The 66,607-nt window shown below is 47.5% G+C and overlaps 1 protein-coding gene across 1 annotated transcript; it reads left to right on the top strand.

The window, feature by feature from the left end:
* The first annotated feature begins 7,146 nt into the window (after window positions 1-7,146).
* RAI2 (retinoic acid induced 2) lies at window positions 7,147-54,425 on the top strand. The gene is made up of 2 exons (XM_050905269.1): window positions 7,147-7,211; window positions 51,908-54,425. Exon 2 carries the CDS (start codon window positions 52,013-52,015, stop codon window positions 53,675-53,677), a length of 1,665 nt encoding a protein of 554 aa, XP_050761226.1. The 5' UTR covers window positions 7,147-7,211; window positions 51,908-52,012; the 3' UTR covers window positions 53,678-54,425.
* Window positions 54,426-66,607: the final 12,182 nt, after the last annotated feature.

Consider the following 66,607-nt stretch of genomic DNA (forward strand, 5'->3'; position numbering starts at 1 on the left):
TGACAGGCCAACCTCACATCAGAAGGACAAGGACACACTTATTTTCCTGTGAAAACACAAGAGGAAAGAGCTGGACTGCTCTTTTCAAAAGGGGATTTGTCACGATATCTCTGCTTCCACAGCCAAAATGTGCACTGACCACAAGGACCCTGCTTTCACCTTCATCCATGGAAGAATTTAATTCATCTTTCCATATTGGCAGGCGAACAACATTTCCTGAAGAGAAAAATAAATGTTAATTTCCAGAGGTAATTAACAGTCGCTGAATGAGACTAAAGGGCTTTCATCAAAATTACCAATCAGCTCGAATTTGAAGAGATTCTCTCCTCCTCATTGCTTCTTCATCTCATTCAGCCAGTCCTGCTGAATTAGTGCCTAATAGAGTCTCAGACATATTCATATCCTGTCAAATTCCCATCCTCCCAAGGAACTGTCCCTTTCAAATGGTAATACAGAGGGCGTATGATGTGCACTCGTTGCTATTTTGGATTTAACAGCTGGCTGCGTTGCACCAAGGGTAGCTGCGGAAACTTAAATAAGGGATGTGTGTGTGTGTACACGTGTGTGTGTAAACGCCCACTCTTTTGCAAATGATACCCTTTATCTTAAATAATGCTCTCCTTATAACTCTTTGCAAGCTAATTCTCTTTTTAGACCGCCATGGCCGCCAAAGGAGAGAGCAGTACAGCTTTACAGCAGCCAAGAGCAAGGTCTCACCCCAGGACTCAGCTGTGCAACTCCTTTCTCAAACAAGTTCCCGCTCGGCAGATGACTAGGGCCGTCATCAGTAGTGGGGCACTGGTGGCCCTTGTCAAGACCTAAGGGTTTAAGAAAGGCTCTCTTCAGGCTATCCTCACCTTGGCCAAGTGCAGGACAGCTCCAGGGGGTTACTCGTTATTACGTGGCTTCAGATGTTCTCAACGCAGCTCAACACACACACATCGGGGTGCCTGGGCGAAGGGACCGATGGTCTCAGGGCTGGTCTCCACAGAGCAGTATGAGGACAGAAAGTAGGAGTCCTCCCAGGTCAGTGTAATATAAAACATTCCCTCCTCCTGCTTTGTTAAGTATTTTGGGCCTGAGCCAAAGACCCGTGGTGTTCGCAGGGACATTTCCACCAACTCCAGCTGGATCTGGCCCTGTAATACGGAAATCTTGGCGGACCCCATGGTGACAACCAACAAGGAGAATTTCTAGTGAAACCTTTCTGTGTGCTGTACCAGGGCACTTCTGGAGACAGCACTAGATGGGCACAGAGCATGACCTCCGTTAACAATATACACTACACGAAAGCTAATAATTCCGGCTAAAGCAGATTCAAAATAGGATGCTTGAAGCAAAACTAATGCATTATTCACTGCTTGTTGGGAATACAAGAACATAGAGATAGACATCTGAGCCTTGGGCCTTTTCTGAGATGTACTGTACACGAGCTCAGTGGGCTTATGGCAGTACAGTGACTCTCACTGCCATAGATTTTTCATTACTAATAGTATTTAAAATCTTGCCCTGTGATCAAATAAAAACAAAAACGTGTGCATATTCAACTTTGCTTTCTAGTCATATACAGTGATGAGAGGTGTTTCTAATGCTGTATTCATTTCCTTGGTGTAAAATATGCCCTTCTTCCACCTTTACATTAAATCAGACAAGTATTTGGCAAAAGTCACAGGGTGAAATAGTGCAAAAATTGCCAATTTCTCAGTAGGTAGCTGAAAACAATTCTGAACAGAGCACCAACCCCGACACAACATGCAGGCCCTGCTAACGTAGTGCTTCTCAAAAATAAAGACTGTAAAAGAAGGAGAAAAATATGCTGTTTTACATACTCCCGATATAGAAATAAAAATCTTTGTAAAGCACTTCAACAGCCATTGTGAGAGCAGCATTGTAGAAAAATTGGTTTGGGATTCGCCTAATTGCATGTAGACAGCCTGCAATATAGACACCTGCCTCTGAACTAATCACTCTCTGGTCCTTTTGTGGTCAACAGAGAAACATAGACACTTGGGGGAGTGATTTATCTCTTCCTAAAGTAGATGTCTAAGAAAGGTCAAATGAATTGCATCCTAAAAGTGCCTATTTCTCTCCGCTGACCATAAAGGTTGAAGAGTGACTAGCTCAGATGTAAATTAATACACCGTAGACATGCAAGCCTGTGGGTTGGTGGGGAGGTGGGGGATGAAGTGCACCCCTATACCCCTGTCTGCCACAGTGGAAAGGTCTAGAATAAAGACAGAGAACTCCTCCTCCTCTTCCCCAAAGACAGATTTCCAGGTTTTCATCAGATGAGATATTTTTGGTTCAAGGTGTTTTGCCGTACATCAGCTGAAATGGTATTGTATGCCCTGACCTGCCCCACAATATCATGTCAGACAGATAAACTTCTTTTGCAGGTGCTGCTACGAAGAAGAATCTCACACAGTTTTGGATCCCAACAGTTCCAGCAAGCAAGCCTGATTTACAGCACTGGTGAAGCCTTCTTGGAGCCAGAAGCAGCTTGACTGGATCCCAGTTACCGTTTTACAAGGTATGTCTTGTCAACATGGTTTTGAGGCCAACTTCTGATCCTAGCTGATCTTTAAGTGAGACTGCAAATTGGCTTTAGTAGCACATCTTTTTTATGGCAAATTCTCTTTAAGATCTCTTGGGGGGCTGACATGGGACCCACTTTCTGCTGGAAAACAGGTTGAACTGTAAAAAGCAATGTAATTTTATGCATTACTGTTATCCAAAATTCTCACTTGTTAGCTTCCCTATGGATTATCCTTTTAAAAAGCCACATAGTAATGTACCTGGCTTACCTGTGATATCTTTACTCTTCTCAGTAACTGCTTTCAGGACAATCAAATTATGATATGATTTCTAATGAACACTCATACATTTAATTGAAAAGAGAAACAATTGTGAGAATGGCGTTACCTGCAAACACTGTGCTTCATTTCACTATCCTTGAGTTTATATTTTTCATGTTTCATCCCAGAAATATTGCCTAAAAAGCCAGCACTTGAAGTTCAGATGATCTGAGAAAAAGGCAATTTTTAAATGTAAAAGAAAAGCCAAAATACATTCATATCTGTTAGCGTGTGCTCTTTTTATAAAGTAATTTAAAAAATAAAACTAGATCAGGCTGACAATCACTGCATCAAAAATCAGTAGGTACTATGGTCACATTACAAGCAACAAAGCTGAGCTTGGTGATTTATGATAATATCGCTAAAACCTCTTGATATATTTAGCAAGTGGTAATGGTAAAGGTTATAATTCCTCTGAGGGACAATAGTGATGAAATAAACCACGAGGGTCAAGTGGATTATGACCTCGTGAAAACTCAGATAATGGAGATGGAGCTTTATAAACTTCCTTATACTAGATAATGCCTTAAACAATTTTAAAGCTGCTTAGTACTCAGTTCAGACTTGCCACGGGCTTCCTACTGCCTATATATTATTAGAGAAAAAACTGAAAAATACTTCTGTCACTACAAATCTTGCATCTGCTCAGAACTCCCATTTTAGGTGCGATGAGCACTCTTGCTGGGCTCCAAAAGTTCACAACAGATAGTGCGTGTGCACCCGTTTGCCAGTTCTCCCCACCCAGCATTTGTAGTGTGGGTGCTTATATAGAATTTGTGATGCCAATTTAAAGCCTGCAATGCATCCTGGATTGCTATGTTAAAAATCACACCTGGAAGCATTAATTTTGCTACTGTATAGTATTGTCACAGGATCAAAGTGTTTCTACAAGATCAAGTAATAGGGCAAGATGAATGATACTGCTGACTGTTTTACACGCTTCGCAAAAGGAAAGAGCAACAGCCCATTGGTACGCTTATCAGCACAGGCAATACATAAAGTTCATGCATATCCTCTCTATATAGTTACCTTAGCCACCTGACTTTAGAACAAAGCTTATACGGGAGTTCAGAAGTGCCACATGCCTGAATTTGTGTTGAGATTCAGGTGGAGGTGGAGCAACCTGACAGGCAAACGGTGACTATCCTGATCTACCCGAATATGTTTTCCTGCATAAACACTGTGAAAACAGTATATGGGATCGGTCCCATAAAGGATTATGTCCATGAGTCACTTGACTAAGGTCACTCATATACATGGTTTGGGCTCCTTCATTTTCATTCTTGCTGTAGTTTGCCTCCTGCATGTCAATCCACCTCACCAGAGCAAGTTTTTCTCCTGGCATTGTACCAAGATACAAACTATTGAACTGGTAAATTCTGGAGAAGCTGCATGGATAAAGCAGCCATGCTGAGGCATACCTGACCAGCTTTATAAACTAATGCACAGGAAAAATTCCCGTCAGAAACACAGAGAAGTGTTTGAGGCCATGCTATCTCAACTTCAAAGACATGGAGGAAGAGGGGAGACAGGAAGATGACATAATGCTTACCCACTTGTGTAACAGCACTGACGATGGCAGGCCTGGGAGAACATCAGTCTGAGATGTGAAAGGGGCGATCAGCTGCCATTGACAGAGGGATTTTTGATTGATTTTAAATTAAGGTCACTGTCCCCAGGCCACAGCTAGATTTTATTATTGCTGTCACATTTTAGAAGGGTGAGAGAAACTTGTTTGCAACCAGTGACTCTCTTCAGTGACTCAATGCATAATGATGTTTTTTCCAGTGGGCTTTGATGCTTCCAGCTTCCACGATGTGCTCTGTGTTGGTACAGCACCGCCACTCTCCCACTGAAACGAGCAGACATCTTCCTCAAGAACTGAATTTTGAATTACAGGTTTACGCTATTAAGAGCTTATGACATCATCACCAACATCATCCTCTCCACTCCTTCACAAAGGCATAAAACAACAGGCTCATGATTTCATACCTGTACATATTCCATTCCACACGTGATGTCACACAGTCCACACATGCCTCAACGAATACGCTTGACAATATCTTTTCCAGTTCTTAATGGAAAGGTGGTAACGTAATCCAAGCACTCGTGTGACAGCTGACAGTCCTGAAACACTAACCCTTCCATTCTTCCAAACCAGAACCTTTTTCCACTCTTAAATACAACTGTTTTAAAGCAGTTTTGGTACTGCACGTTTGAGTGACCACCTCCTCACGTTCCTGACCACTGTCCCAAGCAGCCCACTTAGTCGACAGCATTATCAGCTGCCTCTCTGCTTGCTTACAAGACTCCTCCACCTTACTGTCCTGATACCTTCCAGAAAGCCACTCATCCCTTTTAGTACTCAATTCTATGCAATACGGGCGTTAGGAAAGCTGTGGGCAGCACAAAATTAACCCAAACATGACATTAAATCTGAGAGGTGTATTCACTGCTGGCAGGTAAACGGTGGCTATCAATGGACACCATGAACCGTTTGTGGTGGAGGGACCTTTCTGAGCCAGCTGTGATTTGGCTGCCCTCCATGGATTTCTCTTCTGTACGTTCATCCATTCTCCCCTCAAAACGACATCAGCCGCCCTCTGTCAGATGGCAAGGGGCTCCGCAGTTGTGTTTGCGTGAAGAATCACCTGCGTATGGTCAGGCGAAGCGGCCGCCTGCTACCTTCATTTAATGGCCTCGGCTTCTTGTGCTGGAAGTCAGGGCCAGCAGTCCCTGCTCACTCTCTCCATGCTGCTCAAGAGCTGAGGAACCTCTGTCACATCTCCCCTCAGGTGCCTCTTGCCAGGCTTCACGTACCTAACTGGAAAGCCATTTCAAACCATGGATCATCACTGCTAGCCTCCTCCGAACATTTTCCAGCTCTGTGGTGCCCTTTTTGAGATGGTGAGACCAGAGCTCCAGCAGTATTCAGGGCGCAGGTGCACCACGGATTTACAGACCGGTGTAAAATCTGTTTTCCTCTCCATTGCTGTCCTAACAAGTCCTGACATTTGACTCACTCTTTTGGCCACACCAAGCACGGAGTTGACGTTTTCCCAGCTGTGCTTGTCCCTGGGCTCTCAACCTGGGGAAAGTGATGGCCAAAATCTTTCCATGCTGATGGGCAAGAAAGAAATGACCAACTGCAACTGCACAGTTGTGCTGTTTGGGAAAAACCCCCCTTGGAATAACAGTAGTGGATGTTAAATCCCGAGATGCTATGAAATTCACTCTCAGGCAGCTTGACCTAAATTCCTATGGGCGATGAGGAAGCCACATATTTGGAGCATTTGAAAGAAAACTAGACAAATGCCCATAAATTATCCTATGGGGGACATTCCTACTCTCTTTTGGAAGATGGATTAGGCAGATGACCTACTAAGTATTTTTTTTTCTTCTTTCACTAATTCCTACAATGTCATGAGTGCGCGTGCTTTCCCCTTTCTTAAATCATAATCTGTTTGATCCAGCACCAGTCAAAGGTTTTGAAACGCCCATTAAACCGCAAGAGGAAATCTCGAGCGGTTTGCTAATATCAACAGAAATCCAGATGGAATTACAATCATCTTTTATGTACATTCGAGGGCATATTATGCAATACTAGCCACGGATTTAGTTTAATGCACCGCACCTTCCAATAAGCTGCTGGCGACACTAATAGCGATTTGAAACCAATGAAAAACTCTTTTGCCCTCGACAAAACCATTTTGAAGCCCAGAGTCCGCGGTCAAGGGGGCTTGGGATGTTCAGAGTCTTATGGGAAAATGGGGACAAGGGAGATCGAGGGTGGAAAAGACCGGGGGGAAAAAAATTTAAAAAGAAGGAAAATAAAAAACAACCCAAACCAGGAAATTAGAAACGTGGTCAATCTGAGGTAGCGGCAGAGGAGACAAGGTCAAAACTTCAAGCAAGCAGGGAGCAAAAAAATCCATGAGATTTATGAACAAGGATGACGCTGCCTGCTGCAGCATCCTCCCGGGCGTCGGGCTTGTTCCCGCAAAGGCTGGGGCGGCTACGCGGGACCCTCGGTGGTCCCTACCCCACGCATCCCTCTCCGGTGCATCGCCCCCCCCCCCCCCCCCCCAGCGGGGGGGGGGACGGGACGGGACGGGACGGGCGGACGCGCCGGCGGGAGGGGCGGAGCGAGCGGTGGTGGGCGGGGTCCAGGGTGGGCCAGCCCCCGCCCACCGCCGCTCGCCCCGCCCCGCCCCGCCCGGCGCGGAGGGGGAGCGGGACGCGGTACCGGGCAGGGCAGGGCGGCGCGTCCCCGGCGGCGGTCGGGGTTGACAGAGGCGGGCGGCGGCTGCGGTCCCCATGGAGCCCAGCTAGGAGCTGCCGCACCCTCCACCGGAGGTAGGTGCCGCGGAGCGGCTGCGCACCGACAACCCCGGGCGGGCGGAGCGGTGACAGGTTGGCCGGGGCGGCGGCGTTTTGCGGGAATCCCCCCCAACCCCCCCCACCCCCCCACCTCCCCCACCCCCGCCTCTTCCAGCCCGCGGCCGGGATCTGCGGTACCGTGGGGAGGGCGGTGGCGGTTCCGCGGTCCCCGCTTCGGCCCGTGACTATTGTTTCTGGTGGCGCCGAGCGGGCGCAGCGAGACCCCGGCGGCGGCGGCGGCGGCGGCGGCGGCGGCGGCTTTGTGCGGGTTGTCCCGGCAGTGGGGCTGCGGCGGTGGGGGGGTGCGCGGAGGACCGAGGCGGGGAGAGGGACGGGGCGAGACCGTGACCACACGGGCAGAGCCGCCCCCCTCCCACCTCCCTTCCCCCTTCCTCCTCCTCCTGCCTGCGCAACTTCTCCAAAATCACGCCCGTGGGTGCGCGGGGAGGAGCGGCGCGTGCCGCGGCGAGGCATCGCCCCCCACGGCTTGTGGCTCCTGCTGCCCCACGGGAAACAAAACACGGCGGGTCACAGCGGCTTTAAGCGCCCGGGTCCGCGCTCTGGAAGAAGGAGATTAAAAACGTAGGGTGGGTTTCAAGATGGGCGGCAATGGGATGACTTGGGGTCCCTCTCGCAGCCGGTCGCAAGCGAGGAGGAGGAGGAGGAGGAGGAGGATTTACCCTTCCGAAGTCGGGGCAGAAATTCCTCTCCCGCTGTCGCCCGGCTTCTCGGCGAAGGCTGCCAGCGGGATGAGCTGTCACCTGCGTCCCCCTTAATGGCTTTTTCTGGATGAGGCTGTCGCGGGGCGTGGGTCATCTGCGCCGGCGTCGCTGCGCTTCGGGCGTGCGTGGCGGTGGGTGCCTCGGCGAAGTGTCGTGCTCCAGAAGTTCTGCATCCCTCAGGGCAGAGGCTGCGGGGTGCAAGCGCCCAGTGCAGGAGTTGCAGGGCGGTTACTTGCCTTCTCTCATTTTTTTCCTCTTTTTTTAAGGGGTTGGTTTGGCTTTGCTTTGGTCACTGGTGCTGATGTTAGTCTTCTCGCGTGCCATTCTCCATCAGAAGTCTTTTTTAAAAAATAATGCTCAAAATGCAGGATTCAAAATATATATATTGTCTAATGGGGATGTATTGTTAAAGAGGAAAGAGTATCTGGTTGCCCATTAATTCTTCACGTATTTTCCGTTTAAACTTGATGAGGAAATATTCTTATTTTTTCTAAGTAACCTTTCATGTTATTTATGACCAGCAAATTGGCTTAACGTTTAAAGTAAAGATTTCCTCACAAATATGCTACTGATTGGAGTGTTTCAGGCATAACACTAGTACAGGATGGAAAATCAGCACACTGCCATTTTTTTAATATGTAAATTTGGAAAAGCCTTTCCTTCCTTTTCATGACTCTGAGTGGTTAATCAGATGTAACTACAGTAACTAGTCGAGGAGGCTGCTGATAGCCTGCATGTTTTCCTGCGCAGCTCTGCTAGAGCAGCCTGTTCAATTAATGCACCCTCGCTATTTTGTCCTTGGCGTCTCTGATGAATTTTATAGCATTTCTGTGATAAGCTCCAATGGGACTCTCGTGGAGACGCTGAAATCTCTTTCATCTTGAGAGATGATTGAAGCCAAATTTGAAGAGGGGATAACTGCTCGAATTAACTGGAGAGCGATGCTGAGTTTCCGTGTATACGTCAAATTCTGGAGGCGCTCCAGTAGCCAGAGCTATCCGGGTCAGACTGGGAATCACCCCAGTGATGGGTTTTGCAGGGTCCTGATCGCTTCCTACCAAAAATGCAAGTGATAAGCTTTTGCAACGCACGTGGATTGCATTGCAAGCGCGGGCTGGAGGATGGAGCTAGTCATGTAGCGGGCATGACGTGTGCGATGAGCAGCTTGCGCTGAACACGCTACAACTTCGGGAAGCTGGCGTTTGCTGTGCAGAGCCTGCAGCAGTGTGAATTACAGGGAAAAAATGCATTTGCATGTAACAAAGGCGGCTGGCTCATCTCCTGCATGAGGAACTCATTTTTTTAGAAAACCTGGCTCCCGTTTCTGCCTCTGCCACAAATTGCCGGTGTAGCTTTGAGCAAATCATTTAATGTTGCCTTGCCTCCCCTCTCCTCGTCTTTGCCCGTGACCCACCAAGGGCTTGCCTATACCGGGCTGTCAGTTCAGACCCTAACTCAAACCCTTTACCTTCCCCAGCTGCCTTGCGCACAGCAGTCTGAAGCCCACGATAGGTGGTACCTCGCTGCTCCGAGGGGATACAGTTTGACATTCAAATGCTGCTGCTGGAGCAAGTAATACAGATGTAGCAGCCTCACAGCAATTCATCAGTCTCTAATCCTATCCCTCTTCTAATCCAGTCATTCTCTGCTGCTAATCAAATTGCCCGGCATCGCTCGAGCGGTGTTTGGCTGCATGCTCGCCCTCGTGTCAGCTAGCCTACGTCAAGGCAGGGAAGCGGTGGCAGTGAAGATGGGCTGTGTATCGCCAGCTCTTCAGGACAGACACTGTCTGTCACTTGAGGTTTGTAAAATCTGTGGCACGAGAGGGGCCCGGTGTGATTTAGAAATACAAATTGTAGCTAGAGGGTAAATTGCAACAACATCACAGAAAAATGGCCAGAAAATGGCACCTCGGGCGTTCCTGCAGAGCCAGCTGTGTGCACGTCGGGAGGGAACGGAGGTGGAAGGGTGCAGCTCCCTCGGCGTAACAACGGCATTCTTATTTTAGCATGGAAGACAGCCAAAGATAAGGAGTGGTTGTCATCCGGCTGGTTGGAGGATTAAAAAAAAAAAAAAAAAAAAGCAAAAGCAAATCTGTGTGGAAATAGAAATATTTTGATGTAGGTACTAAAGGGAAAAAAAAAAACAAAGCAGATAACCTTGCAAGTGATGGACTAGCCACATAAAGCTGGCAGTACAAGATTTCTCCCATAAAATCCAGAATGATCCTAATTAAGCCCAGACCCTGTTAAATGACACGTGGCTTTATTTATTTCAGATGTTTCTAGGTCCTAAAGATGGGGCCAAATGTGAAGAGTTTGATGTGGCAGATAGTTTAACCCCAATTACTTCTACATAAATCACGTGATTGTTACAGGAGCTAAGTACATCTGATGGGTGCCCCAGAGCTACTGATAAATATATATATATTTAAAAAAAAAAAAATCCCCTGAAAAATCTCTGGTGGTGCGGGTGAGGGTTTAGGGGAGAAGGGTGGCCATCCTCTCCGCAGGCAGGAGGATGGGGATGCAGGAGCTGTTGCGGCGCAGCATGCCCGCTGGTCTGTATGCACAGGCAGCTGAAATGGTGGCTTCGTAGAGCAGGCAGCCAGAGAAAGGGAGGCAAAATGGGAGCTGACAAATATTCTCGTTATGAAACTGGGATGGATGAATGATTTATGGGGGTACTTGCTTTTTTTTTTATTTTATTTTATTTTGAGCGGAAGGAGTCGGTTGGCAATGTGTGGTGCTAGTCACGAATGGCTTTGTTTTGAGATGAGGCTGCACTGGGTCACGCCTTCAGAAATGGCATCTACAGAATAACAGTACAGTAAAACACTTTTCAGCATTGCTTGGGCTTCATAGACTGTCTTCAGGAAGAAAAAGTTTTCCTTACTTTTTGTTCAAAGCCCTAGGCCTAAATTCTCCCAGCAGACTCTAGATTTCAAAAAGGAGATGACTGTACGAGAGGTCCTAGGCTGCGGGGGATCATTATTAACCTGTCTCGGTTCTCCTCGGGAATTTCCATTCCTGGGTTTGCAATATTGCCCATCCCTCCCAGGACACTGACCAACTCCGTAAATAGGCTGCTCTGTGGAGGAGCTGCTCTGCCGGGTGATTTAATGTTGTTTGTTAGTTCTGGCTTTCCCTTCCCCCCCCCCCCCCCCCCCCCCCCCAAACAGGTCTATCCATGCCATCCTTTAATGTGCAGAGCAGAGCTCTAACGTGGGTGGGGTGAGTTTACAGGGTCACATCTGTGGGATTTCGCCAGTCCCGTGGGTGTCCTGGGGGATGCCTGTGGCAGCTGCTGCTCCACACTCAAGTGCTGGCTTTGGGTGAGTGACTGGACCCCTCTGAGCTGGACCTGTTTCCAGTACCCTTTTGTTTTTGCTAGTTAGTAGAATCATAGAATCACAGAATCGTTTGGGTTGGAAGGGATCTTTAAAGGTCATCTAGTCCAACCCCCCTGCAATGAGCAGGGACATCTTCAACTAGATCAGGTTGCTCAGAGCCCCGTCCAACCTGACCTTGAATGTTTCCAGGGATGGGGCATCTACCACCTCTCTGGGCAACCTGTTCCAGTGTTTCACCACTCTCATTGTAAAAAATTTATTCTTTATATCTAGTCTGAATCTACCCTCTTTTAGTTTAAAACCATTACCCCTTGTCCTATTGCAACAGGCCCTACTAAAAAGTTTGTCCCCATCTTTCTTATAAGCCCCCTTTAAGTATTGAAAGGCCACAATAAGGTGTCCCCAGAGCCTTCTCTTCTCCAGGCTGAACAACCCCAACTCTCTCAGCCTGTCTTCATAGCAGAGGTGCTCCAGCCCTCTGATCATTTTTGTGGCCCTCCTCTGGACTTGCTCCAACAGGTCCATGTCTTTCCTGTGCTAAGGACCCCAGAGCTGGACGCAGTACTCCAGGTGGGGTCTGACCAGAGCAGAGTAGAGGGGCAGAACCACCTCCCTCGACCTGCTGGCCACACTTCTTTTGATGCAGCCCAGGATACGGTTGTCTTTCTGGGCTGCGAGTGCACATTGCTGGCTCATGTCCAGCTTTTCATCCACCAGTACCCCCAAGTCCTTCTCCTCAGGGCTGCTCTCAATCCCTTCATCCCCCAGCCTGTATTGATACCAGGGGGTTGCCCCGACCCAGGTGCAGGACCTTGCACTTGGCCTTATTGACCCTCATGAGGTTCACGTGGGCCCACGTCTCGAGCTTGTCCAGGTCCCTCTGGATGGCATCCCAGGCATCCCTCAGGCGTGTCAACTGCACCACTCAGCTTGTTCTCATCTGCAAACTTGCTGAGGGTGCACTCGATCCCACTGTCTATGATGTCATTGATGAAGATACTAAACAGTACTGGGCCCAATACTGAGGGACACCACTTGTCACTGATCTCCATCTGGGCATGCAGTTGTTTGGAAATGCTTCTTTGAGACATCAGATATGGGGCTAAATGTTCTCAAGAATTAATCAAAGAGCCTGGGACAGGTCTCCTGTCCCCTTCACCCTCTTCAGAAAAAAGTGTCCTTCAGCTTAGTGGCTTCCAGGTCCCTGTATTGCTTGCGCTACCCTTGAAGTGGCTAGAGAGCAGCCACTATAGCAGAAGGAAGGTGGCTGATGTTGGCTTGAAGGGCAAGCCAGACCTGGGTTTGGGTTCCCCCCCACCTCCCCCATGGCAGGCGGAAAGATCTCAGAACAAGCCCCAGGACTGACCGCGTCCATAAATGTCGTATTATCTTATTATCTTTGAGCCAGTGGTTGGGGGTGAGCTCTGATGGGCAAGAGAGGTGAAGGAAGTTTGCCATGACACCTCACCGAAGCCGCTGAGGGCAGGTGCCCCCCTGATCATCCTAGGCTGTAGCTCCAAATTCAGTTGGTCAGGCTAGTTTTGAAGACCAGTCTCTCCTCCAATGTCTGCACGTGCTTCAGCCTTTTAATTATTTCTCTGCTTTTCTTGTGGCATGGAAACAAAGAGATGGGAGAAGTGCAGTGGCCACCAGGAGGGCCAAGAGGACAACGGCTCTCGCCTGCCCCGGCAGACGGCATGCTCCTCGCAGCAAAGCCAGGTTAACTGGAGGAGTGCAGGTCTTGCATTCCAGCAAAAAATAATTCATTAATGGCCAGAGAATAATCACTTTACTCTGAAAAGCCTCTCCAGCTGCATTGCACCAACTGTTCTTTTTCAGCCTCTGAATCCTTAATGACAGTAGCAGCTAATTTCTCTTTCTGTGTTTTTCTAGCTGCAATGTCCTATTTTCTCTGAGTTTATTGAGAAAATAATAGAAGTCATTACATAGCTACTTGTCACCTTTCAGAGAAGAAAACTTCTCCCTGGTTGAATGGCCAAGTTAGTTACTTGGTGACTGACTCAGACAATAGTGACTTTTTGTAGCTCATCAGTTATTCATCTGTGCTTAGTGAATAAACTAATTAGCTAGAGGAGTGTTACTCAACTTATAGTCCATGAGTATCAGAAGATGGTGAATAAACCAGTCGCAAGCAGTATAACAACAGCACATGTGCATTCTGTTGCATGCAAGCAAAAAACCCAAAATATAGGGTCAGGAGTGGCAAAGTGAGAAATGTGTATTCATTGTGTTTATTTTTTTTTAAATTTGATTGTCTTTGAAAGCTTATGTGACAATACTGCACAAAATGGTCCTTGGTTTAAAAAAATAATTAGGTGGTCCTAATATAATAATTAGGTTAACGAAAAGATATTGAGGAGCATTGAACTAGGTGATGCAGAAGGGCAATGAGAATGGAAGACATGGAAAACTAAGTGAAATATGAAGTATTTTTGTGTGTGTATGATACACATCTTTCTGGTTGTTGGTGATGGATTGCTTGCCATAGAGCTGGATCCACATAAGGCCACTGCAAAGCAAACAGGAAGGGCAACACATTGTTTTTTAATCAGGATTTTCCTAACTGAGCAGTCAGGTATCACTGTCTGAATAATAGATGCCTTCATCTCCGGCCTTGGTGACGGGGCTGGAGATCAGGAGGCAGCTCTCGGCCAGGAGGTCTGCCTCGCAGAAAGGTCGGGGAAGAGGACTGCTTGTGTGGCTGAGTCTTGCTTTCCAGGGTGTGGGATGCTGAGGGGATGCCAGAAGGAAGTAGGAACGTATGTACAGATATATGTTATTTTACTTCTTTTTCCCCCCAAAGTGTTGTGTACTTCCCAGGGAAGACAATGAGAAGGATCATTCCTTGTTTGGAAGAATCTTGTCTGTGTTACTGTCTTGGGCAGCTGTCTTTGGGGTCCTCAGAGACAGTTGTTGCAGGTGCCAAGCCCCTTGGACCCACTGTATAAGATGCCTGGCCTTGGAGAGAGTTTTCCACAAGCCCCATGGGAGAGCAGTTGGATCAGAGGGCTTCACCCAGAAGATCCGTGGAAGGATGGGTCTGCAGCCCCAGAGGGTCTTCTGGTGTGACAGCACAGGGTCCCTTTGGCACAGGATACGCTCTACTGGAGAGAGCATGTAGTGTGTAGATACAAATAAATACATATATCCACAGGCAGACGCACACACGCGTACTTGCACAAGCGTATTCTAGAAGAAGGAACGCATGGAAGAGCCTTGCTGTTGTAGCTGTGACGTGCTGTTAATTCATCTCTGGTCTCTGGCGGTGGATGGAGTTACCTCTTGCCGTTTCGCTACCGGAGGACCTATGTATGGTTAGGGTGGATTCACAAGGCTTCCATGATGGAAGAAACTGAGCTCTGCGTTACAGTTCTTCTGCGTTGTGTGTGCAGGATACATGAAAGGGTGTCATTCTCTCACGGGGCTGGTGGTGCCAAGCTCGGTGTCTCACGTCTCTCCCCACCTTTGTACCTAAGCGTGTGTTCAGTTTGCGGAAGACTGCTTGGCCACGCTCCAGTTATGCTGGAACTGAAGTAATGTTGGTAGGTGGAAGAAAGCAGTTGCAAGGAGTTATATTTCCCCACTCACTGAGGGAATGCATCTGCCTTTGGTTTGGGTTTGCCATTTAGGTCCTTAAGTGATTTTTTTGGATGCTCGGGTAGCAGCTGTGTTTAGCCACGAAACCATCACTTGTCTTTTAGGATACATTTTGGCTGTCACCATAGCTTTCTGTCTCTTAAAGGGGGTTATTCAATTGATGGGGGCAGCCCTGGATGCCATCAGATGCTACAGAAAAGAAAGTGAAAGCAGTGTATGGGTGTGTGCCATGGATCCCCACGTTCATAGCATGTAACTGCAGAGCTGTGCAATGACCGTCCTGGAGGGACCTGGTACAGCCTCACACCTGAAACGGTTAAGTTAGCAGACGAGGTGGATGCCCTTGATCACGAAGAGGCTCCAGACGTCATAGATCTGCTTTGGTTACTGGAGAGGTGGGTCAACACTCTTGCTTCCTATTTGCTTTCTGGTGGAACTGAAGAGCTCTTTGCTTTGAAGCATAAAGGCCCAAATATTTTGGGACCTGATGCTTCTGAAACCGCTTTTCTTGAGAAGAGGTGCCACTGCATTTCCAAGGACCTGAGGTTCTCAAGCTAGCAGCCTTTTATTTTTAAAAAGGAAGGAGGTGTTTTTATTAGAGTTTCCTGTTTTGAACCCTTTGGTTAAAGGGTATGAAGTGGTCAGAGGTGGGAGAGTTATCATTTAGGTCAGGGTTGTCTCTTTGTATTTTCATATTTGTATACATAGTGCACATACATGAATTATTTTCATATTTATATTACATATTTTGATTTGTGCCGTTTTTTCCAGTTCTATTTAAGGCTGCTGCTTTAAGGAAGTCTAAATAAGGTTTCCTGTCAGGAATGGTTTAGATATAGCTGGTCCTGCCTGGGGCAGAGGGATGGCTTAGGCGACTTCTCAAGGTCCTTTTCAGGACCTCTTCTGTGGTTCTAGGCAGTTACTCAAAAAAACAAATTCGTAGTAGGTTGTGCTGGTTATGCTGATAGGGTTTTGCTATAGCATTTAACGTGGATATTTGTTTAAAAAGGAAATAATAGCTAAATGTAGCATAATTACTGCTGCTGCGTCAGACAAATGTTTCTTAAAATTAAAGAGGAAAACAACTGATGTTACATTTTTAGACCAACATCGTGATATGGCTGTGATTAATTTTTCCAGGAGCTTTGTGGTTTTTATATCTGCTTAAGTGTATTAACATTTTAAAAGGTCAAAGGTAAGCTTTAAAATGAATGCCAAATTAAGATGGATGGGAGGAAAATGACATTTACTTCTTGTTACTGCACATTGTTTGAATTTGACCAAAGGCAAAAACAAAACAAAGAACAACCCTCCCCCCCATACACACACATGCATGCACACGTGTGCACGCACAGACAGACAGACATGTTCCCAACACCTGCCTTCCCTGCACACCTGGTCTGGGAAAACCTTATTCATCTAGGCAAATCATCATCCTTACAAAATCAGTAGTCCAATGTCTTCGTTTCCAGACAGCTTAAGTATCCCTTTGCAAAGCAGCTCATTTAACTAGTGTGAGTGGACTCTGTAAATAAAAGTAGCTAAAATATTTATATTAGGAAAATATGGCTAATGGGAACCATAACCACGTTATCATTTCCTGCCCTTGCTGGGTTTAAGATGATGATTTCATCAGGGAAGGGACTGTACCCTCATCCCTGTTCCTGCAGTTCCTGGCAGACCGAGTCCCTGTGAAAACAGAAAATAAAATACAGTGGGAATGATGGCTTTGCTTCCAGTGGGAACGGTGTCCAGTCCCAGCCGAAAGCAAGTCTTTAGCGGATCTGCTCTGTGAACGTGCCAGCGTACAACAACTTTGGTTTTGGAGAAAGCAGCATCGCTCGAGGGAAGGACCGAATCTGATTTATGTCCATAATTTCCACTCTTGCCCTGAAATGATGATGGGGAGCTAGGCCAGTGATGCACCCCGTGCCTCAGGAATTACAGCCTCTCTCTCCTTCAAGGGACCCAGCCTGTTTTTGTGGATGTTGTTTCACAAGACAGATTCGCTCCCATCGCTTCATGACACTTACTAATCCAAGGTTTAAATAAAAAAAGGAGAAAACTCTACAATTCCTTCAAATCCTTCTTCCTGCTGGTGGCCGGTGGCTCATCAGTGAGGATTCGGGCTGCCTCCTGCATCAGCCTCCAGCTGCCTCAGCCCCGTGCTGTACCACGAAGCACATCCCGACCTCGTGCAGACGGCAGGGGCTATGCCGCCCTGGGAAGAGCCACACTGTGCCAGGGGCTGTTCTGACTTTAGGTCGTTGTTGTTTTTTTAATAGACAATGGTAAATTGTTACAGCTGTGGAAGATTCAAGGCGGCCGCTTCATCCAGACCTGGGTGCTCGGTGTGGGGGTACTCGGTTTCCCAGGTCCGTGGGTAGTTTCAGCCTCCTCCTTGAAGTGTGTGTGCACCTCCCTCCCACCTGAAACGCGACTGAAGTGTTCCCTGAAGCACTGAAAAAGGAAGACGTTTCAGTGCAGACAGCTGAACCCTCTCTTGCAGAGACAGAGGCAGCCCTGCCACTGAGAGGAGCGTGCATCTTGCGGTGCCCGGGGTACTGGGGTCACGTTCCCCCTGAGGCTTCTCCAGCCCTTTTCTTCTGCAGCCTGATCGCTGTGGATTTAGTCCTTTTATTCTTGTCCGCTTTTTAATTTTTTCACTAACTTTCCTGAGATCAGAACTGTCTCTTCCCCAAACCAGGGGCTAGATACCATCCTCATTAGGTGTTGGTTCAGAATGGCATGGGAGTAAGTGGGGTGAAGCTTTAGCCCAGTATCAGCGAGGTTACTTACATGTTTAAGCTGTGGCTGGGCCGCCGGTAACCAAGAAAAGGCAATGCTGCTGTTCCTGTAGCCATACGTATCTGGCACCCTTTGGCAGGCAGCATGCCAGCCCCGCGCCACAGGGGAGAGCGGGAAGATCCCCCGTGGGCTCCCCGAGCTGGGGGACTGCCCAGAGCAGAGCACTGGGCGGCAGGGAAGCGAAGCGAAGGGCTGGCGGTGGCTTCCTCAAGGGAGAAAGCTGCAGTGCTCAACCCTGCCCATGCGCGAAGGCCCGAGACACGTCTGAGGTTAGGACAAGGGATGGTCAAATCCTTTCCTCCCTCCCCCAACAAGCAGTAGGCTCTCCTAAGCATCCCTTTCTGGGGGCTGAAAATGTTTGTCTGACAAAAAAAGAAGGGAAAAATGTGAAATGCCCAAATGCTTTGTTCCAGTGTGAAAATTTATTTTTCATTTCAAACTGAATGGATTCTTTCAAGGGTTCGCTGTCCTCCGAGTGGAGCAAACAAAACAGTTCTATTTTTTCATTTTACCAAAAGAGAAAAAATAGTTCTTAAATTGCTCAACCCAAACATTTCTTTTTAATTTTTTTTCCCCAGCCTGGCCACCATAGCAAACAATTTCATTATTTGCATAGCTCTAATTGCAGTGATTAAACAAACACAGCAAACGCCGACCCTTCACAGAGCCTCATCACAGCCCCACAGCCAACTTGGTCTGTATTTTGTCAGCAGAAAGGGAGATCGGAGCGGCTTTGTGCTAGACTGAAAATAAATTATCGACTTTTTTTTTTTTTTCCTTCCAAACTGATACACTATCAGTTTAGAGCAAGAATAATTTTACCCATTCTCTTGCTAGGAGGCTGAGGGATATCACCATATTGTGAACCTGGTACAGTGTAAAAAGCATTTGGATTTTGAATGTCTTGTTCACGTGTTACTCACATCAAGTTGCAACCTCAGTTGCTGTTATTAGAATAACGTGTAGGGTTGATATTCTGTTAGCGATACCCATATTAACATAAAGGAATGAGAAACAAACATCTACATCTTTATTTTTTTGTTGTGAAGATGGCAGGTACCTGAAGACGGCGTTAAGGAAAATTTTATCTGGCTGCAGTTCCATCAAATCGGAACAAACAATTTTTTGGACATTTTTAAATGACATTTATTTATAGCAGGTAGCGCACAGGCGGCTGCTATTTCTCAGCGTGCTGGAAGAATGTTCTCCAGATGGTGCTTACTGTTTATGCTTTTATTCACTTCACTTGAACACAGCAGCACTCTACACAAAACATGGAAAATTGGAAAATAAAAACAATTATGTTTTTACAAAGTGCCATGTGATTTGCTGAAATGTCTTAGTTGACTGATGAGCGATGCTTGGGAGCAGCGTGGGGGATCACGCCTGTCACAGAAACCCTGCGCCCGAGTCCCCAGATGGGTAACAGGCATCGCCCCAGCTTGAGAGGGACTCGCCGTTCTCTCCCCAGAAGGTGGGTTTGAGCAGGGCTGCTAGTCCTGCCTTCGTGTCTGTGCCTCTTCTGCCTCCCTTTTCCCTCACAGGGATTTGAGTGAATGTAGGAAAGGGGTTATAATGGCAATATTTTTGTTGGGTTTTCCATGGCTGTGCACCCCCAAGGTGGGAGAGACGCGAGACAAAGCGTTTCATAAGCCTCGCCTGTGCCATCGTGTTCCTTCGGCTTCTAATCTCAGTGAAAAATAAAATATTAAGGCCTTCGGCTGGGCCAGCTGAAAGCAATAGCAAAAGTCAAGACTCGTATCCAAAAGGACTAGTGTGGTCCATGATTTCTGTTCATTACAGTGGTGAAAATATATATCCAAATGGTAGGCATGCTCTTGCAGGCTTTTGTTATGCGGCTTCTGCAGGACTACTCACACAAAACATTTTCAGACTGGAAGCTTTAAATAAAAGACTCTGTAATCTAAAGAATTTTTTTCATTAAATATCCTTGGGAAAATTTTGAAAATAATTTAATTCTTTCAATTTCATTTAAAAACAAAACAAAAAAAGGCAGTCATCAAAATGGATATCAACAAGCAGGGAAAAAAGTTCTTTTTTTTTAAGGGTTTTTAATGTATTTTGTGTGTTTGTGTGTGTATATATATAAAAATATTTCTGGCTTCTATTAAAAAACCAGAACAAGAAAACAACAAACCCACAGCTTTTCAGGACAATTTTTCAAATAGCAAAAACCATATCAAGTTTAAACTTTCAAACAGGACACGATTATTATTTCTTTGTAAACAGGAGCCTTCAGATTCCTTCAAAATCTAGTTTAAAGCCAGCAATACTTTTAGTGAAATTAAATTTCAAGAAATTAATGTATAAACAGTTGTTCAACTGATTTGAGGGATTTCTTTGCTAAATGGGCAGCGCTGCACAGCACTTCGATTTCTCTCCCTTGCCCGTTACCCAAGAGACAGCCCTTTCCCAAGCAGAATTCTTGCTACATCAGCTCCATGCTGTTTATCTTTCGTTGCTCCCTTGGCAGTTATTATTTCTTAATGTGTTAATTGTAGTTCCTGGACCCTCGCGTGTGAGCGTGTGTAATGTTCATGGTAATGATGCCGACACGTTCTCTAGTTCCTGGAATCGCAGAGAGAAAACCTTACATACAGTCTGGGCACAGGGCATCCAGTAAGAGAAACCAATTACAAGAATCCAAATAGCATAAAAAGAATAAAGTGGGTAATTGGGGAGAGTAGGCATTGGGTTGGGGTGGGGGTTTTTTTGCTTATTCGGTTATGATTCTTTCTACGGCTCTGGCTTTGTGTGATATATATATATTTTAATTAAAACTTGAATTATGTCACTTGCTTTCCACCTTTTAGCAGTATTTCACAGTAAATTCATTCCTAATAGCAAGTAGTCAGGGGTAAGGAATGGCTTTGCTGAGCGATGGGGACTGTTAATTATTAAAAAGAAACCTATGGATTTAAAACAAATTAGACCTCATTAAGCCTAGGTCTGTTTCCACACAGACCAGCTGACATGAAAAAGCCCATCTACGAGCATGGAAAATTGCACTTTTTAGCTGACACATCCCTAGCAGAGATGCGCCTGGGCTGGCACGGGGTGCATTCGCTCTTTTGGTTCGTGACAGAGATCCCTGGTCTCTGATCTCAATTCAAAACCTGTGGCTTTCTTGCATCTTTCCCATTTTCCTTCCATCTCTCCTGTCACCCTCGGCCACCCCCGGTGATGCCACCCAAGCCGGCGTGCACGCCGGAGTCCCACCTCGCTCCTGGAGGCGGCTGCTGGCCATCAGCCGCTGGAGCCCACCTGGCTGGCTGGGTGGGTAAGGCAGCTCCTGGATGCTCTCGGCGCTAAGCCCAGCCGAACGGATTGGCTGCTCCAGGTTTAGCGAAAGGGGAAACACAGGAGAACTCCTTTTCTCTTCCTTGCTTTTGGAGGGGAGGGAGATCTTTGACTTCTGCCGTGGGACCCTTGCCATGGCCAGGCTGACAAACTCGGTAGGATAGATCTACTTATTCTCATTTACAGAGGCGGGGGAGGGGGTTCGTTTGATGGGTTTATTTTGTTACCCAAACTTGGCTGTGACTCTTAAGTTGTTTGTACTTAGAGGCTTTCTGTGGGACTTTACAGAAAATCCAAAGGGCTGAAGTGATTGTTGGAGACCATACGCTCAAACCTATGTAACTGTGATATGTTTTAAGCTGCTTTTCTGAAATTTTTTGGAGGCAATGGGTGAGTGTGTCCACGGGAGAATCCTAATAAGGAGAGTGAAAGGTGGCCTATAACAAGCATTTTAATTGTATGTTCGCAGGCATGCCATGTATGGGCTTTGCTGTCTTGCTGAGACATCCCCCAGATCTTCTCTGGCGTTACAGGCATTGACACACTCGTATCGGGAGAAGAAACGCCCATTCTGCTGGCTAGAAATCAGCAATAACATTTTGACATCTGTGCAACAGTTTAAAATGAATTATTCAGCACATAGATCGTGCTATTTGAGCAGCCAGCACATCTCTGCCCATTTACTACTGTCAGTCCGTGGTGGAGATATCATTGATGCCAGTGGGAACTGAGCACATGGACTGGGGGTAGGTTTTGGCCCATAGCCTGGAACAGCATTTGACAGCACCCCTGCAGAATATGATAGGAATAATCTGCTTTGCCACCAGCAAAAGTCTGAAAGACAATGCCAGTCTGTTTCTTCCCTTAGAGTATTTTAAACACACGCAGAAAAAAGACCTTAAGAATTAAAGAAATCATTAATTGTTTGACTGTTTAAGTTCTTCTTTAAAGAGTGAAACTTGCATGTAATTTTGATGAAGTCAGTGTATTGCATATGACTCTCCAGAAGCGCTGAGCATCTATTGCCTACTGGGAGTAGACCCAGAGCACAGACGGGCAGTCGGTCCAGGCCAGTCTCCAGCTTCTGCCAAGTTAGAGGGTTAAAGTGAAGCAGTCGCTAATTCCTATCAGCAAAGAAAATTCCTGAGATTCACAATGTAAGCAGCATCCGATTTGGAAAAACAAGCCAAACTGCTGTAAGAACGTGCTTTAGGGAACTGCAGATGGGGAACTGGGAGGAAACACAGATCAGCCAAACACCAGCAAAACCAGGTCTGCTCAAGATAGGCGTTCAAGAGAGAAGGTGGACATTTATCTTGTATTTAGCTTCCTAATTCAGCAAGGTCATCTGCATTAAAGCACTGAATGTGCGGTGAGAGTCTAACATCTGTTATTTCACAAGACGCCTGTTCCCTGTGGCTGCATTTTAAATATAAAATGCAGAACACAATATGGAAATGTTCTGTGCTATGGGTTATTGTCCTTTCCTCACCTTCCTTTAAGGACTATGTTATAGCTGTCCACTGATGCTTATCTAGGGGGCAAAAATTTGGGAGCACTCAGATAACATTGCAGTGTGCAGCGATGTCATCTGCCCATCATTGTCCATGTTTTTCAGGTGGCTGACTAAAAATCCAGCCTGCCCCAATTTCTACCTGCTCTTCCGTTTATGTATAACAAATAATACCCTGCAGTGGAAGTAGACAAGTGCTATACTTGGAAAGGCAAGACATATTATCCAGGTAACTATAAAACAAATGGGTAGTATACATTAAAGTTCTTGTGCAGGAAAGCCTATCTATTGAGAAAAGACACTTAAGGACATCATGAAAGTTAAGCAAATCCTTATATCCCACTGAAGTTGGTAGAATTTAAGCATATAGTTAAATCTTACATGCAGTAAGGGTGTATGCTCTGATAGTAACACTATAGCTGTAAGATTTTTGAACCCCTGTGTGTGTGTGTGTGTGTACAGCTTTATTTTCAAAGTCCCCAAGAGCTTTGCAATTAGCAGAAAGATGTGAAATCGTGATAAATGCCATGCAGCTCTGGATACTCAGGTGCGGTGCTTCAGCAGGAGGTGGGACCTGGCTTCCTCAGCCGGTCCTTGACAAGAGCGGTTCTGCAGCTGATGCTGATGCTGCAGCTGGGTGCGAGCTGGAGTTTGCATCCACAGTGCAGTCAGCACCACCCGGGTGTGGGTACACATGTGGTATTTTCATAGGGACTAAAGTCTGTTCTAGCTTTTGTAGGGCTGCCATCACCAAAGCGTCTGAACCTTCTTGCCGTCTTTGATCTGCTCACCGTCACTGCATTCCCTTGGGGCAGGAGGATATTATCCCCTTTGGGCAGGGAGTAAAAGAGGCACAGAGAGATGTCAAGCCTGATTTTAATAGTTATTTTCGTGTCCACATATGTGGAGACATCTCTGGGGGGCATGTTTTCCACACCTCTTGTCTGTGTAGTTTGGACCCTGTCTGCCATTACAAACCTGGCTCAGAGCGGCTCGCTCCGCCTCACATGGGAAGCTCCTGAGCAGGGACATGAGCGTGCATCTCCCTGATCCCAGAGCAGAGGAATATACCTTGCTAGTGTAGGTGTGTGGTGGCGAGGGGAGGGGGGTTGTGCAGAAGTCCAGAAAAACAGGGAGGAGGGTAAATAGCCAAAATAATATGTGCGTGAGAGTGAAGAAGGCTACCTGGGTTTATTGCCGCTTGACTGGAAGGCTGTGTGTAGCTTGTGAGCGTCCATTAATTAGTGATGCAGTTGCTCCGTGCTGGTATCAATAAAACCTTAATAGTACATGATAGCAGCCTGTGATTGCTTCCTTTTTTCCACATCCCCTTGTGAGGATGCGTGTATATCGGTGCAGCTGTGCACTGTATACAGTGTGTATGTGCTGTGGCTGCTTACATAAGAAAGGGACAGTAAAATTGTTTAGCAGCTAGTTACCTCCCATGTGATTTTTCCAAGCGTTTATAAAAGGATCTTTGATACGCAGGACTCTTATCACATGCACAAAATAACTGATGTTGTTTTTCTTCCTTTTGCTGAGACGTATTAATTCTTAAAATGGCTCCTGAGCAGGCATTCCTAGGTACGTGTAGCAACTGCAGCCTGATGGGTTAGCAACAACAACAACAACAACAAAAAAGGCTCCCCTTCATTTCCTTTATATGCACATCGTGCAGCTTTTCAAACAGTGCATCAAACACTGCCGGCTGGAAATTTCCAGGCCCGTTTCCTGCTTGGTGCATGCTCATAAAGCAAGATTGTCTGTACGGTCCGTAGCTGCAGTACTGCAGAAAGTCAATAAAAAGCTGACCACCTCACCTCTATCAAAAGCAGTTGAGAAGCCCTGCCTCATCTGCCTTATTAAAACCACACTTGACTCCCGCAGAGAAACCTAGCTGGGAACCTTGAAGAGGAGGGATAAAAAAGGAGGCTGAAATTACAGTGAGTATTCTACAGCTAGGTCTTGCAGTAGGGTTAAAGAGTGCTTATTGTAAAATAAACCAAAAAGGCAGCTTCATTAAAACAAGGAAAATGCCTGCATTTAATGCAATGAACTTTGACTCTCCCACCTACAGTACGGCACAGAGATAAGATGATTAGTTATTGCAGCAATGAGCAGATTTAAGTAGCTCCCTAATGGATTGGTATTTTGAATTTAAATATGTATATGCATATATATGTGCATGTGTGTGTATACTTAATCTTTGCAAGAAAAGGCATGATGTAGAAATAGGTGCAAGAGGTAGAATTTATACTGAAAAATGTATTTTAGTATGTGTTTGAAAGAATGCTTTTTTTTCCCTTTCCCTTATATAAGAGTAATTGATTGAATGTTTGCCAAGCTTTCAGTAGTATCCATCGGGAATCCCCACCCCCACCTTCCCCGGGCCCACCAGCTTTTTCTCACCTTAAAATGAAAAAAGAAAGAACTTTAACAGAAAGATCATTGCTTTAGCTTAATATTGTAAGATTTCAGAGATTGAATTTTCTGATAGTAATGAAATGAACCCTGAGTTGTGCCATGAATTTGATTGCAGTTAATTTGATTTTTGAGATGCTCAACAAGGCTAGCCCATTAGCTTTAACCTCACATACTTTGGATTTGTACAAAGTGGTATTTTTATATATATATGGGTATAGATAATATGAAAATCTCTCTCTGGTAATTCAGTTGTTTCTAGCAATTACTGTGAATGAGTAGTTACTAACTATAGCACTGTTGGAAGTGGTATCCGGTGAGTTGCTGACCAGTAATCCCACTACGTTTATTGCTTTGGTGGTACAGGGTTAGTTTTCCTTTTCACAAGGAAAAATACAGCTGAACCTCTCAGCCAGGAGACACACGCACACTCCGTCCTGCAGCTTTTTCCAGTTCTCATTGATCTTAATGAGACTAGTCATATGAATAGGAGTAACTCTTGTCAGAAAGGATTTTTTTGGCTGAAACTCACAATTTCTATTTATTTGATTTGCCTCTGCAGACTTCAGAGTGAAAGTGCTCCTCTTGGTAGTATTTGCCAAGAGGCAACAACCGTGGGGTCGGGCATCCCCCAAGGTGATCCCAACGTCTGGCCTTTTCTCTTTACACGGTTTATTCTTGGTCAGCAGTTAATAAGATGGTGGAAGATGGCCTTTTATATATATATATATATGTATATAAATAATACCAGCTTCAGATAAGAAAGTATTTGGTGATGTCAGAAAACTAATGGCACAAGGCTACAGATAACTGGGAATAGTGTTAAGGAGTTGATCGTGTGGGGGCAAAACAGGAGGGGAATTCTGCAGCTGGGAGGAGATTGGTCACTATGGGGAACAAAAGTACAGAGGATGCAGTTTCCAGAATAGGGGAGAAACAAGACCAGGGAGGGAGGAGATGAACGGCAGGGGCACGCAAGTTGGGAGTGATGCCGAAAATTTTCCAGGCAATGGGCAAAGGTTGAGCTGCAAAGGAGATAACTGCCATGAGCTGCTCGTGGGAGGTCCTGTAAGCGGGGGAGTGCAAAATCTCAACAGAAGTCAGGGGATATATGACTTCGCGATGTGTGGGAGGGAAAGTGCCCATAGATGGGAAGAGGGTTGGACACATGGCTGGAGACAAGGCATTTTGTCTGGATCTGTGCCACTGAAGTACACGTCAGGCACTTGCGGAGCCAGGAGCCAGGCTGCCTCCCTCCAGTTCCGTCATCCCCAGCAAACCTGCCGGAGGGTCGTCTCCTGTTCCCGGCACAGAGGGGCCTGGGGCAGCCCTGCTTTTCACTTGGGTGCTTCTGCCTGCGTCCTGTGGAGGGCTCCTGGAGGTCATGGCTGGCTGCCTACGGGAGCAAGACCAGGGCATGCACTGGTCCCCTCCTGTCCGCCTGAAGCATTCCCGCATCTAGCCTGGGGTAGAGGTGGACACTCGCACTGGGAGTGATCCAAGAGGTCCCCAGTTTGGGCAGGGTGAGGACCCAGGTACCAGGGTGCACTGTGGCAGGGAGCTGCCGTCCTTCTGGAGGGTGCTCGCGTGCCCACACCTCTGCAGCATCTTCTCAGGTCCTGCCAAGCCACAGTCCAGGTGTCTCCCTTGCTTACTACAGGGCAAGGAGAGGCTTTGTTATTCCTAACTTACTATTTTATAGGGTTTGGGTTGTTTTTTCAGTTCTTCTCTTTCCTTCATGCCACTTTTGGTGGCCCAGTCTGAAGGCAAGGTGCCCAGTTATTTTGGCAGGGATTAGGCAAAACCATTCAGCAGCAGAGGAAGGAGGAAGAAACATTAAAGTGAAAGCTCTGACGACCTCACCAGAGAGTCCCATAGTGCCAAATTTAGCACTACAAATTGAGGGAGGCGACAGAAACCCCATCTCTCTCTCCAGGGGGTGCTGAAACACGGTGCCCTGGAAATGCTCAGGCAACAGAGACCATTAAAACACACTCCTGGCATGGGACTGCCCTGTGATGCCAGCTGTTTTGCCCCACGGCGGACGGTGCTTGCTCTTCCATAGGAATCTATATCCATAGGCTCCTTGATGTCAGCCTGCACCTGGTGCCGCGGAGACGTGGGTCCGCACGCTCCCCAGAGGGATGCGCCTTCCCCCATGGCCAAGGCTGGGAGCAGCATGAATCCTCACCAAAAAGGATGATACAGCTTCCATACTGCCACTAAGTTAGACTAATTCAGAGGCAGCGTGTCTGATGTTTCTCAGCCAATGCTAGCTAGAAAGGAAACAATTTTACACATCAGCAATTTTTTATGATTAATAATATTATCCTGCCTTAATTGAAAAATGGGCTCATGCCCTTAAGAAAAAATTAAGCTGCAGGAATTAGTATCTAACCTCTTTATGATGAATGTGTATTTTTACACGCTGCATATTACTGTCAGTGCTTTTAGAAATAATAGTACCGTGTATTGTAATAAAAAATTGTCCCATGTTGTTTGTAGTTGCGTGGCACCGTTCTGTCTGGCTGACTTGGTTTTAAGAGCCTGAACGCTTGGGAAGAAGCAGCATGAGGATGCCGAAATCCTTTTAAAGGGAATTTATGTACAAACAGGAGGATGATGTGTAGGCTCCAAGCTCTGCTATCAGTTGTTATTGCTGAGAGATACTCGTGGGGAGTCGATGCCAGACGGAGCATTAGCGATTGCCGGCCTCGGTGCCTTCGTGGGAAGTCAGTCATAAAGTCGGCGAGGGCTCCTGTTTGTGGGATTTTTAAACACCAGTGAATCATTTTACATAGTAAGGCGGTTGTCGCTGGGGTGAGTTTGTGCAAAGGTCTTTGTGAACCACTTTCTCTACCCAAACAAAGCTTGAGAAGGAGAGAGAGACGATGCCGAAGGACGGGGAGATTTGTTATGCCCGGCGGAGAGCCGGCAGCTCGGCTCTGCCGAGGTTTGCCAGGCAGCACACAGGAGCGGGGGGCTGTCGCCTGCCTCTGCCTGGCTGCCGGCGACTGCGGGCAGTCCCGGAGATGGGGCAAGTCGTGACTTCAAGGCATCATGCTCCTTCCATGTGTCTGGCCCCAGGACTTTGTCTTGTGTGAAGCAGCCCAAGGAAGCTGGGATTAAAGAAGGTGAGAAGATCTGAGTCTCTGATACGGACAGTTGGGGACAAAATGAAGTCAATGAAATCCCTTTCAGCCGTACTGCTGTCCTGGCATTGTCCATCTCCTGCAGGCTTCTCAGAGGACCGTGGCTTCAGTGGCAGGCTCAAAGTGAAACCATGTACATGTAAGGGGTGTGAATGTGACGTGTTACAAATGCCTTATTCCCCCAATGTAGAGTTCTTAAATGCTCTCATCAGCTTAAATATTGCTTTCCCAAACATTTGAACATTGTGAGTCAAATCTCCCTGGAAATGTGCAGTGAAAAATAGCTGCCTGTGGTGGGATCACTGGTGCTTTCCAGTGTCCCTGGCTGGCAGGGTGCGAGAAGCCTCCTCCTCTTCTCCTTCCCAGGAGAGCAGGAGGGTCCTGATGGGGAAAGAAATGCTCTGGCGGTGCCATCTTCCTCAGAGGGCAACCTGCCCACGCTTTGGGGCTGGGGAGGGAGGAGGAGGGTCTGGGGAAGGAGTCAAGAGCGTCCCCAGATGAGGAGGACATGCTGGCTCTGCGGGGGTGCATGGGAGCACAGTGGGAGCAGCAGAGGGGAGGCTGTCCTTCCCTGCGCCTTCTCAGCCCCAGCCCTTCGGTCTGCACTCGCCAGGGAGGACCCCCAAATCCTCCTCAACCCTGCTGGGGAGGCAGCGGTGGCTGGGCTGGGGGGGTGGTGGCAAGGGCTGCTGGCGTTTTCCTGCTGCCGTGCCGCATCCCTAATCTGTTGTTGCTGCCTGCGTAGGCTGGCCCTGGTGCATTCTCACACCCATTCTCTGGCGTCTCTAAATTTGTAGCAAAGGTCTTTTTAGCTACCTCTTCCTTTGTATTTCAGCCAGGGTCCCTATTAAAGCAGACAATGAGGAAGTCTGCATTAAAATGCTTCCTTCCATCCCTCTGTCCTCCCCCCCTCCCAGCCCCATCCTCCTCGTCCCTGGAGGAAACGCTCGTCTCTGCCAAGATCCTGCCTCGCAAAAGTAAACAATATGAAATTACAATAAAATGTTTTGATTTTCTGGGCCTGACATTCAGGAGCTGCACAACAGAGACTTATAAAAAGGATCTTCTATAGTTAGCCAGTGTGAGAAAAGAATAATCTCATTTTGGGCGTGTTTCGGATCCAAGCGTCAGGGCAGTGTAGATGGAGAACAGGGGATTTCTTTGCTAAACCTGAAGGTTCTTAGGAGGTTTATATTGCAGCATCTGTCAGCAGCTTTCCGCCTGGTATCTGCGGGTGACTGGCCTATTGCACAGTAATGTCAATATTTGGGGCTCTGTGTGTGTGTGTATATGTGCTGTTGTTGCTTGATGCTTTAAGACTGGGTAGTGTACTGAAAGCCCTGAGAAGGAAATAGATGAGCTGAAACTTGTTTCCTCCGGGGCTCTTCCAAATAGTTCAGGGGAAGGCAAGGCTAAATGGAGGTGTAATCCCTGGCAGATGAGCTTCCTTGGGCGCGTGCCAGTTTAGCAGGCTGTGTAATCTGCACTGTCATCAAGATTTGCGGATTAGCTGTAGTGCAGCTAGTTGGCTTTGACATTTCATTAGGGAAGTTTTCCGTAGTTTTTCATCCCCGGTCTTGATGCTGTGAAATATGGATGATGCAGCTTTGTTATCCTTACACCTTCTAACATTCGTGCAAGTCAATGCTGGGACTGCAAACATGTCTTATCCGCTGAGGATTTTTTAAATCATTGCTTGTTTATGAAAGACTAACTGGGTCAAAGGCTAATTTTGGAAAGGATCTGCTTTCCCCAAGGCTAACCAATAAATTTTCATCTGGGTAATATAAGTTACCCAACTGTTATCTCCCGAAGAAGGGATAAAAGCAAACACTATTTATCCTATAATCTGCAAATATTTTGAAAAGTGAACCAGAATATCAATAAAATGGCTTATCATCAAGGTCTTGTAAGAGTTCTAAAGGACATTTATTTAGAAATCAGAATGTTAAATTTAGAGGCAAGAACTGTGCAGATGAGGAGCAAGTATATATGAGTGACAGCGTTGTAAATTGTATTGGGGGTTCAAGGGACCGGGGAAGGACACTGTGTCCTGAAGTCACTCCTTCCCAGAGACGTCTCTGCTGATAAGAGCCGGTTGTTGTTCCTGGTGACAATGATCGAGGGGGACAAGGCAAAGGATCACCCTGTGGGCTCCTGCAGCAACGTGCAGAAATGGGGATGTGGCCTGGTTTATTTATCATGGCTAGACGTGCCCTCACTCTTCTGCCTGCCGCAGAGGATGGGTGCGTGTCCTTGGAGCTTCTGTTGCTGTCTCCATAGTCATCTCCCGACCCTTTTCAGACGTCCCCCCAGAGGCTTGCTGCCCCAAGGGCCGGGGGACACAGGTTGTGCGAGCCGGCTGCGGAGGGCGAGCCACAGAGGCATGGCTCACGGGCCAGCCTGATGCCGAGTCTCTGCCGTGGAGGAGTGCTGTTGGCCGCCCAGGCCGCAGTGCCCGCCGGCTTTGTGGGTCTGCATGCTGGAGGGCTGTCCCCATTGCTCTCAGCTCCCCCGGCACTGCAGGGCGTGTGAAATACCTGCTGTGGGACCTTGACTCTCTCGGCCCCCTAAGGTGGCCATCCTGAAGTCTAACCTCAGTGCTATGGGGAAGAAGGGAAGAATGTCCAGGGCAGGACTTTTGGGGATGGCCAGGAGGGATGCATGGCACAAGGTGTGCAAGGGGGGTCGGCAAGGACACCAGGCCCTGCCTTGCAGAGGGACATCCTTGTCCCTCTCTGGCTGGGTTGCCTCCTCCCTTCTGCCTCTCTCTCCTTGGCTGGTGCCGTCTTGCATCCTTTGCTTCCCTGTCAGCCTCCTGCCCCGTGGATGCCATAGGTAGTGGCACATGGGCTCTGGTACCTGAAATCTGCCTTAACACGCTGCTTTGTACTTCTGTTGCAAAACCGTGAGTGAAAAGCAAGGTTTAGTTAAGAAATGATTTACCATGCTCTACTCTGACTGAAAAATATAAATAGAGTTAACATAGGTGTTGGACTGCATGTTTTAGGGCTTCAGTGAGTTATCCATCAATTATGTCATTGTAAACTGAAGGTGAAGTTACGCCTTCATAGGTCTGGAATAACAAATGGTTGAACTGAACCTCTGCTGGGTACTTCTGCTTGAATTTATTTTAGCATGTGAAGAGGGTACAATTGGCAGAAATGTCCTACGTGAAGGGCTGGGCACCTTGCAACTGCGTAGGTCTTCCTTTGGGATAAAGCAGCAGTTCCTGTAGCATGTATTCCTGTGATCCAAAAGATGGAGAAATATTAAGAATGTAAGTGTGTGTGTGCGCGCTCACACATGGACATACACACGCATGCTGTTCCTGTAGAAGGTAAATATCAATTTTGATTATCTGAATATTGATGTAGCAATTTAGAAACAGCTTTCCAAGAGAAGGTATCTGCACTGTTATATTTACCAGCATAATGAAATCAGACAACCTTTCAATCCATAAATCACAGTACAGTATTTGCCATTACAATTTCTATGGTTGTACTGAGCAAGCAACACTATCCAAAGAATTTTATTAAATCAAAGTAATAAAATTGAAAATCTGTATTGACTCTTCTTTGGCTTTTTCAGGTTCTTTTACATTTTGGCCTGAGAATATATTTTGTTTGTTTTTCAGACTCAGTTTTATTTACTTTAGTTACATTATTTCTCAGATTGGAGGCCATCTGTTAAATCTCAGTAACCTTTTGTTGTAAAGCTTGGGACATTCTCCTTGGTGTTTACTGGCTGCAGCATAACACACATTTTCTAATCATCTTTGCTATTGTGCTGATTTGAGAATTTGAAGCGCAGAGTGGGTCTAAGCAGGCCACAGGAATTTGTGGCTTCAAGGCAATGATAAGAAATTTCTTAATGGCTTAGTAAATGCATTTAAAGTTGGTTTTCAGTCATCTCAAGATATGTTACTGCTCAAGGATGGCTTCAGTGTAATATTCTTTCCTCTAGAAGACAAAGTGCGAGGGGATTTGTACGTGAGCGTGACTGCAGACAGAAAGTAGAATATTTTTCTTCAAGAGCCTTAAACATTGTCCTTAATATATTTTCACTCCGCACAAACTCAGCTCCTGCAATTTTAGCTGAGAACGGTTTTGCAGATCATACTGTGGAGGTGCCCACCGGCCAGTGGGACTCCACTGCTGGCTGGTCACTTCCTTTGGGCCTTCAATCCAGATCAGACCTTCACACCCAGACCATGGGGAGCCCATGGAGGTCTGCAAAAGAGAGCATGGGTCTGCCCAAGGATGCCTGTTAGCGTGACCTGGCTTTCTGCGGTACGATCAAGACACCCAATTCTTCTCCAGCTTTCAAGTTATGGAAATAGATCACTTCCTCAGTTGTGGTCAGAGGAATTTTTCATCCATCTTTGGCAACTATTTTAGAAAGGCAGTAGACATCCCTCAACAAGTCTTATTTTTGCAAGCTGAGGGCACTGCACAGCAGCTCTTTATTTGTCACTGTTTTCTGTATCTTCCCTAACAAACTCAGTTTTCCACCCTGTCTACTTCAGATGTTCTCTGCAGCTTTGTTCATCTTATCCCTTGTGTCAGCAGCTCTAGGTTTTTCTCTTTCATTCTCCTCTTCATCTTCCCTACAGCAATCGTACATTCTTTGTCTGATTTTTTTTTTTTTTTAAATGCCCAGAAGCCGCTGTGTCTTGTACCCTGCAGCATCTCCACTTTTTGCAGCAGCACCATGTGTATCCCCAGAACTGGATCCCCCAGTCTCTCTGCCAGTGCCAGGTCTCCATGCGCTACCACTTCCTTCCATTGCAGCTACTCCTGGGAGTAAATCATGAAGCATGTCAACGTAGTGGCCTCTCTTGGGAGAATGCGCGAAGGATGAGATGAATGGTGGTGTTCTGCTAGAAGGCGTTTGGTGACTGCTATCAAGTGGTCTTTTGATCTGGAGACAACCAAGAGGTCCTTGCAGTTCTGCGATACAGATGTCAGGAGCTCTGCATCCTACCCTTCTTCCCTCTCTTTTTGCCCCTTGCTTCAGTTTTTTGGGGCATTCTCCTGGTCTCCGCAGGATTGGTGTCCAACCTGCTTGCAAAGGTTATCTGCGTTATTGGCGTTGATCCAATACAGCTCTCTGAAGCTGTTGCACCAAAATCCCACCAAGTTGAATGTAGGGCTTCACAACCTGCGGGACCTAATATTAGGGCTAAATGCATGTTTTCCGTAAGGACCAGCAGCCAACTTCCAAGGCGCTTGAGGAGAAAGCAGTCATGCCTATGTGCGCAAACCCCAAGCCGACATTTAATTACTTCTTATAGCTGTATTTTTAAGGAAAGGGGTTCCAGTTATCTCAGATCATCTGAAGAACGATGTGGCAACCTGATCTTGTAAATATGCTGAACAACACTTGTGTTCAGACGCTTATGCTCACTCATCAGCATGGTGATCATCTCTGGCTTAAAAATAGCTCCTTTTTTCTTTATTTATCCCCAAAATTTACTCTCTGATGGAAACCATGCCTGTCACATGTTTAAAACAGATTTTCTTCACTGTGCGTATGGAGGAAGGTAAAGGAAGTGATAAATCTCTAAAAACAGTATGATAAAATAAATCCTCTCTAACTAAGGGGCCAGATACTGAGCCTTTTTCTCCTTCAGGGTCTTGATCTGTAGCTGGCTCTGCTGACTGTGAGGTGACTTCTGCTGCAGCAGGCTGGAAGTGCCCTTGCAATCAAACAGGAACCCCAAGGACTGAAGCTGTAGATCACCATATCCAGTGTATAACTGGTGTGCTGTCTGTCAGCAAGGAATAGATTGAGGAAACTTAAAAAAAACAGAAAGCAACACAAAAAAACCTGGAAAAAATCTGCCATGCTTGAAAAAACTAAGTAAAAACTTCGGGGCTTTGAGAATTTATGACCTTCCTTTTCTTGCCCCCAATAATCTGAAGAAAATCCATCATCCTTCCTCCCTGTTTCTGACACAGGAAATATTTTATAGTTAGTTATTTCCCTCTGTTAGCATCCAATTGATAACAGGATCAAACTACCGACTACACCCTCATCCCTTTCCTCCCCATGTTGCTGCTGTTTGGATCTGGGGAATAATTAACTGTGCATCATGGTGATGCGGCTGCTGTAATTTAATGTTTCCGTCACACCGATACCCTACTGATGGATGGGCAGTTGTTGAGCTTTCTGTCGTAGAGACTATGGGGCACGTCGGGGCGGGCGCCAAGCATCTCATCCCGCTCCACTGCGGCATCAGGCCTCTGCTGGCTGCAGTTCGGCAGCAGCAATGACAGCTATTTCCCCGCCTGCCCTCCTCTGTTGACCAGAAGAAAGGGAAAAGAGGAGGAATGCTTTTGTTCCTGGGGGATAAGGTGCTCCAGCAGTGGCCGCAGGATGCGGAACGGATGCTTTCTGCTTGCGGTCCTCCCCGCTCTGCCACAGACAGGCTTCAGCTAAAATAAACCAGTGTTCCACGAACCTTTGAAGTGCGCTCATCTTCTGAGTCACTTCCCTGTCACCCGACGGGCAGCATGATGCCGAGGGATGTTGTTCTTGCGTCGCACGGGCATGCTCAGACTTTCATCTCGCGGTGGCCGTTCGGCCTCCTATGTGATTTCCTGCATGAGTGGCAGCTTCGCCTTTCCTGAACATCTTCCTTTCTTCTGGCATTTTCCAAGGCAGTGGAAAGTTAGGACCATTGGAAACACACGGAGACTACATTAGGTGCCTCTCCTGGCCTCTGAATGTTCCCCTCTACTTTCTTCTGTCTGCAGATTATTTGTATCTTAGTGGAAGGGTCTGGGAGCAGTGCTGTCAAAACAGGTTGCCTTCTCCTCCTTCTTCCGTGACGGCCACTACGTGGCAAAAAGAAGTGCGGCCTCTCGGGGCAAGCTGGCGCGCACACTGGCAGTGCTCCATGTGTGTCAGACGGACCGCCATGATAGGGAATCACGTTCTGCCGTCATTCGTGATTTTACATCGTACCATTAAAGAAAACCCTGATGTTGTAATGCTCTCGGTTCTCTTTTCTATACCTGAAATTGCCAATTATATGAAATAATTTGTGACGAGCCAAAAAAACCCCCAAAACACCAAGTGCCTTTTGAATGAAATTGCCCAGAGGTCTATTTTCTTCTTGAATCAGTCCAAAGACTTTAATTTGATGATGTTGAGATTTTTGCCCTCCAAACAATATAATTCTTTTGGTTTTAATTAAAGAATTTTTTCCTTTGCACTAGACTGATGCTAAACTGGCTTCACTAAATCTTCTTATGCTGTAAGTAGCAGTGACCCAGATAAACACATTTAAAAATGCAACTACTGAAACTACAGTGTGTTGCCTTTGTAAGATGCGGCAAGAGAAACACTAAAATAATTCTATACATTTACAGGGGTAGCAGGTAGCATCGTATCATTAACAGCAGATTCATAGATAAATTTAATTTTTTTAGATTACACATACAGATCTGCATGAAAAAAGTGTTACTTGGTTTGGAGTCAGAAGCTTGCAAGTTACAGAGAGGCCTATGAAAAAAATTACTTTTTCCTTTTGTGTATGTCCTTTTGCAGCATAGCAAGGTCTTTTGAAAAAGAGGGGATAACTGTATATTTAAGAATGCATTGTAACGCAGCCACACAGAGTCAGGAGCATATAAGCAACCAGGATAAGGTTGCATTTCTGTTCTCCTCAGTGCCTGAGTTTGCAGCTTTGGTGGCTTTTTAATGTAAAGGCTGGGCTCTAGTCCCAGCCAAACCCACTGGGTGCCCACGGCCCACCTAAAGCCAAGGCCTGGAGGAGACACCTGTCCTCCACTGGCTGTGTCAAGGACGCAGACGTTGCCAAAGGGCCTTGTTTAACTATATTTAGGTAAACTCTTTCCAGGGCCCCAAAAATTGTGGTTAAGGGGATGCTGCCCATTGTTCCAGATGCACATTTTGTGTGTCTTTGTGTGTACGAGCGCTGCCCAGGATGCTCCGGTAACGACTTTACTCTGCCGTCGGAGTGCGCTCGCTCCAGTTACCTCGTTAAGCTCTGATTACACGTAACTACTGCTGCTCCGAGAGCGAATGCTTCGGCCAAAACTTCTCTTCCTGGTAACTATTGCCCAAGTCATGACCAGCATGGAAGAAATGGACGGAGCTCAGTGCTCAGCCCAGCACTGAGCGGCCTCAAGCGCCCGTGCCTGTGGCTGCTGGCTGGGGAGAGCCAGGCACTGGCGGGGCGGGCTGCGGGGCATCCCTCGCACCCCATAACTTGTTCAAACGCGGACCTTTCCACTCCGTTTGGTTTTGCGGATTTTTTTAGATGTTGGCGTCGGCTGTGTTTACACAAAGAAGAAATATACGCTATCGGGAACAATTGGATAATAAACAACCTTTAATTAGCACCGAAGACACAAAGGGACCTAATCCCTCAGTGCCTGTTTAGACAGCTAAACCCAAACAGCCGGCCTCCAGCGCCCCGTCGCTGGCGCCCCGCAACACTGTGGCCGGTGCTGCTGCTGCTGCCGCTGCCGGGTCGGTGGCTTTGGTGCCACCACCATGGGGGGTGGCGGGTGCCCGCCGCCCCCGGGCTGCTCCTCTTCCCACCCCTTGGCCTCTGCCAGCCTGCGCTGGCGGCTGGGTCCTGGCAAAAGCTTCACCCCAGAGCAGGGGCCGAATCGTCCTTAATCACTGTAAGGACAGGGCAGGGTTTACTAGGCATTCATCGTACTGGGTGACTTTGGGACCTTTGAAGATCCACCCCCCCTTTAATTAATTTTTGGTAGTAGCATGCTCTCCTGCTTGCTCTGGTTAGCATTAAGCTATAAAATTGCTAATGTCGGACAAAAAGTCAATGGAGTCTATTGATTTTTCATGCTTTTGCAGCATGCTGCGGGAGCCTTTCCACTGGACATGGAGGACACCTGGGGGTGGCAAGATGGGTGCACGCCGGCACCCGCTCCCCACGGCCGCGTACCCCGTGAAGCCATGGGTGCCGGCACTGACTTTGCCAGTGGGGTCCGGCCAAGGGCCCTTGCCTGAACAGAGGCAAGTGCTGCACCCAGCAGCCAGCAGCTGGCTGCCATCCCTTGAGATTACCGGAGTTAACCTACATGAAGCGTTTTCTGGGAAATGCACCGTGTGGAGATGGCCCTTTTAGTTGTACAAGGCAGCCAAGGAAATGCAGGTTGGTCGTTGCAGCCTGGCCCATCCTCCCCGTTGCAAAAATTGTGGATGCTGAGTTTTGGGCGGCTCTGGCACCCTCTTGGTGTGGAGCACATCTTGGCAGAGAGCTTGGCTCCTGGTTTGTGGTGACTCACGCCTGCCCTGGTGGCCACCCTTCCCGGTGCAGCAGTGGCCAGCAGCTGTCCGCTCGGTTTCTCAAGCTATGGATCACGACACCTTTTTGGGGAAGATTCAGCTGGGGTCGCAAAGGGTTTGTGCTCACCAGGGGACAGCTGTCTCCTCTGGTTTGGTTTGTGCTGTTCAGATGTTTACCCAGCTCGGCCAACGGTTTGGCACCTGAGCGCGACCACCGACACGTGGTAAAAACAGAAGTTTTTCTTGGTTGCCGCCTTAGCTCTCTGGGCTTCCTTTGCAACCCCTGTTGTGGTGTGGTTTGTTCCTGCTTTGCCTCTCATGTTGCAGACTCCTCTGATTTCCCTCAGCTGCCACCCCGGGCAAAGACTGGCCAGCAGTGGCCCCCGGGAGCCCAGCGGCCTGGCATGTGCTGCTTTGGCACCTCACAGACCGCCCGTCCCTGCACGGGGGGTGCCTGGGCAGGACAGCCCAGCTGGAGCCACAGAGTTTCTTGGGGCGGTGTGGGGCAGACCCACATTTTGCATGCAGGAGGAGCCAAAAGGTGCAGCAGCCCCTCTGTCCGGCAACGGCTTAGCCCCCTGAGCAGGGGGCAAGTGCAGAGACCTGATGCTGACTGCTCCGCTGGAGGGATGGTGGAGAGCTTTTGCAGGAGGCAAGGGCTGGGAGCATCTGCCCTCCCCCTTTGCCAACAGCAAGCTCTTAAATGAGCATGGTTGTTTTCTCTAACACCCACCAAGAAAATACTGAATATTTTGTACTTCTTGGGTGCTCTTGCTGTTTCTATCTGCAAGAAAGGGTATCATTTTTGTAGCTGAGCTTGTCTACCAACATATGGATTTGCCTGAGGCAAGACGAGCATGTGCCGTTTCTCATGACTTATACAGGCTATAGGCAGTTTTTATTCCCTGAAATTCTTATGTAGTTATAACTACTTCCTCCTTGTTTTGCTGATCTCCCAAGCGCCGTTGTGCTCCCTTCTGGTTACTGTCAGGTACTTGCTGCCGCAGGAGCTGCAGTAGTTCAAGCCGTCCATCTCCATCCCTGCTCCTCTGGCCAAACCTGGTGCACCCCTACTGAGACAGCAGGAGGGGGTCGGCCACCCCGGGGACAAGGAGCTTAAGGGCTGGCACGTGGGGATGGAGAGGGTTGGACAGGCACAGGCGACACCCCAAGGCTGTCCCCATTTCAGGGGGCACGTCTGGTGGTGGCCCCATCCTGGTGGGAACAGGCATTGATGTTGATGCCCTCGCATTGGGTACCTGGGGCGAGGGAGAAGGACCACGTGCATCGCCCGTGGCGTTGGAACAGGCGTGGGGTGGGGTGGGTGGTGAAAGCCGGTGCCTAAGGGAGGAGAGGACTCAAAATGGTTAAGCCTGGGAGCAGCGATGCTGTGGCAGATCCCCACCCCCAGCACTGTACAAGGAAATGCTTAGCTCCAGCTACATGAACGACGTGTCAGAAAAATATATCATTGCCTGAAACAGAATATACACGAAGTGGGAGAGACAAAAGTACCCTCGGACCCCCTTGCTCGGAGCTGCCTCCCAAAAAGACTTCAGAGGGGCTGACCTTCCCCTCAGCCTGCTCTTACACTGCTCCTGTATTTGCCTTAGCGCAGGAGATGAGGGGAGACAGCCTCAGGTCCTGTTCTCCTGTTATTACAAGGATAAGCTAGGACATGGTACAGCTATGGAGGTTTTTATTTGTGGGTTATTTGTTTGGCTTTCCCGAAGGAAGAGCCTGTGAGAAGTATGTTCTTCCCTAATAGAGCATCACCTTACATTTTCACGGCAGACAGTCTACTCCACCTGCTGAGGTGGCCTGAAGAATCAAGAAGATTGACAGCAAAAAAATTTACTTCAGAGCTGCACCGGTCTGCTGGCAGGTATTTTTTTTGTCTGTTAGTTTTGTTCTTCTTTATTTTTAATTTCCTTTTCTTTGTTGTTGTTGATAAAGGAACAAAGCTGCGCGGTCAGCTTTGTTCCTTCACAGTCTACAATCTGCATACCGAAATTCAGTTCTTTAAAGAACTGACCGTGTGAGGAATTAACATCAGGCTGCAGCCCTGTGTGCCCTTCCATGCCAGTGTGCAGGACCTCCTACATCTAGAGCTTCATGGCCATAGAGCAACGGCACCTCACCGGGAGAGCTGAGCCGTAGTCACGCTGTGGAGTGTATTGCTGAACTGCTTCCTAAGGCTGAGCTGAACAGCCAAATACGAAATCTCCCAGTCAGATTTATTGGAGTGGCCTGGTGACATTCCCCAGAGGACTTACGATCTATGGTGATGGATGACGCCGATCCATTAACGTAGTAGTCTCATCTGGGAAAGATGTAATTGTTGTTCTGCATCCTGCAGTTTCCCTAAGTTTTTCTGAACACATAATAGCACACATCGCAGCGGAAATTGCTGGTGAAAAATGCTGCAGTAAATATGTCAGGGGCTCTATATCCTACGGCAGCGCACTCCTCTTCTGGAACCACGTGGCCATCATTAAGATAGGGGAGGTGATAATAACAAAATTTGGTATACTGCATTCATCATGATGTATGTGCTCTCCAAAGGTTTGATGGAAAAGTATGGGCAGGACCGACCTTGTTTCCTCTTGCAATACGAGTCGGCGAAATATGTTCATGTTGACTGGTTCATAGTATCAGGAAAATAATATTTACTTTTACCTGCAATAGCAGCACTGTTTTTACAGCACTGGTTGCCCTGCCTGCATTTCCTGAAATACAGCCTTTTTTTTCTGAGTGGTCGGAGTCTGGATCCCTGATGACAAGGAGCATTATTACTTTTTTGTGTAGTCTGGGCACAGTTTGGAATAGTCTCACCTCCATGCAGTATGAGCAGTGTGTCGGTCAGAGCCAGGATACCCGGCTGGAGAAGACTCCTTTGAACTGGCTGGAAGGTTTCTGTTCATATAGCATCAAATTAGTAAAATTTGGACATTAACATTCACACTTAGGCAGGCTGTAAGTGCTCTGGCAGCAGAGAAACATGGTAGACCTTGATAAAACAGGAGGAGGAGGCACGCTGGAGGAATGCAACTGCAAGTAGTGGCCAGCAGCTAGACTGAGAGGGAAGGCAGTCCTGTGCCAGCTCAGTGAGTGTGTGCGTGCGTGTGTGCCCACCCATCCCCACAAATGATGGATAATCTGGATTGCAGCAGTAACTGGAATCCAAGCTGAGGTCTGTGCTTTGTGCTAATCATGTGCCAAAACGATCTCTGCCCAGAAGACCTCACAGTCAAATGGATGAGGCAAAAGGCACTAGAGAAGAAGTACTTGCCTGTATGCGTGTGCATGCAGGGCTTTTGTAGGTGTTAAAGGTAACCTTGACCGGTTAACTGAACAGCAGTAACCTCAGTGGCACTGAGATGCAACAAGACAGATTTTCAGTATTTTCTGTTATTTATGTAATTATTTGTGGTCAGAGGCATCTATATTTCACAGTTCAGCACAGGGGCTTCTAGGAGGGCTAAATTGGTCTTTGAGGGTGAAAACATGTTGAACAGTTGTGAGATCTTCTCGTTATATCCATCAGCACCGTAATGCTGCATCTCACACTGGTGTTAGCTTGAATTCAGTCAGAAGGCTGACATCTTGTGCATCACGGAGAGAAGAGGTCATTTCTCTGCCTTTCAAAGTCAGACCAGGAAACGGCCCAGACACTGGGGTGAAAGCAAGTGTTTAAAAGAATGCGAAATTCAAAGAAAAGAATGCTGCAGTTTTCCTCATATCACAGGAGTCCTACATTTTTCTGTCTCTTTTAAGCAAAATCCTTGCAGCTGCTTACAAATTTTGCAGGGATGAAAATAAGGGGCTATTTTTGCTTGAAAGTTTTTCCATCCACACGTTTTTAGATAGGGTGGTGCAAGAGTAGGGCAAGTTTGAAATCTGCTGAGGATTAGCACTGTCATGTAGCTGATGAAATGTTGGGCTTGGTTTATCAAAGTGATGGGGTGGAGAAGAGGGAGAGTCAGTCTAATAAATCTGAAGCTATGAACATAAAACTTGATCTTGAAGTGGCAAGCTGAAGGAGCATTTGGTTACTCATGCCAGTGGGGAAGGATGAAGTATTAAATATCCGCATTTTGCACTGGGGGAGGGAAGACTCCTCTACCCTTTTGCTCCCCAAGCAGCACCCCGATATTCCTGCACCTTCCTATCTGCCCGTGCTCCCAAATGAGACCCTGTCCCACAAGAGAAGAGAAGCTGATGAGTCTGTTTTCGGTCCCCAGCTCTTCGGCCCATCCCTAAATCTTGTCATTTGGGACAGTGTCTGTGCCACTGAGAGCCATCAGAGCTACAGGCAGGAGAAGGGGTTTGCCCTTTCAGCCCACTGTGGCAAACTGGGTGGCACGCGTGCGTGTGGTTAATCACCTGCATGTCCTTACCTGTCATCTTAGATAGGAGCATTCATACCTCAGCAAAAAGGATCTGCGAGCTGGAAGGTTCAGTTTTTTACTTGGTTTTGCTTTTCTTTTCATTATTTATTTATTTAAGCCAGGCTATATTAGGAAGATGAGAGGTTATGTGAAAATTTGGCTTTTAGTTGATTTGAGATGGGTTACAGAAGTGTCGGGATTTGCTATTCTAACCCCCATGGCTTTAAAATACAATAAAACTGGTTTCTGCTTGTTCTTCCTCTCTGTCTCAAGAAGATCTAGAAAGCAAGACAAGCTTAAGGGGAGTCCCCTCAACGGCGGTGAGGTTAGCCCTATTCTGGCCTTGTCTGCACCAAGAAAAAGTGGTTTTTAACTGGAGCTGGCATGCCGTAAGGAGGGGATGGGAAAGGGTTTGCAGCACATGTGAGGGGCCGGGGCTCTCGGGCCGCATGTGGTGCTGGTGGCACCTCACTTCGTTCATGTGTTTTGAGCTGGTGAAGCTGGTTTACCCCTCGAGGGGTACTCTGGTGTGCTTCGCTTGTGTGGCTAGTCGGCAGACAGCCAAAGTGGTCGAAACTATGTTGGTATAATGGGGCAAAGTCAGATGTTTCACCTGCAAAAGTGCTGTAGCAGTTTAAAAACTGATTTTTAACTTTATCTCTCTAACCTGTTGGCTGAGACTTGGTAACTGGTCTGTGAGGGGTCCCTGTCCCTTGTAACCAGGAGCGAGACAGATTCACGTAAGCAAGAAGAGATGGGCAGTGGATGGCAGCCTTTGCCACACCGATACCAATTCTCATCTGGGTGTCGGAAAAGATCAAATGAATGTAGTAAAAATATCTGAGCCTGGGATCAGTGGAGAGGGTCAGGACAAAATAGCTAGCCGAGTGTCTCTGAGCAGAGAACAAACCTCTGCCGGGGAACTAATGAGGCTTTGAAGTCGTTTCACTGACATCAAACTTGGAAATCCTTTGTAAGAACTGAGATGCTTTAAGGACTGTTTAATAAAGCACTTGACTGGGAAAGGAGCAAATATTTTATCAGGCTGACACCAAGTGCTTTTTGTTTCAAGTTTTGGGGGAAGCGGGGCTGGCAATTACATTTAATTGGTATCCTTTTCCTCTCGTTATCATTGGTGTATTGATTGCTGGGAAAACAAAATGCATGGTTTTTAAAATTTACTGTAAAGTAACGGCTCTCTTGTTTGTTTTGTTTAGCTCTGTTCTCAAAACAGCTCATTTTTCTTTGCTTTGCTGGCAAATAAAATGTTTTGATTGAAAATGATACTAAATAATCAGTTAAATGGGATATTTAATGATAGGAAAAATTGTTTAAAATATTTTTTTCCCATAGGAAAATCATGCACTTTACTTTTTGAGCCTAAGAAGTCTGTTAATGCTAGCGTGAGTCTGCATTCTTCTTACAATCTCTCACTCCAAAAGTAAACACATGGATGCACCACGTGTGTGAAAATTGTGGAGGTCAAGGTATAGTAAATCTCAGGAGCTCTGATGCAAGAGAGATCCCTAGAGTAAGTCCAGTTTCTCCCTGATATAATTTTAATTTAGACTTTCTTAGACTCTCAACCCACTGCCAGTTTGCCTTCCTCGTGGGAAGCTGACCTACTGTGTGAGAAGCAAGCCTGGTAGACGAGAGGAGAGCAGTGGATATTGTTTACCTGGACTTGAGGAAGGCCTTTGACACTGTCTTCCATAAGATCCTCACAGACAAGCTGCTGATGTACAGGCTGGACGAGCAGACAGTGAGGTGGATTGGAAACTGGCTGAACGGCCAGGCCCAGAGGATGATGATCAGTGGCACAAAGTCTAGTTGGAGGCCAGTGACTAGTGGTGTACCCCAGGGGTCAGTACTGGGTCCACTCCTGTTCAACATCTTCATTAATGATCTGGATGATGGGCACATCATTACCCATGTACCCACAGCAAGTTTGCAGATTACACAAAACTGGCAGGAGTGGCTGATACACCAGAGGATCGTGCTGCCATCCAGAGCGACCTCAACAGGCTGGAGAAATGGGCTGACAGGAACCTCATGAAGTTCAACAAGGAGAAGTGCAAAGCCCTGCACCTGGGGAGGAACAACCCCAGGCACCAGTACATGCCGGGGGCTGCCCAGCTGGAAAGCAGCTTGGCAGAAAAGGACCTGGGATGTCCTGAAGGACACCAAGTTGACCATGAGCCAGCCATGCACCCTTGTCACAAAGAAGGCTGATGGTACCCTGGGCTGCATGAGGAGGAGTGGTGCCAGCAGGTCGAGGGGAGGTGATCCTTCCCCTCCCCTCAGCACTGGTGAGGCCACACCTGGAGTGCTGGGTCCAGCTCTGGGCTCCCCAGTACAACAAAGACATGGACATACTGAAGAAAGTGCAACAAAGGGCCACAAAGATAATGAAGGGACTGGAGCATCTCTGCTGTGAGGAAAGGTTGAGAGCTGAGACTGTTCAGCCTGGAGAAGAGAAGGCTCGGGGGAATCTCATCAATGTACAGAAATACCTGAGGGGAGGGTGCAAAGAGGACGGAGCCAGGCTCTGTGCAGTGGCAGGACCAGAGGCAATGGGCACAAACTGAAACACAGGAGGTTCCCTCTGAACATCAGGAAACACTTTTTCACTGTGAGGGTGACCGAGCCCTGGCACAGGCTGTCCAGGGAGGTTGTGGAGTCTCCGTCCTTGGAGATATTCAAAAGCCATCTGGCCATGGTGCGGAGCAACTGGCTTTAGGTGGCCCTGCTTGAGTAGGGGGGTTGGACGAGATGACTTCCAGAGGTCCCTTTCAACCTCAACTAGTCCTCGATTCTGACTGTAGGTGGCCCTGAGATGACTTGCAGAGGTTTCTTTCAGCCTCAACCCATCTGTGATTCAGTGACTCTGAGCAAGCAGAGGTGCACAATGGGGCTGAGAGGCGGGGAGGGGAGTGCGGTGGGACTTACCCAGGAGCGAGCAGCCCTTCAGTTTGGCTTTTGGGAAGCTGCTGGTGAGAAGATGCTCCCCCAGGGCCACGCAGGCAGCACCTCTCCACCGCAGGCGCTCAGGGCAGAGGTGTGATTGCTGGATTGCCAACGCACCCGTCCCAACCCAACGCTGCAGCCGCCTACATCCCCATCCCAAGGGACTACATCATGCTTTGGGAGGAGACACCTGCACGCTGCCAGCAGCATCGAGGGAAGGCTGATTTAAACAGATTCTTCTGCAGTCGCAAGAGCAGTAACTCGTCTTCCCTGTTTGAACAGAAATTTGGAACGTGAAAGCTGCACCAAGTCAGAAGAGCCGCCTGGGTCAAAGGGACGTCGCCGACCTGGGCGGCACGTGACTCAGCAGTAATTATGGCTGGCAAATTTATATTTGTCCTTCACACGTCAGGTTTAATACGTCAGATTTCCATGCACTGTCTCCGCCTCAGAGTGTGTGTTCAGCTTACTGCAGGCTAAGCAAGCTCCCGCTCTTTAAGGCATTTCTGTACTATGCCAAGGGAAAAAAATAAACCACCGTTCAAAAAGTTTTATTTTTGGAATAAAATAAAATGTTCCTCCAAGCGTGACAGTTTAGAGACCCCAGGAACTGGGATGTGCTGCGGATATGAGAAACTTGAGCATTTGGGAATAGCAAGATCAATCTCAAATAATTTCAAAGTAGCCTTGTTTTTATAGTGCCTGCTTATATGTAATACTATATATTGTGTGAGCAGTGCTCCTATTGAAAGTAGGAGACTGTCAGTTAAGTGTTATATCTGGTTAGTGGAATAATTTGTGAATGGAGCAGAGGAAGGGAAAAGGCATGTGGCAGTACAGCAGCATGTGCTATCTCCCTTATGCTTGGGGTATGTCACAGTTTCTGCTGCAAATCTAGGGTTTTTTTGTGAGGCTTTCAAATTGGGTATAAAAATTCACTACAGGTTGAAATTTGTCAGGCAAATGCTCTATTCCTTCCACAGCATTTATCGTCTGTCTTGTATATATTGCCCTTGGGAGTAAAGACACTGGTTTCAGGCCTGTGACAGGATTTTTTTTTTCAATTGGTCTGATTTGTTTTTAAATGAGAAGAAAGTGAGTTCTCTCCTCCCTGGAATGGATTGCTAACTACAGGCTGTTGACAATAGCAATGTAGTTAGCAAATATATGACTCTAACACGGCTCTTTGCAGGCGATTAGCCTGTGCAATAGGCAGACCGCCATGGTATTTCTCAGCTGAACTATTTAAAAGACCAAAGTACAATCAGCCAGTCAAGCTGCTGCATTTGAGAACGATCGTGCTGTGTGCCGAAGCAGTGTATACATATTGTCAGTGTCCCATCTATAATGTGCCATTTTGCGCTGCCGTAATGATTTCCTTTCCCTCTCATTCCCCTAGAGCTTAACAGCCTGGATGGGAGCTTTGACACAAATAGGTTCGCCTCCCGGAAGGATCCATAATGCAGCGGTGGAAAATAAAAGCGTACCTGTTGCATGAGCTGCATCGGAGCCTTATTATTCCTCTGGCGTCTTCTGAAGTTGTCTGATGAGATGCTCTTATTTTAACTGCTCCTCGGCAGCATCCAGCTCATCCTCCACGGTGTAGCTCCCGTAGAGTGAGATGTAACATGGGGCAGTGTGTAGGTGTGTGGTGAGCAGGGGATGTTGTGCAGAGGGATGGGGAAGAAAGGCTGCAGGTGTAGATTTCATACCAGCGGGGATACCCCGGTGTAGCCCTCCCTCCTCTCTCTGGCTGGTACCAGAGTAAATCCTGCCTGTCTTTCCAATGTCTTTCTCACCTTGCCCTCAATCACTTTTGAGTGGTGCCTCCTAAATCTTAACAGGGAGTTGCTGGGTATTTGAGTCAAGGCAACGAGGCGGGAGAGGGCAGGGCTAAACTGGGATGTTTCCCCAGTGCCCCTTGGAGGGGACAGAGAAGTACATCCCCAGTGGTTCCCCTTTGGTGATGACCAAGGGATGGGCATCAAGCCCCCTTTCCAGAGGCAATGGGACTGCGTTTGGGGTCCGACTGTGAGCCGGCAGGAGGGTGAAGGGCTGGTTGCCTTAACAAATGTCCTGTGGGTCTCCTCCGCTCTGCCCGCCCCGTACCTTGGAGGCGGTCACCGTCGGCCCCTCCTGCGAGCAGAGAGGGGACAGGTCTCACCGGCCCTCCTGGTGCCTCTGCACCCGGCCGAAGTGTATAGGGGGTATCAAACGCAGCACCGTGAATGGTGAAACGCAGGGGAGAAGGCTAGTTCACCATTAGCTCTGAGTTGGTTACTCCTCTGCCCTTTGGTGCTTGAGGATTACACTACTAAAAGGGTATGTGGGATAGCCAGGATTCTCAGTCCCAGGTGCCTGAATACGTGAATCGGTGGGAAATGTGAGAGGCAAATGCTGCTGAAATCATCTGTGGCTTGCATGTGTGGGAGAGCCCACCTGTATGTTATTTGTGTAGTAATAGCTCCATGTATTTGGTATATGAAAGCTCACTTTATTCAAATACATTTTTTCTATTCTAGCAACAAAACACCAATAACAATATGGTAAAGCCTTTATTTGTGTATGGCTCGAACTATACAAACCAAAATTTGTAGGGTGGAAGATGATTTATAGTTGGTTGGTCTGTGTCAATATGTGTCCTCGTTGCCCACTTGCTGCAGAAGGATGCAGAAAGATGGGTCGGGCTTCGGCCGCTGAGACTGCTGAGGACGGGCAGGCCCAACCCTGAGCTCCTTCAGAAACCCACGTCTCAGTAGGGCGCAGGTTGGGTGCTTGGTTTCGTGGTGCATCAAGGGCGATGGGGCGTGCTGCCATGCGGTGGCAGGACCAGCCTGAGGGGGACCGGGGCGTGCAGGACCTGGCGTGGCACTCTGATCGGGTGCGTGCCGCCGGGGGTGCTCGGCAGGTCTGCCGCCCTCCCAAAGGGGCGGTGGGGTGTCCCCGTCGGGGATGCTCTCACCACAGCCCTTGTTAATGGGCTTCTGCAGAGCGAAAATCAAACATGTTGCTTCTGGCAGGAGGATCAGTGACGGCAAGCAGTGAGTTTTGGCAAAACATTGAAGTCCAAATCCGTCCATAATTTTGTCCCCAAGCTGTTCCATTAAGTCAAGATTTCTAATTTTGGTTTGTGTTTGATACTGTGTTTACACTGAGGGGAAACCCTATTTTTCCAGGAGATACTGAGCAGGGCGTCCCACAAAGGGAGCAGCTGAGGCCCTTCCCATAGCATGCACAATATAATTTGAATTCTGTGTAGACAGCGAGGTACAAGCCGCGGTACGGACGAGCAAGCAGAGCGCGGGGACAGCTGCGTACGGTGCAGTGCTGCGGTCCCACAGGAAGGCACACAACAGCCCTGAGAAAAGTCTGTTGCACGGCCGTCAGCAGGAGGTAAAAAAAATAAGCTAGGGTTATCACCACCCCTTTCATGGCATTTCTGTATAGCTAACATACCATTTCCTGTACAGTTACACACATCATTGCATAGTGCCATGAACTTAACTCATATCAGCACCCCGGTGGGAAAGCCTGGGTTATTTGCAATAGGGGCTTGTTTCAGTGTTGCAAGCTTCTTTTCAATTAAAACAAACAGCAAATTAAATATTAAATAGATAAGTAGGGAAAGTGAAATTAATTGATTTTCCGGCACTGAGGTGTGGTAGACAGAGGAAACTTAAGGCAATTTCACTGAATTATATTACCTTCATTTGAGTATATTAGGTACATGAAACTTGTTTTAAAAACTGGGTAACTCTGAATAATTTATGTGCAGTGAAGCAGCAATCTTAAAAAAAACCCAAAAAAACCCAAACCCAGCACATCAGGTTGATTTTTATTAAAGGAGAAATATAGTATAGCTATCACTGTTAATACCAACACTGAAAATTTACTTTAGTTTAAGTGACCTCCATGTTGACTTACAGTTTTGTACTGTGTTCTCGGTGTACGTCATATAAAAAAGGAGTCCAGGAACTACAAAACACCTCTTTGGACAACTTCAGACTGTCTCTTGATCCCAGATCTTCAAACATTTCCTCTTTTGAGGCTTGGGGACTTGGATCCTTTTCACTCTGTCTGCTTACTGACCTTGATAATAGGTGTTTAGTGTAATACATGTTTAGCAGCCCTGGGATTGCCTCCTGGGTGAAACCGAAAATTGCTTTACAGGGCGCAGGAGTCAGTTGCGGTGGGACTCCGCTGTACCTGGCAGCCAGCTACCACCAAGCTGCAGGCTGCAGGCAGGATCGTGAAATATTTTTAAGTGTGTGTGTATATATATATATATATGTGTGTTATTTTTTTTTCTGTAGTGATCACATGCTCAAGAAGCAGGTGCACTGGAAGTACGGAAAGGTACACTTCCACATAGGAAAGGTGGGGGAAAAAAACCCGCCCCAAACCCATAAACCTGGGTCGAGGGTTGCACCTCACCTTTCTCATCTTCTCCTTCCCCTCGCACGGTGGGGCCCTCCCGGAGGCAGTGTAGGACTGCAAGCTCAACAATATATATTTATAGATCCCAGAAACATATAGGATTCAGTGTGGAAAACAATATTTGACTATGCTCTAAAAAAAAACCCCGATCAAGCCCACAGGCATTTCTTCAAGGTGTCTGATGGTGATAGATGAGCTCTTCTTCCTCTCATCTAGATATTTCTTCTGCCTCTAGCCGTGTCGCCTTTTAAAGCAGCAATGGGGGAATTTTATTATGTTTTATACTTTCATCTTCGGCGGTGATCTGTCTCTCTCTCTCCATGGGTCCGTACAGCATGCTAATCCCTCAAGTCTCTTACGCAGCATAATTTTCATCTTAATTTTTCTATTTCTCAACGTTAAATGGGTTTGCCAGGGGAACAGGGGGTCATTTCCTGTCCCCGCCAGATCATTAATTCTCTATGAAAACACTGCGATCTCACGCTTTTCAAGGAAACAGAAACATCGGGAAGAGCCAGTGTCATGTGCAAAATACTCGGGTGTGCTGCAGCAGCTGGAGCAGCAAAGATGCTCGTGTACGCTGCAGAGACCATGGGGTTTTAAAATGGTCACTTTAAAAACAGGGAGGGAGAGATTAGCTAAGAGCAGCAGAAAATGGCTTTTTAATTCCTTAACAGAAACAACAACGTCTATTTTTTTTCAGCTTGAATCTGCTGAGCGGTCTCCTCATTGTCTTTAGTTTTAGAAATGATTGCTCTTCTTCTTCCCCCCCCCCCCCCCCCCAAAACAAGACTGGCCCAATTTTTTTGATACTGATACTTGTCACTTTCTGAATAAGGGTTTTGATTTTTGCTCCTGTTTTTCGGTGCTTGGGCACCTCTGCCTGCTTGTAATCTGTCTCAGCCGAGGCTGGAAAAGGAAACAAACAAAAAAACCCTCAACCCTGTTTTTGCGAATGTTTTCTGCAGAACATTTCATGAGATGATGAGAAAAATCCGGAATTATTCTCCTTAAGCCAGCAGCAGGAGAGGAAAAGAAATGACTCATCTGTTTACTTTTAAAAATCCTTTTCAAGAACTCAAACGTGCCTGATAAATTATTAGCATTTTACCCAACCAGCCTCCGCTATTAACTCCTGGCATTTCTGTAGTCTTGCGCTTGCCGTAGCATCTCGCTGCCAAATCCAAGGATTTACAAGTCTCAGGAGAGACTTGGGAGATTTCCTGCTTCCCTGCCTTGGCCATTTTTTAGCCTTTGTTTGTGGGGTTTGGGGTTTTTTTCCCCTTTCCCCTGTCCCTTTTGCAGGTTTGTCGGTCTTAGAAACATCTATGTGAGCAAATCATTTCGGGAAGCGCCAGAGCCGGCGGAGCTCCTCGCCTGCTCTCAGATGCAAGACACATCCCCAGGCTGGGAATCCTCACCCATCCAATTTCGGAGTGGTGCTGCCCTCCCTATCATCCCAGCACCAGTGTGCCTGCGGGACGCGGGGAAGCGCCTCGTTCCCACCGGCCCGGCTGGCCGGGTGGCGGCGATGGCACACGTTTTGCTCACAGGGAGCAGGATTCAGCCGCGTGCAGGTGAAAAATGTAAATTTGAGGTGCGCCGATGCTTTCCCATGGTAACGGAGTTGAAACCGGACAAGTTTCCATGGTGATTATTACTGTGGCAGGATGTGCCGCGCACTTCGGGAGAGGCACGGGCGGCGCCAGGCGGAGCGGCCAGCCCCCAGCCAAAGTCTGCCGGCGGCAGCTCGCGGGGTGGAAATTGTTTATCCTTCTAAATAAATGCATGCGCAGCACCATTAATTTGCTGCTTTTTTTTTTCCAGGGGGAGGGGAATGTTAATCTTTTTGGGAAATAGGCTGCAAATTTCACCGCGATCATGAATGGAAACCATCTCTGCCCTTTTTTGGGGCCCTTTGGTTAATATAACGGGTTGGGCTGTCAAAATAAATTTGAAGTTGCTTTGACTTTTTGTTATTCTTCGGGTCTTTAATGAATCAGGTGCCTGGTTCATATTACTGTCTCTATCTAGCTCTGTGGCAGGGTGAGCGCTGGGGTCTGGCTTGGTTTTGCTTTGCCGTTGCCTGGCCACGCTCCTTTCTCACCCTGCACACAGCAGTTTCGGAGGTGCTGTACGCACCGTGCAGCGCTCGCCTGCTTGCCTTTAGTAAATCCCACCGGGATGAAAAAGGGATGAGTATTGTAGGGGAATCAAGTACCCTTCACCCACGGCGGAACATTTCTTAGCTGCAATATTTTTAGAAATGTTTGTTTTGGGGGCTTTTGTTGAGTTAAAACAGCGCACTGTCGCTCGGCTCTGCCACGCACTGTCATTACATGAAGCTTTGTTTAAAAATGTGAAACGGACGGCCCGAGTCCTTGTTTCAGGCTGTGTACTGGGGGGGTTATTTTTGGCTGCAGGCAGTCCTTGAAGCCTTTTAAATTATGTGTGTGTACAGCTAAATATAAGTTCCTCAAAACTCTTCGTACAACACTCAGGGATGTATGTATATCCAGCATCTCTGTATATACAGTACACTGTATTATGGAGCCATTAGCCTGAAGCGTGGAAACGTTTAACGGCTTTTCTTTGGCAATGGGGTCTTTAAAGGCAATTACAAATATTATTTTAAGGAGGAGATTTATGCGGTGCCTAAAATATGTTTCTGGCTTGCAGGCCAAATTATGTCGGTGCCGATGCTCGTGGCAGCGCGGAGCCGCCGCGGGTCCCGCTGACGGCGATGTAGAGGCAGCGCCGGCAGAGCCCGAGAAGCCCTGCGACATGGAGGAGCTGTACAAGGACGCCCCAAACCTGCCCATGGACGTCACCAGCTCGCCCTCGGCGATGGCCAACAACAAGCTGGAGAATGGGGTGGCCCAGCTGATCACAGCAGAGGCCTGGAACATCAACTCGGCCGACCTGATGAAGAAGGCCCTGTCCCCGCTGGTGACAGTCCCCGCGCCCTCCATCCTGACGCCGCCGGCCGAGTCGCAGAGCGGGGTGGCCCTGAAGGTGGCGGCCACCGTGCTGCAGCCCATCTGCCTGGGGGACAGCCCCGTCGTCCTGCCCATCCATCTGCAGGTCGCCGGCAGCGCCGCCCCGCAGATGCCGGCCACCAACGCCGCCACCCCCTACGTCATGACCACCCAGGGCCCCGTCCCGCTGCCCGTTCTCCTGGAGCAGCACGTCTTCCAGCACCTGAACTCGCCCCTGGTGCTGCCCCCGGGGGCTGCCTGCCCCGCCAGCCCCCTGCACGCCGGCCTCTTCCCCGGCGCCGCCGCCCCCGTCGGGCAGCCCCAGCTCCTGGACCCAAAGCCCTCCGGCCAAGCGCAGGAGCCCGTCCTGCCCCCCGTCTTTCAGACACCAGGGTTCGCCGCCGTCCTTCAGGACCTGTTTCCCTCCCAGGGCGCCCTGGGCTCTGCCCCCTGCCAGCCGCCCCCCGACTATGCCGCCCTCCCGCCCCAGGCCTTCAGCTCGCCCCTCTCCCCGCTGGTGCCCCCCGCCACGCTGCTGGTGCCCTACCCTGTCATCGTGCCCCTGCCTGTCCCTGTCCCCATCCCCATCCCCGTCCCCATCCCCGTGCCCCACGGTGCCGAGGCCAAGGCGGCCCCCGACCCGCCCAAGCCGCCACTCTTCACACCCCACTCCTGCAAGGGCACCCAGACCCCCCTGGAGAAGGAGGAGACGAAGCCCTTTGACCTCCTCCACCCACGGGAGTTTCCCCAGCTGAGCCGCCACACCGTCATCAAGATGGGCGGCGAGAACGAGGCGCTGGACCTCTCCATGAAAGGGCCGCCCGTGCCCCGGGCCAGCGAGGCCGCCCCGCCGCTGCTGCCTGAGGACGGGGCCCTGGACCTGTCCCTCGCCTCCTGCCGCAAGCCAGGGGGGCCCCACGGGGAGGCGGCCGGCACTGGCCCCACCGCCGCTGCCGAGGCCGGTGCCCACCCCGCGCCGGACAAGCTCCCCGGCCCGGCCACCCCCTTCACCCCTTGCAAGCCCCAGGAGGCATCGGGCAAGGCGGAGGGCAGGGGGGCGGGCGGCGGGCCGGCTGAGCTGCTGCGGCAGCCGCAGAAGTGGCTGGTGGAGCAGGCGGGCAGGGCGGGCTGCGAGCCCAAGGCCGGCAACAACATCGAGATCGTCAGCACCTCGCAGACAGCCAAAGTCATCGTCTCCGTCAAGGACGCCGTGCCCACCATCTTCTGCGGCAAGATCAAGGGCCTGTCGGGGGTCTCCACCAAAAACTTTTCCTTCAAAAGGGACCTGCCCCAGGACTCGGTGCTGCAGTGCTACGACGTGAAGAGCCCGCCCGAGCCCCGGGACAGCGCCGAGGCCCTCAGGAAACCCGTCAAAAACAGGAGCGTAAAGCTAAAGAAAATGAACTCGCCGGAGATACATATTCTTCCAATCAAGAAGCAACGGCTCGCTGCCTTTTTTCCAAGAAAGTAAATTATGGGTTTTTAGAATTTTAAGATTATTATGAGAAGAAGAAAAAAAAATAATAAAAAAGATGCACTTGGTTTTAAACTCATTTAAAACTTTAAACTATCTTTGTAAGTTATTTTTGGGGGAAGGGGGAGAGGATTGGATGTAGAGTCCCTATAAGCTGGGTTGTTTGTTTTTTTTTCCTTTTGGTTTTTTTGTTATTGAATTTTGACTTTTCATGGGAAACTGAATAAAAAGCAACCTATTTTTCAAGCAGATTGCACATTTTGCAGCTTTAATGGAGTAATGGATGAGTCAGAGGGGTAAGAGCTATTTTCACTGCCATAAAGTGCTTTGATGATGTAATTCTTCATAACGGTCGGAATGGAAATTTCAAAATAAATGTTTGTACGTGCTAATTGTTTGCGGCATTTTTTGTCATTTCTGACTCGCTTTCAGTGTACAGAGAAGGTTTGGCAAAAAGTCTGTAAACTGTAAAGCGCTGCAACTGACTTGTGATGAGCCTAAAATGTTAAGAAAAAAATAGCAGGCTAAGAAAAATTATATCGTCCCGCAGCACTGTCGGAGAGCACGTCGCAACAGCTGCTAACGATGCGCCCAAACAAGCTTCTGGAGAAGCGAGAGCGAGAGCGAGCGAGCGGTACAGCCCAGTGCGCACCTAACACCAGCTTCATTGCAAGAGACCCACAGGAAACGGTCTTAAAATATTAAGTAATGTTATCAGTCATTTAAAAGAGAAGAGCCTAAAAGTGAGGGGAATTCGGTTGCCAGGGGTTGGGAGGGGAAGGAAAAGTCGCATAATTTTTCCCAGCCTGACTACAGATACATGGAAAAGTTGTTTATTGTTAGTTTTCTGAGTTTCTTTGATGGCTGAAATCAATGCACATGAAAGAGCAGAACTGTGTAACTTTATCACTCGGCAGTGTACAAGCCATCCACGTCAATGGAGAAATGTGAATGTACAACTAAAATAAAAGTTCTGGTAGGTTACGGTTTTGCACTTGTGTATGGAAATGAGCTAGAGATGCATTATTGTGTGTTGGCTTTTAAGTTCACACATCTCGCTTGTAAAAACCCATCCCAAGGGAAGGACGAACATGAGAGCAGGAGAACGATTTTTGGTGGGCGCTGCCTTTTTTGTGGCTATACCTGTTACATAGAAAAACTCTTTTTTGTTACTGTTTCGACTGACATGTTACCAGCACCGCACCAGTACTGTCTAAATAAAAAAGCCATTGTAAACCCATCAGCTGGATGCCGTCGCACAGTAACTGTGCCTTCCTTTACCTAGCTGCAGCCAAGCTACTTCCAAGACTCCTCTTGGACAGTTTTGGGAAGGTTTTTGCAGTTGTTCGCGCAATGAGAAGTTGCCCAAAGAAGCGAAGTCTAATCCCATCCTTAGGCACTGGCATCATGCCGAAATCTGTTGAAACTTTTGATGCCAACAGCCACCAATTCACTATTCAGAAAACGTATCTGCATTAGGAGGTTAGGAAAGAGAAATGCCATTTCTCTTTTCTTGGGCTGAAGGATCCCTGCCCTCTTGCTTAATATGACAATAGGGGACTTTCACAGAAGTGTAGCATCAAATTCTGTCAAACTTGCTTTTTAAGTATTTTTAAAGCCTTTATTTTTCCCAAAGCTGGCAGAACTGACAGTGTTCAGAAGAGTGTAAAGTGTTGATAGATTCATTAATGTTTAGTCATCTGACTGTATTTTTTTTTTAATATTTTTTTTTCTTAATTGAAAATACTCTGCTACTTTGTTTTGCTCCTTCCAAGAAACTGTGCTGATGAAATGTGTCATCTTCTGGTTATTGCAGTGCAGAGGCTCAGGATTTCGACATCCCTTGGGACAGCTATCCCAGTTGTCACGGCCCCACTCTGTTTCAGCTGGGCCCATTCCAGTGTGTCAAAAACCTTCTGAAAATGTAGTTTTCCCCAGGGCTACACCAGATTACTTAAAAAGAACGAGGTCACAGCATTAGCTGCTGTCATTTTTATTTCACAGTTGACAGAAGCAAGTTCAAAAGAAGTTCCTGAGATTTTTTTTTTAAAAAGCATGTGCTGCTCACACTGGTGGTTACATCTGCTGCACTGACTGCCCTGATCCCCACCATCCTTGTGCGAGCATCATCCCCTGCAGCATCCTCAGCAGGCGGAGGGAGGCGTCCAGCCGATGCGCACCCCTCCTGCCGGCCACGGGGCACCTGCGACAGGCAGAGCAGCGCCCGTCGGTGACACTGGCTGCAGCTGCTGAGGTTTTCCCTCCTCTCCTTCGCAGGCCTTTACTGGGAGCTGTTGGTGCTCCCAGGTTAACTTCGATGCCCAGGCTACCTCCCAGCCGCTCTGCACACAGTGGTCTGGTTTAACTGAATTTAGACCACAAGCCCCAGAAACCCTGACAACAAATAAGGCTAAATCAGCTTTATGCCATTATAAACCCATAGAAGCACTTTCAAAACACCCGATGCCTACGGACGACTAATTCAGTTTAAAGCCAACTGGTACTGGTTGCAAAGGCAGACCAGACCAGCACCCACGCGGATGCATCTTCCCCCAGGCCGTTACGAGAGTAACTGCAACCTCTGCTCTCTGAAACGGGGCTGAGGAAAACCAGAGCAGGCTCCAGCTGTGCTAGCATCCCCCTTTCCCCCACCCCGGACCGGCCCCCCTGGCTTTATGGGGCCGTCTCCAGAAGGACCAGGCTCCCCAGCACTGCTGGTCACCATGGATGTCCCCCACAAGGCAACACAGGCTGGAGCCACCCCACGAGAAATGGAAGGACAGAGCAGACTGGGCTCACCCACCCCACCGCCGCCTTTTCCATTGCTTAAACTGCATTGGCAGAGGGGATATTCTGAACAGCAGCTTTCCGGGAAGGCTTAGGGCAGCTCCCGCTCCCTCCCCTGCTACCCTTTCATGCAACCCTAGCCTTCAAGGCCGTGCCACGGGAAGAGGAGCCATGCACTGGCACCTCTCCTGATGCTTAACTCTGTTGGGCAAACGACACTAAGTAGGGACCATTTGCCTCCCACCATCTCTCGTGTGTGAAGCATGAGACCTACGTCTCATCGGCACGGGGGAGAAGCGGCCACAGAACAAGGTACTTAATTACACCAAGATTGAGCACTTCCACCTCCTCCTCGCCTCTAGCAGCAATTACAGATTTTGTATATTGGGCCATTAATTTTCTACAGGGCTACATTTTAACTGCTTCTGAAACTTCTGTACGAGGAGAAGGACGTGGAGCTGCACTCATGATATATGGAGCTTCCATTTCTGGTGGCTGTTAATGGAGACATTAATACCTCTTGTGAAGTTGAAGGGAAAGTCATTAAGCCATAATGGTAGGAGGAAGATGTTTTACAATGATGGGTATATGCAAGGGGGGGGGGGGGGGGGAGAGAGAGAGAGAGGAGCAGTGCAGACGCTCAAGGGCACCCCTTGTTGGCTCCAAGCTTCCTTTCACTTGGACTTTGGGTGTGGGCTTTTATTAGGGGGTGGGTGAGAGGGTTGCGGGGGGTGGGTTACCTTTCCCTCTGCTCTCTTCCCCCTGTCAGGCAGGGGCTTCACAGGAAGCCAGACACCGAATCCAAGGAGGGGAGCAAGGCTGCACATCTCAGATGAAGGCCACGGTACATGGCAACCTCAGGGGTGGGAGAGCTCAGATGCACCAGCCTGGAGCTTTCCTCCATGGGGCAGCCGGTCCCCTTCCCCTACGCTGCCCAAGGCATGGCCCCAGGACCAGGGGTGCACGGCTAAGGCTTCAGCACATGGAGTTAGCTGTTAGCAACAGAAATGAATCCAAAAGAAGAATGAGCAGCTTCTGAGCCAGAGAACTTACCTAGACCGGGCAGTTTTTAGGCTGAGAGAACAGACAGTCAAGAAGCAGACAATTATGAGCGCAAGGAAAAGGTGGAGAACGGGGAGATGAAAGCAGGCAGTGGAAGCCGAGATAAGAGCCACCTCCAGGCCTGTGAGCATCGCACCTTTATTAAAGTTAGCAAGCAGCCAGCCAGAGAACAAAAGGGAGAAGCAAAGCTGTGGCCCTTGGCCATGAGCAGATGACAGACAGAGAAAAGGAAGGTGTCAGCTTCAAAGACAAGGCTCCAGGGCCACTCGGCTTAGTGAGAGTGGGAAGAAAGGTGAGCACTGAGCGCTGGGAGGGTAACGCTTTCTTGGGCTGAAGGCAGCTGAGAAGCGAGGGTGGGGGGAGACCGTACACCAAATCACACACATGCAGAGCATACACGGCAGTGTGGCCTTCCTGCTCCTGCCCTGGCACAGCAGGTGACGGGGAAGAGCAGCAGCAAACCCAGTCCGGCGGGAAGGGGAGGGGAAGGAGGACAGCAAAGGCATCCGTTTCTGCGTATCACAGGCCTGAGGTCACGTGTGTGACCTAGGCTCTCCCACCGCCCACGCTCCTATCCGCTATAAAACTGATACGCCAGTATGTCTCCCGATCAGTGCCAACTTTTCTTTTTTATCCACTTCTACCCATTTTCTGCTCAGCCCCCCCAGAGCACCGGGATGATTACACCACCTTGCACATCCCTGCAGAGGTTTGACCCACAGGGGCTCAAGGAGCAGCTGAAGCGGCCACCGAGCACAGAAGGGAGCAATTCAGAGAAGTCCGTGCCCCTTCACTTGCACAGAGGCACCTCAGGACAGCCATCCGACGACAATAAGCAACTCGTTAATAGTCCTCATGAAGAATCTTAGACAATGAAAACAGCATAAAACAACATTGCATAATATCCTGGTGCCAGATGTTTTAGTTTCTTTTTGTGCTCAAGTTTATAAAAACATGCTGAAGGGCTCAGTCAAAGACCTTGTTTTCCTCTGGCTGGGATTGGTTCCTGCCTTCCCGAATGCAGCCAGCCTGCCGCTGCGACGTTAATGAAGTTTATTTGTGCAATGTGCTTTTTTCACTCACCTTTCACTTTTTTTCCCAATGCTTCCCCCTCCTCTTATTTAAAGTTGCATTTCTCTTAGACTATACCACATATTCTTAATGTTGAGGTTTGCAATTCAGAGTACTCTGGGACAGTCCTACACACACAAGCAAATCCCCTAATTTTAGTGCGGAAAACATATTTTCCACAGTTGTTAAAATCCTGGTATCGCAGCCCTGCTAGGAAAATCCATTCTGTTGTTGAACCATCTGAAACATTTCTTCATGTTTGGGGAGAAAAATTACTAATCGCTAAAATATTTAGCACTGCTTTGTGCCCATATATCCCAAGCTCTCCTAGAATAATAGCATAATATCCTGGTACTGAAATTATTAGGATACTTTCAAACTAAGAAGGGAAAATTAAAAGAGCAAATGGCAGGGTAAAATCTAATCAAATATCTGGAAAGGAGCACTATTTTCCAGCTAAAACATTAGTTTTCACTGTAAAGAAGTGCATGTTTCCAGTGAACCGCTGGTAACAAACACATCGCATCCCCGCATCAGCCTGTGCCCACCCCTCCCTTGCTGCTGGGATTACTAATGTTCCTTAGCCCACAGCTGTCAAAACGGTCACATTTTCTGCATTGTTTCAATATCATCCTTCCCACCACATCCTCATCAACGGAGTTCCCATCTTTCTTTGCTTAAGAACCGAAGATAGGCAACGTTTTGTCCTAGTCTGGCATCTTACACACCAAGGGGGTGTCACTGTGACACAAAACAAGGAGGTCCTTCTTTCTGGAGCTTACGTACTGCAAGAAAACCCCTAAAAGTCCCATCAGTAAGCATGGGAAAGCTATTAATTTTTGCGGCTTCTGATACACAAGTAATTTTTTTTTATTCTTGTGAACCTACATTCACAGTTATAAAGGTATCAAGTGGATTTTTCGTTCTTTAAACAAATGTTTCAAAATAAGTACCTTGAAAGCTTGGTCCACAGAGCACCGTCCAGCATAAGAGAGCGCATGCCTGTGCTTCAGAGGTCCTCCACAGCTCAACCATAATGGCACAAAGCTGCCATACTTGATCTTAAAGCCTGATGATGCATATGCCACACTCACCTAGCACCACCCGTATTCGTGTACAGGGGGATCAGAGCAGAGTTAAGAAAGACCAACAGAATATTTAAATGCTTGTTGTCTGCCTTTTGCCACTTGAAACAAGAGATAGGCAACAGCATGCTCACTGTGCAACAATGAAGATCTAAGAGAGCAGAAATATTCTCTATGGATAGACTTTTTGGGCTAGATATTCTGGACATCTGGGCTTTTGAGCGAGACCCCTTGTGTGGTAGACCATGGGATCTGGCCAGCATTTCTTGTGTACATGTGCACATTTCCTTCTGAATGCCAACTAGGTCTTTCAATGAAGGACTCATGTAAGGGGATTGTTCCATCTTACTTGGCAACAAACAGCACTTTAGGTGGGGAATTAGCTCACATGCTGAAGTTAAGTGAGATGGGTATCGAGGCTCCCATGATAGACACTGGAAATCTAGTCCATAAAACCAATAGAGTCAAGAGAGCTATTCATCTCTTTGTAAAGCAGATGTTGATATCTGGTCAGATCACTCATACCCTCAACTCGGTCAGCTAGACCTCCGTGGACTACAATGAGGAAGAGTCTAGACAACTATGATATAAAGACATGAAGTTATATGAAATTAAACCCAATCCTGTATCCCTAGGTTTTAGCTCCTCAACTGGTCTGGCTTTAAAAGAAATCACATCAAAAGGGAGTTGGTAGCAGCAGCAGCTCATTCAATTAGGAAGAAGGACAGAGAGAGGATGCCCCAAGAACTGGGTAGGGAATTACAAGGATTCAGCCCATGTTTTCAGATGAAATCATGTCAAGAGAAAATACTTCACACCCCTGACATGGTTCAAAATGTTAATTTCTAACTTTCTTCTTTAAAATCCCAGCTCAACACAAACAGTCAAAGACACTAGTCATGACTCAACAGTCAGTGCATCCACATTTGAAACAGTTTAAGTTAGTATGTCCACCTGGTTTTCTCCTTTCTGATTTTCCATTACTTCATTCTCCATATATTTTCCTTCCCATGTTTACTGCACGCAAACCCTATCACTCATCCCAGGCTTCCATTTCTGTTTTCTTTCAAAACATTTAAACTCTCCCCAACCTGTTCATTTCCTGTAGCCAAACACCACCCAGGCAAAGACAGTTTACAATTAATACACTATGGTGAATGCAAAGATGTATGAAAGTAATATGCTCCCTTTGGCTGAGCTGGTCCCTTGAAAATAAACAAACAGCTGACAGCATTCAGTTAAAAAAACCACAACAAACCAACAAAGCACCCCAAAACTAAAACCAACCAACCAAAAAAACCCCCAACCCCCCCACCATTGCCCATTGAGCCTAATAAGCAATATGTCCCAAATACATTACAATGACCTATCTAGTACCTCACCCCTACAGCACAAGCACAAACCAAGGGCAGACTAAAACTGAGCATTTATTTATTAATTTCTCCCTCCCCACCATTTTGTTCATGCGAGCACAGGGACTTAAAAAAAGAGAGACAGACAGACAGAAAAGCACTTTGTAGACCACACCTTGAGTAACATCGCCCAGGTGAGAGGCAACTGTTCATAACAGAGTACCACCAACATTCCCAGGCAAGGACTGAAATCAGTAGCAATAGTTGGTACATAGATCAGAGATAAAGCAAGCAAACTGTAGAATCGTTTTCTTATTTTTCAAAACACGCAGGAGTAAAAAGCACATGCAAAGATCCTTCCGTCAAAAGGGTCTCCAACAAGAGGAAGACCTGTTTGGCAGCACTGGTGTGGAGAGATGGAAGTTGAGGGAAGGAGAGTTCAGACCTGTTTAAAAACCCCACTCTTAGGGATCTGGACAGCATTAGCACAATTGCTTGGGGAAAACAGAGTGCCTCCGTAACTACTGAAAAAAACTAAATATAAGAAAGGGAGAAATCTAGTGAATTTATGGCCTCTTGCATTTGAACACCAGACTTCAAAGGTGTGCCACTTTCATTAAGATTTTTCCCAGTGCCTTGCCAATTGCCTCAGCTTCCACCTGGGAAGGCAGATGAGTCTTTGTCTTTCCAGTTCTTGGCCTCAGTGCTGAGACTGCCAACGCAGGGTAATGGCAATTATTATGGTGGTTTTGTGGTGTATTCATTTCCTTCCAGCTGTCATAACTAGAAAGGAACCATTGGCAGAGAGGGTTTCTGCCAGCTTCGAGCTGTACATCTGTTCGCATTTGTCTGTTCACACAACATGGGATGCGATCTCCCTTTCCTCTTGTGCTGGCATCTGCTCGCTCGTACTGTTTGTCCTGGAAGGGCTTTGATTTCGGAAGCTGAAGTGTGAATCTCTGTGGATGAAAATGTCTTCATGTATTTTAAAAAGAAAAGAAGTAGAGGTGTGCAGCCTTCGCTATCAGCACTAAACAGTTCCCCTGCAGATAATGAAAGCTGAAATAAAACTAGCAGTGGTCCATAAAGCTACGAGAAGCAGCTCATGCAGGACTCCTCAGCTTGTACAGCAGGACTGGGAGATTCTGGAGCTGGTGGAAGCTAATTTCGATTCAAATGGGACAAATTACAGCTAATCAAAATGATCTGCTAGGACAGGGATGGATGATTCACGTGAGTGAGGGATTTAAAAGCCTATCGGACCACTGTAATGGCATATTTTAAGTACACGTAGGACTCCCATCATCTACACAGCCACAGGAATGAGAAGTTATTTAGGACAAACCGTCAGAGGAGAAAGTAGCAAAATATTTTGCTACTTTAAAAAAAAAAATCTGAGGTTCTCACTGTAAAAAAAAAATTAAAAAAGATAAAATGTCTCATAGTTGCAGACTCAAAATACAGTGAGTTTACAGCAGACTTCAGATTTTAAGATAAAGTCTCAAAATGGCTCTGCGTGACCTTTGAGACAACAGGAACACTGACAGTTGGGGAACAAGATCCCAGGATTACAGGCTAGTTAGTAAGCTTTACAGAGCGAAGGATTATAATCAAGGCTTGAGAAAAAAGCAGCAATCATTTCACCACTGAAATGGACACAAAATCAGCTTCTGCCTCCCTGCACCGCTCCTAGGCAGTTCCAAACGAGCACTTTTTACTCACTCCGATAGTTTTACATGTAATAAAAAAAGAGAGGAGGAATATATGACCTTTGAAATTGATCTCGAGGGGCTCTCTTCTTTTTTTTTTTTTCCCCTCTTTAAACCAGGCCAGCCTAACAATACATGGTTTCAACTCAGCAGAAAGAAAAACAGAAAGATGAAGATGCTCATAACTTTTAGAACAGGTTCGCACATCTAATGCTGGAATTAAATGTTCATTTTACTCTATTATGTAACTAGCTAACCAAAGAAAAAATACTGCTATCCACTTTTAAAATGTGTTTTGTCACATGATACTGCATTAAAATAGACTACACTCTACAGGTGACAAAAGGAAGACTGGGGAAAATGTCAATCCACTGCTGAATGAGATGGGGGACCTCATTACACAGGACATGGAAAAGGCCAAAGTACTGAATGTCTGCTTTGCCTCAGCTTTTATTAGCAAGACCAGCCTTCAGGAATCCCAGGTCCCAGAGACCAGGGGGAAAGGCTGGAGCAAGAACGATGGACCCTTGGTGGAAAAGGATCAGGTCAGGGAATATTTAAGCAAACCGGACATACATAAGTCTAAGGGGCCTGACAGGATGCACCCATGAGTGCTGAGGGAGCTGGCAGATGACATTGCAAGGCCACCCTCCATAATTTTTGATCAATCATGGTGAATGGGAGAAATGCCTGAAGAACAGAGGAAAGTAGAGGTCACTCCTATCTTGAAGAAGGGCAAGGAGGAGGACCCAGGGAACTACAAGCCAGTCAGCCACACCTCCATCCCTGGGAAGGTGATGGAACAGCTAATGCTGGAAACCATTTTCAGGCACATGAACAAGATGATGATCATCCGTAGTAGTCAGCATGGCTTCACTAAGAGGAAGTCATGCTTAACCAACTCGATAAACTTCCATGATGAAATGACTGGCCTGGTAGATGAGAGGAGAGCAGTGGATATTGTTTACCTGGACTTGAGGAAGGCCTTTGACACCGTCTTCCATAAGATCCTCACAGACAAGCTGCTGATGTACAGGCTGGGTGAGCAGACAGTGAGGTGGATTGGAAACTGGCTGAATGGCCAGGCCCAGAGGATGATGATCAGTGGCACAAAGTCTAGTTGGAGGCCAGTGACTAGTGGTGTACCCCAGGGGTCAGTACTGGGTCCACTCCTGTTCAACATCTTCATTAATGATCTGGATGATGGGCACATCATTACCCATGTACCCACAGCAAGTTTGCAGATTACACAAAACTGGCAGGAGTGGCTGATACACCAGAGGATCGTGCTGCCATCCAGAGCAACCTCAACAGGCTGGAGAAATGGGCTGACAGGAACCTCATGAAGTTCAACAAGGAGAAGTGCAAAGCCCTGCACCTGGGGAGGAACAACCCCAGGCACCAGTACATGCCGGGGGCTGCCCAGCTGGAAAGCAGCTTGGCAGAAAAGGACCTGGGATGTCCTGAAGGACACCAAGTTGACCATGAGCCAGCCATGCACCCTTGTCACAAAGAAGGCTGATGGTACCCTGGGCTGCATGAGGAGGAGTGGTGCCAGCAGGTCGAGGGGAGGTGATCCTTCCCCTCCCCTCAGCACTGGTGAGGCCACACCTGGAGTGCTGGGTCCAGCTCTGGGCTCCCCAGTACAACAAAGACATGGACATACTGAAGAAAGTGCAACAAAGGGCCACAAAGATGATGGGCTAGAGCATCTCTGCTGTGAGGAAAGGTTGAGAGCTGGGACTGTTCAGCCTGGAGAAGAGAAGGCTCAGGGGGAATCTCATCGATGTACAGAAATACCTGAGGGGAGGGTGCAAAGAGGACGGAGCCAGGCTCTGTGCAGTGGCAGGACCAGAGGCAATGGGCACAAACTGAAACACAGGAGGTTCCCTCTGAACATCAGGAAACACTTTTTCACTGTGAGGGTGACCGAGCCCTGGCACAGGCTGTCCAGGGAGGTTGTGGAGTCTCCGTCCTTGGAGATATTCAAAAGCCATCTGGCCATGGTGCGGAGCAACTGGCTTTAGGTGGCCCTGCTTGATTAGGGGGGTTGGACGAGATGACTTCCAGAGGTCCCTTTCAACCTCAACTAGTCCTCGATTCTGTGATACACTCAACTTACTTAGAATGGGGCAGATATAAGACAAACCTAGAAACACAAAAAGCTGTAGATACAAAACCTGCTATATTTAATTTGAAAACCCTCACATCTATGCTGAGCAGTATTTGTGGTTTTCCCTGTAGCATTGCTTTCTATACAGCTTTCTGTACAGTTGTTACTTCCTGTTACTATTTTGAGGCTATTATAGAAAAAGCTTTTAAAAATTATATTGTTTCATAGTAACTGATATAGAGAAGCACACATAGAAGTTTTGTAAGTGGTCTAGACAAAAACACCAAGCAGACTTAAGATAATCTTTGATAATGCAGAACAGGAAAAAAACCCCAGTCAGCTCAAAATGGAAACAGAATAGGTAAATAGTATAACACAAATTATCTTAAAACAGTGACTACCAGCCTCTGCTTCAAGTTGGCTGGACACAGGCTGCTCTGACTGCTTGGTTCTGGATGTCAGGCCATTTAAATTAAAAATTATTTACATTATAGATTCACATATACATACATATGAATAGACTTTCATTAGTTACTCATATTTAAAGGAAAACATGATCCTAAATTGGCCCACTGGAATAATACATGAATAGGAAAAGGTGACTGGAGCCCTCTGAGTTAAGCAGGAAGATAACCTATTAATTCAACAGTGTACCCATGTTTCAATTCTCTGAATTTCACCCCCAATTAAAGGAAAGACAAGCACAAAGAACCATGGCGTTTCATCTGACCAGGTTCAAACGTCAAGATTTTAGTCATCCTTACCCAGGGCTTCATTTTCCCCTACAGGAATACCTGAGACACTCAAATGTAGAATTTTTGTATCATGTTCAGGGCATACACAATCGCATCCACAGATTCACATAAAACTGTCATCAGAGTTACAGAGAAGGTTAACATTGCTTTTGAGTGAATTATATCCCTGAGTGACTGGAAAGGAAGAAGAGTTTCTACAAATAACATGAGTATTCACATGAACACCTTTGCTCCTGTGTCTACCACCTGAAGTAAAAAATGGTGTGCATTTATTAAAACCAACAAAAAAGGGGAAGATGCTCCATCCTTTGAGCCAACATTTATAACATGATGTTGCTGACTTTCACTGTCATTCCTGAAAAAGTCCTACAATATGTATACACCCACAACAAACTTGTTAAAAGTGCAGTCATGTCAACCGCAACACGCAATCACCCTGCCATACAGCACTCTTCAATTTCAATATTGCATAGGTCTTCTGCGAGAAGAATTGCGAGAGCTGCTAGTCCTCCCAGGCAGCAGTATTTTAATTTCAAATAGAAGAGGTCTTACAATGTACTGAGGAGTTATGGCACTGTCTTACAAGATGACTGATACAGAACCAGATAAGCAGATGAATCCCTGTTGATAGAAAAGCAACTCAGAAACAAAGAGAATCCATTATGTTGTCTTCTATATCTAATATGCACCAAAAAGATACTCAGTATCTTTTGAGAGAGAGATCAGATGCAAAATGCCTCTGGACTATTGTCACTACCAACTTCCAAGTTCCATAATTTGCCTGCGAAGGATCTGAGATTACCATTAACCCAATTTAAGTTACTTCTCAAGCGCAGGCTGACCACTGCGAACAGCCACCGCAACGACAGACTTCTGTATCATAGAAATAAGAAAGCATGAAGTGTATGAAGTTCAAACATATTGCCATTAACTGCTTTGATTTAACATACTTCAGGTCTTCATCTGAACATAGGACAAACAGTTTTTAGCAGT

The sequence above is a fragment of the Gymnogyps californianus genome, chromosome 1 (assembly GCF_018139145.2).
Source record: "Gymnogyps californianus isolate 813 chromosome 1, ASM1813914v2, whole genome shotgun sequence".
Classification (NCBI taxonomy): Eukaryota; Metazoa; Chordata; class Aves; order Accipitriformes; family Cathartidae; genus Gymnogyps; species Gymnogyps californianus.

Coding starts and splice junctions, on each gene's coding strand:
- RAI2 (XM_050905269.1), top strand. CDS start 52,013: ATGGAGGAGCTGTACAAGGACGCCCCAAACCTGCCCATGGACGTCACC.